Consider the following 71,342-nt stretch of genomic DNA (forward strand, 5'->3'; position numbering starts at 1 on the left):
CCAGACATCCTTCCTGACAAAGCCGGGGCCCGGGGACGCCAGCCAGGGTCCTGGGTGCCTGTGGGCGGCTGGAGGAGGGTTGCCTAGGTCCCGGGTGCTGGAGGGAAGCTGGTGCTGGCAGCCGGGGTAAGGAAGGCCTACTCTTAACACGAATTTTCGTGCACCAGGCCTCTAGTTTATTTGAAACTCTGTTTCCAAGCAACTTAACATATTTGAAAGGCTTAGGAAGAATAAAAAAGGCCTTTGAGAAGTCATTTCCCCCCCCCATTGGCAATCGGAAGCAGCAAATTAGAATGGTGGGCTTGGGGAAGTATTGGCTATTACTGGAGACCTCACTGCTAATGGGTGGGGAAGTGATTCTTGACAGCAAAGGAAAGGGAAAACAATAAAATGGAGCCCACATGCAGTTGGGCCTGTGTAATGCAGGGGGAGGAAATCCTCAATACCTCTGCTACTTTTGAAAGTTCTGTGTCACTTACTGGTTTAATTATTGTGAATAATGATGACCCAGAATATCTAGGAATAAACACACATTTTTATTTTAAAAGCTTTTTTTAATAGGTTTTTTTTTGGTTTTTTTTTTAGAGAGAGGAAGGAGGAGAGAGAGAGATAGAAAATCCTTTGGGTGCCTCCTGCTTGCCCCTTACTGGGGATCCAACCAGCGACCTTTTGGCAGGACTCTCAACCAACTGAGTAATACTGGTTGAGCATGAATACACATTTTGAGTCCCTACTATGCTAGGACTATGTTAAGTAAGCACTTTCCATTTCCTAGCTTACATAAGCTTTAAGGTGGTCCTGTTATCTTATCCGGTTTACAGTTTCCACAAGAGAGAGGTACACAGGGTAGAGGGTGCAACTTGCCCAAGAAAGTATTTCAAAGAACCTAGTAGATGAATAAAAAGTAGAAAGGCGCCTTAACCGGTTTGGCTCGGTGGATAGAGCGTCGGCCTGAGGACTGAAGGGTCCCAGGTTCGATTCTGGTCAAGGGCATGAACCTTGGTTTCGGGCACATCCTCAGTGGGGAGTATGCAGGAGGCAGCTGATCAATGTTTCTCTCTCACTGATGTTTCTGACTCTCTATCCCTCTCCCTTCCTCTCTGTAAAAAATCAATAAAATATATTTTTAAAAAAAGTAGAAAGGCATTCCAGGTAGAGGGAACAGCAAATGCAAAGACAGGACTAATATGTTAATATAGTTAATCACTCAATTTCTCAGTCTTGTTTATTCGCCTACGAAATCAGAACAGTATTATTTGTCATAGGCTTGTGAGAATTAAATGTGATAATGTATATAAAGTACTTTTCACGATGCCTGGATCACAGAATGTGCATAATGTTAATTACAGTGTTGTGGGGTTTTTTTGAAGTTATTTCTCTTTCTGTTCTTCCCCTGCTGAGTGGGTTCCCAAGGACACTACATTTCCCAGCATTCCCTCTCGCCCTTTAACCCTAGACAGACCAAACAACACGCGTCACCCAGCGCCTCAAGCCGGAAGACTATAGCTTCCCGGCATGCCATGCGCCTCTCTTCATCGTATTTGAGGCACAGTCGGCGCGTTGCACCCTGGGAGTTGTAGTAGGCGGCGCGTTGCCCTGACGCCAGCGGAGCCGGGCGTGGGGGCCTATGGGAGGTGGCACGGCCGGGCTCAGCTGCGGGGCGGAGGCGGTGGAGAGGCCTGCGGCAGCAGGGAGCGGCTGGGCCGGGAGCGGGCGCCGGAGCCGAGCCGAGCCGGAGCGGACGGCGCAGGCCGGCGCGGCGAGCAGCAACCATGTCGGTATTTGGGAAGCTGTTCGGGGCGGGAGGGGGAAAGTCTGGCAAGGGCGGCCCGACCCCCCAGGAGGCCATCCAGAGGCTGCGGGACACGGAGGAGATGCTAAGTAAAAAGCAAGAATTTCTGGAGAAGAAGATCGAGCAGGAGCTGACGGCCGCCAAGAAGCACGGCACCAAAAACAAGCGTGGTGAGTCGGCCCGGCTCCGGTAGACTCCCCTCAGTTCCCGGGCCCGGACTCCGCCTTCGTCAGACGCGCACCAGGATCTGCTCGGATCCTGGAATCTCCCGGGTCAGACTCCCTTCCGTGTCTCCCCGAGCGTCAGGCTCTCACTCCAAGCCCTCTCCCCCCAGACCCTGTTCTCACAACACTGTACTTCTCCCTCATCTTTTCGTTTCTCTTCCGCCTTTTCCTCCTCCCTCTGGCCTGCCCTCGCCCACCCTTCCCAGGGACTGCCGATTCCCTAACACTTGTCCTTTCCTGGTCCTTCCCCTGCCCCTCTGTGGAGTCCATGAGCTGCCCTTGGCTCTTTCCACCCTCTGACTCAGAATTACCCTTGAGAAGCCGCCTCGACGGAGAGGAGAGGGGCCGGGGGAGAGGAGACCCCGGCTCCGGCTCTGTTCGCTGGCTGAGTGGACTTGAGCAAGTTACTTTTCCTCTTGTCTCATTTTGCCCCATCCGTCAGCCAAGGTTTTGCCTCCGTGAGGCCTAAGGTGCTTTCCAGCTCTGCGATTCGCTTCTTGGTGCTTCGGAGCCAGGTCTTCCCAGAGTTTCACAGAGGCCCAGCCTGCACCCCGTGACTCACCGCTTCCCCATCCCTCTAGACCAGAAATACCGACTCCAGTCCTCCATTGGCCAGGACTCCTCCCCAGGCCCCACTGCTGTGGTTAAGGGCAGGGGGACTGAACCTTGAGGCACTTTACTTGTATGGCTTTCTGGGCAATAGCTTTATATTCTTTTTTGTATTTGCTTTATATTTTTAAGTAAGGTGAATGTGAAAATGCTTTAATAATTGAAAGCAATGTAGACATTTAATTGTTATGGCAACATGAGAGTGAACCATAGGTAGTCTGAGACCCTTCCCCTAAGAGGGGGCAAAGGTGAGAGGGGTTGAGAAGCTCTAAGTTACTTAACTTGAACTCTGGCAGTCCCTAGCCCTGTGACCTTGAACTAGTTAATTTACCTTTCCGTCAGGGAAGATGATGGATTTACAGTGCCCAGCACATAGGACGGGCTAAATAGAAGTTTCCTTCGTTTTAACGTAAGAACAGAGTAGCCCATCCTGAGGATGTTCCTTTGCCAATAGTCTACAATTCTTTTGGAATTTTGTGTGCTTTCATAGGGTGAACAAAACACAGCTCCCGCTCTAAGGAGGGAGGAGACAGAGACAGGAAAATAAATCAAGAAAATGTTGTCTTGTTGTGATGTGTAGGGAAAAAGTAACTGATGGGGAGTGATGGGGTGGAAATGGGTGTCACTTTAGTTAGAGTGGTCAGGGAAGTCCTCTTTGAAAAGGTAAATTTGTTCTTGAGAAGGAACCAGCTCTGGAAAAATCTAGGGGAGGGGCCTTTGGGCCGGGAGAACAGCATAGGAAAAGGCCCAGAGGTTGGCCTGTTTTAAGAAACACAAGACCTCAGTTTCTAGAATGTAGTGATTAAAGGGGGGAGTGGTGTGAAATAAGGGGGTGGGGAGTAGACGGACCTTGAACTTCCTGGTAAAGAGTTTGGAAAGAGTTTATTTCAAGTGATGGAAAGCTGTTGGAGGGTGTTATGCATGTCCTAATTATTGATAATGATTTTAAAAACACCATCTGGCTGCTCTTTGGAAAATAGACTGGTGGAGGGAGTGAGGGTGGGAGCAGGGAGATCCGTGAGAAGGCAGTTGCAGTCATCTGTGGCCTAGACTCCAGTTGCAGTTCTGGAGATGGAGAGCAGGGTCAGATTTTGCTGTCTCTGGTTTTTTTGGGGATGACTCTCCGTCAGGAAGGTCCTCTGTTGTTCATGGTAATTAGAGTCACTGTTTTTACTGGTCTGCGTTTGGGAATGCTTTGCTCGTTTCAGGGTGGTCAGGAGGGCGTCATTTTACGCCATCTCCCATCAAAGTGCAATTCTCCAGTGGTCTTTTGGTCTGAAGCTACTAGTTTAGTTTCTGCTGTTTCAGAGGTGATTGAATTGGCTTTCAAGAGGCTTGGAGGGAGGCTTCCAGCAGACTATGGAGCACCAATCTCAGTTGTAATAACTTTGCTGAAAGCAGTCTATCTTGAGTTTTCCTGAGAGGACAGGAGCTACTGCTCTTCTTTATAGCATCCTCTGGGGGAAAGGCCATATCTGCTTATTGGGATAGTGCTGGGAGGTGTTAACGCCACCACTTACCACTCATTTAGTCACTTATTGACTTGATGCTGTGCTGGGACCTAGAGAAACAGAGATGAAAATACATTGTGCCTGCCCTCCAGGGACTCAGGATTGGAAGTGTGTAGTTTTGTTTTGTTTGAGTTTGTGTGAGTTATGTGGTGTGTGTGTGTGTGTGTGTGTGTGTGTGTGTGTGTGTGTGTGTGAGAGAGAGAGAGAGAGAGAGAGAGAGAGAGAGAGAGAGAGAAGGAAAGAAACATACTTGTCAGTGCTGAAACATGAGTGTGTACGTATTTGGGGCCAAGGCTAAAGAGAAGGTTTCTGTCTGGAGGCGAAAGGCAAAAAAGGCTTTGCAGAAGAGGGAGATGTGAGGTGGGTCAGCAAAGAATTTGGGGAGCTGTGAGAGTGTGGCGGGACAACAAATAGGTAACACAGGAGTGGCCTGTGGCCTTCAGACTTTAACCTGGAGATGGTGAGGAGCCACTGGCTGTCTTAAACCAGAACATACAGATCAGCTTGGATTTTTGAAAGAACACTCCAGCAGCAGCATAACGGAAAGAGTGTAGACCAACCAGGAAAGAACTGGAGGCAGGGATCCAGTAACAGGTAAGGGTTGACTCTCATAGATATGGATTTGAGCCTTAGCTGTGTGCACCTTGGGTAGGTTGCTCTGCACCTCAGATTCATCAATAAATAAGGGTAGTAGTATTTACCTTATTGGATTAAATTACGTTATGCATGCAAAGCTCTTAATACAAAGCCTGACATATGGTGAGTGATCAATAACTGCTTGCCATTATCATTATTACAAGATTTGTACTTATTCAGGTAGGAACAAAGTGCCTAGTGTAGAAGCATGGAAAACTAGACGAGAAGTGATAATGACAGAGACTTTTTTGAAGGACAATCAGAAGAGACTTGGTGATGGATTAGAACTGTGCGCAGGATGAAGGAGAGAGAGTTGAGGACCATTCCCAAGTTTAGAGCTTGGGCAGTGATTAGGGGGTAATGCCATTAACCAAGTTGGGAAGCACAGGGGAGGAGCAGTGCTTCATAATAGTATAGTTCTTTGAAGTTTGTAAAAGTCCTTTTTTTCATATGAGTCTCACAGCATCCACTGGGACTGTGAGTTCCATGAGGCATGAATGTTTATCGCATCTAGCATAGTGCCTGACATGTGATTAATGCTTAGTATTTATTAAATTAATTAAAACAATCTTGTGAGTGTGTTCTCTTGTTATTCCCATTGCATAGAGAGGAAAATGAGGCTGGAGTCAGGAAGTAATGACTCAGACTAGTTCTTCTGGTGGCTGTGGGCATCTTGTGTTCTATTTACTCTCATGATGGGTGAAGGCGTCATCATGACCTTTGTCATTGCTCAGATCACTAAACGCCCTCCTGTGCAAGGTGTGGTGCTGAGTGGGAGGAAAAAAAGTTCAGTAGGATCAGGCCCTGCCCTGTGGAGTTTATAGCCAAATGTGGATGGTATCTTTGTGGCATACACATTAGAAAGATGATAGATTGTCCTTTGAAACAAACCTCTGAAGCTCAAGTAGATTATTTGCAGTGTGCAGGTGTGTTCCAGGCAGTGGTTTCAGTTAAAAGCTTAGAGCAAAATTTGGATTGAATATTTTTTCCAAATTTCTTTTCCTTTCTGTTAGTCATGCATTTATTCTTAAATATGTGCTGGGAGCTCAGTACTAGGAATGTAGAGACACTAGACATGATCCCTGCCATCCAGGAGACTTAAGTATCATCACTTTTCTTTTCTACAAAGTGGAAATTATATACATCTCACATGACCATATGGTGAGGATTAGCTAAGATAACGTATGAAAGAGTGTAGCACATTGTGGATATTGAGTAAGTATACTTTCCTTTTTGTTAATCAGACTGCTTTGGTTTGATTATCAAAATGGAAAAGTTCGCCCTAACCGGTTTGGCTCAATGGATAGAGCGTCCGCCTGTTGATTGAAGGGTCCCAGGTTCGATTCCGGTCAAGGGCATGTACCTTGGTTGCGGGCACATTCCCAATAGGGGGTGTGCAGGAGGCAGCTGATCGATGTTTTTCTCTCATCGATGTTTCTAACTCTCTATCCCTCTCCCTTCCTCTCTGTAAAAAATCAATAAAATATATTTTTTAAAAATGGAAAAGTTCTTTCACTGAGAACTAGATGGAAACCAGGATTGCAGTCTAAGTGAAATGATAAAATCACTGAAACTTAGGTCTCTTTTGGTACCTCCTGTTGGTTTTCTTCCTAAGAAGGTTGATCAGATATCTGAGATTCTTTTCTTTTTAAGGCACTGTAACTAGTTATGAAGTATCTACTCTAGGTGGTTCACATTTTCCTTTTGTCCTGTTTTACTAAAGATGAAAACAGTTTATAGAAAGGATCATTTAGTTTAACAAGAAAATTGCATGAGATTGGGAAATGGAGACTGGGTATCTCAAACACACTACAATGGTACATTTCTTTTGGATTTATGGATGCAAATCAGTTCATTTACAGGTTAATTTAGGTTCAGCTGGAAATGTCTTGATTGATGCAGAGAGGCCAGGAGCTCACGGAAATATGTCTTCATTAAGTCTGCGTATTGCAGGAGCCAGGTGGTGCTCTCATGTTTAGTAATGTTGCTGTTAAACATTAGCATGTGGGAAGATATCTTAAGTTAAATTTATAGTGAATGTGGCTTTTGGTTCTCTGGAATCAAGGTATCAGGTTGAAAATCACAGCATCTTTTTTTTTTTACTTCAATAGTCAAACATTTTATTGAGCTCTAAAACTCTCCAATAAATTCATTAAATTTTTTTTTTATTGATTAAGGTATTACATATGTGTCCTTATCCCCCTCTTGCCCCCCCTCTCCCCCCCCTCATGCCCTCACTCCCCTGGTGTCTGTGTCTACTGGTTATGCTTATATGCATGCATACAAATCCTTTGGTTGCTCTCTCCCCCTTACCTCCACCCTCCCTCTGAGGTTTGACCATCTGATCAATGCTTCTCTGTCTCTGGATTGTTTTTGTTCATCAGTTTATGTTGTTCATTATATTCCACAAATGAGTGAGATTATGTTATATTTGTCTTTCTCCGACTGGTTTATTTCGCTTAGCATAATGCTCTCCAGGTCCAGGTCCATCCATGCTGTTGCAAATGGTAGGAGTTCCTTCCTTTTTTTTTTTAGTTCCTTTTTTTTTTTTTTTTTAGTTCCTTCCTTTTTATAGCAGTGTAGTACTCCATTGTGTAGATGTACCACTGTTTTTTAATCCACTCATCTGCTGATGGGCACTTAGGGTGTGTCCAAATCTTAGCTATTGTAAATTGTGCTGCTATGAACATAGGGGTGCATATATCATTTCTGATTGGTGTTTCTAGTTTCTTGGAATATATTCCTAGAAGGGGGAATCACTGTGTCAAATGGGAGTTCCATTTTTAGTTTTTTGAGGAAACTCCATACTGTTCTCCACAGTGGTTGCACCAGTCTGCATTCCCACCAGCAGTGGAGGGTTCCTTTTTCTCCTCATCCTCGCCAGCACTTGTTGTTTGTTGATTTGTTGATGATAACCATTCTGACAGGTGGAAAATCACAGCATCTTAAATGGTGGATATGCCAATAGGATCTCCTCTCCCAGAAGCCCAGGGATGGAAAACCTGAAACCCACCTGGGGAACTGAGCAGTGGGAATTTCCCTTGGTGACACTTAAGTTTCTTGTTTCAAGAAATGGTTGGCTAGATTGGGTTTGGTTTACTTCTTAAGACAGATGGAATATCAGAGAGGCCTTATGTGTTGGCTGTCCAAACGTGCTGGCGCCTTTGATTCAAATGACAATTTTTTTTTTTTTTGCCTCATTTGGCAGGGAGATTAAATATTTTTAAAGTGCCTGCCAGTGGGTTTATAATGTGATTTAAAATTCAAGATAGATTTTGTTTAGAAGTTTAGCTAAATGTGAGGATCTTTGAGTTGGACTGTTATATTCAGGGAACTTTTGAGTGTGGAGAATGAGGCCTGTGAGCATGTGTGTGAGCGTACATCTCTGAGGCAGAAAGCCAGGAGCTGCTTTGTTTACAATGGTCCAGAGCCCTGAAATGGACCCGCAGCCCACTAGGAGGAGGGATGGAGCCCTTGGGGCCTTAGGAGTTCTTTTGGGTATGAAGGGTTTATGAAAACATAGTCCTCTTGCCCAAGATTGTTTTGTGCTATACCACTGTCTTTTATTTTTTAATTTTTTAAATATACTTTTATTGATTTCAAAGAGGAAGGGAAAGGGAGAGAAAGATAGAAACATCAGTGATGAGAGAAATCACCAATCGGCTGCCTCCTGCACACTCCCAACAGGGGATTGAGCCCGCAACCCGGGCATGTGCCCCCAACCGGATTCGAACCTGAGACCCTTCAATCAGCAGGCCAACGCTCTATCCACTGGTCCAAACTGGCTAGGACTGTATCACTCTCTTTTAAAAAGTGAGAGGATATTCAAACAAAACAACTTTATATTGCTCATTTTGAGGATGGATGGCTATACTTAGAAGAAAAATTTAAGCATCATAATAGGAAACAAACTACAGTCCTAGTTAGATATAGTACTGCCCTGTTTTTAAGGTATTTGTCTCAAGTCAGCAGATGTTTATTGAGTTCTTTCTAGGAGGGAGGCAGCATAATGTATGGCGTAGGCAAGTATTTCTCCATTTGAATGCCAGCTTAACCACTCACGAACAGTACCTTGGCAGTTATTTACTCTGAGTCTCAATTTTCCCATCTGTAAAAAGGAATAACAATAATTCTTAGGGTTCTTATAAAGATATGGAATAAGTTGATATACGTAAAGTGCCTAGCAGAGTGCCTGGCACAAAGGAGGGACATAAATGTCCTTGGTTTCCCAGGTATAGTCTTAGGCACAAAGGGGATATAAAGATGGCTGAGACCCTACGTCTCCCTATAAGGCAGCGGTTCTCAACCTGGGGGTCGCGACCCCTTTTGGGGGGTCGAACGACCCTTTCACGGGTCGCCTAAGACCATCGGAAAACACATACATAATTACATATTGTTTTTGTGATTAATCACTGTGCTGTAATTATGTTCAATTTGTAAAAATGAAATTGGGGGTCACCACAACATGAGGAACTGTATTAAAGGGTCACGGCATTAGGAAGGTTGAGAACCACTGCTATAAGGGCTCACAATTCAGTGAAGAACACACACACGTACAAGTAACTGGTAAAAGGCAAGTTGTGGTAAGTGTATAAATGAAATGTTAGAGGAAAAGGCAGCAGGAAGAGATTAATTCATCTCTGAGGGTTGGCAAGTTCATCTCACCCAGCCACCCATCCATTCCCAAATTCCCTTTGCAGTATTCCTGCCAAGGGATTAACCTCTGATTGAACCTCTCTGCTGATGGGATTTATATTAGATGCTCCATCCTCCTACACTACAGCATAGTCTGTCTTTGGACACTCTGACTATAAAATTGCCTTTCTTATTTGGAACAGATCTGTCTTCCTGTAGTGCCTACCTCCAGTTCAGATTGGGGTGGTAGCTCCATAGAAGCAGCTTGGGAGGTGGTGAGAAGGTGGGATCTGGAGTTAGAAGCATGGAGGGGGCAATTCTGAGCTCTGACATAGACTGTGTTGGGAAAAGAGGTTGCTCATTCTGCTTCTTGGGACCTCAGAACAGGTCTAATACTCCTTTGACAGGAATGATCAGGGAAGATGGTGCTTATGTCTCAAGCCTGCACTTCCCTAAGACAGATCTTCTCTCTTGCATTGACTACTCTGTTGCCTGGTGTTTCTGTTCTTTCCTTGTTATCCTCCCCTGGATATTCTCCTGCTCATCATTGTTGCTTTTAAGGTGTAGAGTGAATACTCAGAATAGTCCAGCCAAGGTCTGAACAGCATAGCCCAGAACACGCAGGTCTAGCCATTTGTTTAGGATTTAATTTGGTTCTGTGTAATTCCCATATCACTGAGACAATTGTTGTTGTTTTTCTTTTGAAAAGCAGTTATACTTTGCTGTGGCCTTTTATTAGTAAAGGAATGAGTATCTAGCAACCCCTAAAGTTTGTTTGGTTCTTCTTCAGGAGTCTTAGCTGAAAGATTGAAGGATTGAAGTTCTTAATAAGAGCAGCTGGCTGGTTTTGATTCTCCCATAGCTGATATTTCTAGCTCTATCTCCTCCTTCTTCCTTACAGGGCAAAGCTGGCTAGAAGGCTTATTTGAGGAATTCACAAAAACTATACATCTCTGTGGTTGTGATTGTTTAGCTCAAAAGGTTAGTGGTATGGTATGGTATGGTATGGTATGGTATGGTATGGTATGGTATGGTAGAAAAGGCGTTGGGTTGGGATCAGAAGACCTGAGTTTACATTTCACCTCTGCTACTTCCTACTTTTGTGATCTGGGGCAAGTCTCATATTTCTGAGCACCAGCTTCTTTGACTGCAAAAACAGGATACTATACAACTTTGCTACTCAAAGTGTGGTCTGTGGGAGCATTTGGGAAGTTGTTAGAAATGCATAATTTTAGGCCCCCCAAGACCTTCTGAAGCAGAACCTCCATTTTTATGAGATTCCCCAGGTCTTTGTATGCACATTAAAGTTTGAGAGACACTTCTTTATAGTTATTGTAGGGATTAAGTGGGAATGTTGGGCATTTTTCACAGGACCAGGCCAGCATTCATTCCTGGACAGTGAAGGTGCTGTCTCCCTGATCAGTTTGCTCACTTTTTCTTGCTGCTCAAAGACTAAGCTCTTACCCAGCTCACCTTATTCCCAAGTACCTTCAGTTACCTCAAAATCTGACGAGGCCTGGGAAGAAGGACGATTTAGTAGAAGTTCATCTTCCCCTTCTTGAAAAAAACTTGAAGCAAATGTCCTGCTGATTGGGTAACAGCCTCCTTCATGAAAGACGACAGTCATTTGGGTGACTGGCAGACATTCAGTTATGTGTTCTGTCATGAAGATCCACTGGCAACCCCAGTAGTAAGTTAGAGAAAGTTCCCATCCTCAGGGAGCATTACTGCCTGGTGGGGGGGAACCAGTTAGTAAAGAAAGAATTTCCAACTAGCAAGGCTTGTGTTGAATGTCTTAAGAACCACAGGGGTAGGGGCTAGGAAATGCCTTTTTTAAAGTTATATCTTTTTCTACTAGAAATTATTTTTAAAATACATTTTTATTGATTTTAGAGAGGAAGGAAGAGGCAAAGAGAGAGAGAAACATCAACGATGTGAGAGAATCACTGCTGCCTCCTGCACGCCCCACACTGGGAATCGTGCCCTGACCGGGAATTGAACCACAACCTCCTGGTTCCTAGGTCAGCCAGGCACCAGAAATGATTTTTTGAAGAGTCCTAATTTCCTTGTTTAATGGCTTTTTCCTAGTCTGTTTATATGATATTGTTACTGTTCTGCTATACCAAGTTTTCTACAGCAGGAGGGACAGGTGTTCTGTTGAGTGCCTGTTCTGTTCTAGGAGCCATCTGAGATGCCATGTGGATTTCCTGGCCCAATGGGTCCTATAGCAAACAGATCTGTGGCTCTCTCTCTAAGAGAAAAAAGTTATCACAAATAGCTTCTCAGATAGGGGAGAGAAGTTAGGTGGGATGATGAAGCAGGACATTCCATCATTAAACTTGCCCTCTTCAATTCTATAAGATGACATTTTTTTCTGGATTTTGGGGTGATAGTGAATTTTTGAGCAGGGATTCCTAATTGGGTTAAAATCCAGCAAAGTGCATTGTCTTCTTTTCAGCCTTGAACCAAAAAAAAATAACACATCCCCCCCACCTCCCACCCCCACCCCCAATAACACAAGCAAACAGGCGGTAAGCACCAGGTTGCTCAGGGGGCTTGGCCTGGGGCTTGGCACAGACTGCTGAGGACATCTCCCATTGAACACTCAGGGCAGTTGAGTTTGCTGAGCTAGGAGGCTCTGAGTCCCAAAGCAGGCCCAGGTGTGAGGCCCTGCCTTATAACCACGTTCTCAGGAGGCTCTTGGTATGTGGATAAACCCAGGATAGGAGTAATTAAAGTCCAAAGTTGGCTGTAAGTACCACCCACAGGAGCACCCTAAATGGAGCTTGGTGGAGATTTGAAGGAGGGAGCAATTGCCACAGTTTAGGGTTGGGGGTGACAATGTGATTCTTTCCATTAGTCCTTAAAGAAGTAGGCAGTCATGGGATGAGGTGGAGGTTGGGTGTAAATACTCATGTTGGTATGTGACATCACCTCAGATCTAGAGTTACAACTGGAAATTGCAAAAGAACATTGCTTTCATCTAGCTGTGTTGCATAAAGAGTAGTGTATTTGAGAAAAGGAAACTAAGATTTTGAAACAGATTGGATATTGTGTACTGTTTAGGGACTCTGATGTTGAGATTCCAATTTATTTATTTTTTGGTCTTAGTGCTGCTTAGATAGAAATTCACATTTCATTTCAGATGGTCCATTTTTAAAGAAGGTAGCTAGAAACTTGCTTCATATACTTGATTGGTAAGTATATGTTATCTTTAACTGTGTGCCAGATACTGTGCTAGTTTACCGGGTAAATGCAGATGAAGACAGGTCATTGCCTCTGAGATGCTCATATAGAGTGACAGACAAGTAAACATATGTAATCAGGATACAGTGTGATCTGTTCTAGAAGCATATTAAGAATTCAGAGCATAGGATATACAGTGGAGTGTGTGTATTGTTTAAATCTGTGTTTTAGTAAATAGGTATTTTGGAGAATTCTAGAATATTAGAGCAGAAGGGAGCTCAAAATGTATGAATGCTTGAAGTTGATGGAATAGGAAATGTTTTTGAGAAAGAAAAACCAGGAACATGGAAATACATGCAGTACTTTTGTTTTTTATTTTTATTTATTTTTAAATATGTTTTTGTGCTTTGTTTTTTGGTGTGTTTTTTTGTTTGTTTTTGAGAGAGAGAGAGAGAGAGAGAGAGAGAGAGAAAGAGAGAGAGATTGGTTGTCTCCTGTAAGCACCCTGAGCAGATGAACCCACAACTTGGGCATGTGCCCTGACCAGGAATCAAACTGAAGTACTTGTGGGGGGGGGGGGGGTATAAGAATGAATAAATGCTTGGCTTAGGTTAGTCATAAAATAATTAGCTTTAGAATACTAAGTTTAAAGTACAGCTTATTCTGATAATTATTACACATTTGCTTTGTCTACATCCAGCAAAAGAAGGTAGGGACTAATAAACCTGAGGAGTGGATTCTCTACTATCTGCATATGCAAGAACTGTAAATTGCTTGTTTGTAATCTTTGTAAGACTGATAGTTATAAAAGCAAAAATAAGATTTGTACATGTGTGTAGCCTGGCTGCTGTTCTCTGGAGAGGTTTGAAGAGAGGGTTTGCTACTCAGACATGGCCACCTGGAAGACTCCCCATTAGGGTGAAGAGTTTGATCATTTCAGTGTTCCCAGAATTTATTAGACTTGGAAACGTTGACTGACAAGGGTGACATTTAAATCTCAAATGATTGCTAGTTTCTTAATTCTCCATCAGGTTGATCAGTTGCTTTCCCCTCTCCAGAGCATTTTTTCCCTTTAGAATCTTGCACACTGGGTAGTAAGTGGTTGCAGGTTGCTCAGCAAGTCTGGAGTAGATTTGGTTGTTGAGTTGTAGTGGGCTCCGGTAGCCTTCTCTGACCATGACCAAGGAAGGAACTATCAGCCTGGGATTCAGCTTTTGTTCTTTTTTTTTTTTTTTTAATTTTTCTTATTTATTTATTTATTTATTTATTTTTTATTGCTTAAAGTATTACAAAGGGTATTACATATGTATCCATTTTATCCCCCCGCCCTAGACAGTCCCCTAGCCTCCCCTATCACCCAGTGTCTTATGTCCATTGGTTATGCTTATATGCATGCATACAAGTCCTTTAGTTGATCTCTTACCCCCCTACCTCCTGCCCCCCAACCCTCCCCGGCCTTCCCGCTGCAGTTTGACAATCTGTTTGAGGCAGCTCTGCCTCTGTATCTATTATTGTTCAAAAGTTTATAATGGTTTCTATTGTCCATGAATGAGTGAGATCATGTGGTATTTTTCCTTTATTGACTGGCTTATTTCACTTAGCATAATGCTCTCCAGTTCCATCCATGACGTTGCAAATGGTAAGAGTTCCTTCCTTTTTACAGCAGCATAGTATTCCATCGTGTAGATGTACCACAGTTTTCTAATCCACATCTACTGATGGGCACTTAGGCTGTTTCCAGATCTTAGCTATGGTGAATTGTGCTGCTATGAACATAGGGGTGCATATATCCTTTCTGATTGGTGTTTCTGGTTTCTTGGGATATATTCCTAGAAGTGGGATCACAGGGTCAAATGGGAGTTCCATTTTCAGTTTTTTAAGGAAACTCCATACTGTCTTCCATAGTGGCTGCACCAGTCTGCATTCCCACCAGCAGTGCACAAGTGTTCCTTTTTCTCCACATCCTCTCCAGCACTTGTCGTTTGTTGATTTGTTGATGATAGCCAGTCTGACAGGTGTGAGATGGTACCTCATTGCTGTTTTGATTTGCATCTCTCGGATGATTAGTGACTTTGAGCATGTTTTCATATGTCTCTTGGCTTTCTGGATGTCCTCTTTTGAAAGGTGTCTATTTAGGTCCTTTGCCCATTTTTTGATTGGATTGTTTATCTTTCTTTTGTTAAGTTGTATGAGTTCCCTATAAATTTTGGAGATTAGGCCCTTATCAGATATGTCATTGGCAAATATGTTTTCCCACACAGTGGGTTTTCTCGTTGTTTTGTTGATGGTTTCTTTTGCTGTGCAGAAGCTTTTTATTTTGATGTAGTCCCATTTGTTCATTTTTTCTTTAGTTTCAAGTGCCCTAGGAGCTGTATCAGTGAAGAAATTGCTTCGGCATATGTCTGAGATTTTGTTGCCTTTGGATTCTTCTAGAATTTTTATGGTTTCCCGTCGTATATTTAAGTCCTTTATCCATTTTGAGTTTATTTTTGTGTATGGTGTAAGTTGGTGGTCTAGTTTCATTTTCTTGCATATATCTGTCCAATTTTCCCAGCACCATTTATTGAAGAGACTATCTTGGCTCCATTGTATGTTCTTGCCTCCTTTGTCAAATATTAATTGAGCATATTGGTTCGGGCCGATTTCTGGGGTCTCTATTCTATTCCATTGATCTATATGCCTATTCTTGTGCCAGTACCAGGCAGTTTTGAGAACAGTGGCTTTGTAATACAACTTGATATCTGGTATTGAGATCCCACCTACTTTGTTCTTTTTCAGGATTGCTGCAGCTATTCGGGGTCTTTTTTTATTCCAGATGAATTTTTGGAGAGTTCGTTCTAGATCTCTGAAGTATGCCGTTGGTATTTTAATGGGAAGTGCGTTGAATTTATAGATTGCTTTGGGTAGTATGGACATTTTAATGATGTTGATTCTACCAATCCATGAACACGGTATGTTCTTCCATCTGTTTATGTCTTCCTCTATATCTTTTTTCAATGTCCTGTAGTTTTCTGAGTAGAGGTCTTTTACCTCTTTAGTTAAGTTTATTCCTAAGTAGCTTAATTTTTTGGTGCAATGGTAAACGGGATTGTTTTTATAATCTCTCTTTCTGAAAGTTCACTATTGGTGTATAGAAATGCCTCAGATTTCTTGGGGTTAATTTTGTATCCTGCTACATTGCCAAATTCATGTATTAAGTCTAGTAGCTTTTTGATGGAATCTCTAGGGTTTTGTATGTATAATATCATGTCGTCTGCAAATAAGGACAGTTTTACTTCCTCTTTTCCAATTTGGATGCCTTTTATTTCTTCTTCTTGCCGAATTGCAATGGCTAACACTTCCAGTACTATGTTGAACAGGAGTGGTGAGAGGGGGCATCCCTGTCTTGTTCCTGTTCTTAGGGGAAATGGTGTTAGTTTTTGTCCATTGAGTATGATGTTGGCTGTGGGCTTGTCGTATATGGCTTTTATTATGTTGAGGTATGATCCTTCTACTCCCACCTTGCTGAGAGTTTTTATCAAAAATGGGTGTTGAATTTTGTCAAATGCTTTTTCTGCATCAATTGATATGACCATGTGGTTTTTTTCTTTCAATTTGTTTATGTGATGTATCACGTTTATTGATTTGCGGATATTGTACCATCCTTGCATCCCTGGGATAAATCCTACTTGGTCATGGTGTATGATCTTTCTGATGTACTGCTGGATCCGATTTGCTAAGATTTTGTTGAGGATTTTGGCATCTATGTTCATGAGGGATATTGGCCTGTAATTCTCTTTCATTGTGTTGTCTTTACCTGGTTTTGGTATTAGGGTGATGCTGGCTTCATAGAATGAGCTTGGAAGTGTTCCTTCCTCTTGAATTTTTTGTAGTAGTCTGAGGAGGATAGGTTTTAGTTCTTCCCTGAATGTTTGGTAAAACTCCCCTGTGAAGCCGTCTGGTCCTGGGCTTTTGTTTGATGGAAGCTTTTTGATGACTGCTTCAATTTCTTCCATAGTTATTGGCCTGTTGAGATTTTTAGATTCTTCCTGATTGAGTTTTGGAATGTTGTATTTTTCTAGGAATTTGTCCATTTCCTCCATGTTGTCTAGTTTGTTGGAGTAGAGCTGTCCATAGTATTTTTTAACAATCATTTGTATTTCTGTGGGGTCTGTTGTTATTTCGCCTCTATCGTTTCTGATTTTATTTATTTGGGTCCTCTCTCTCTGCTTCTTGGTGAGTCTGGCTAGAGGTTTGTCAATCTTGTTTATCCTTTCAAAGAACCAGCTCTTGGTTTCATTGATTTTCTGTATTGTTTTTTTGGTCTCTATGTCATTTATTTCTGCTCTAATCTTTATTATCTCCTTCCTTCTGCTCACTCTGGGGTTTTCTTGTTGCTCTCTTTCTAATTCTTTGAGTTGTAGAGTTAGATGATTTACTACCATTTTTTCTTGTTTTTTGAGATAGGCCTGTAGAGCTATAAACTTCCCTCTCAGGACTGCTTTCATTGTGTCCCATAGGTTTTGGATTGTTGTGTTTTCATTGTCATTAGTTTCCAGGATGTTTTTAATTTCTTCTTTGATCTCATTGGTAACCCAATCAATATTTAATAACATGCTATTCAGCTTCCAGGTGTTTGAGTATTTTGGGTTGTTTTTATTGTAGTTTATTTCTAGTATTATGCCATCGTGGTCTGCGAAGATGCTTTTTATGATTTCAATCTTCTTGAATTTGGGGATACTTTGCTTGTGACCCAATATGTGGTCTATTTTTGAAGATGTACCATGAGCACCTGAGAAGAACGTATATTCCCTGGCTTTGGGGTGAAGTGTTCTGAAGATGTCTATTAAGTCCATCTGATCTAGTGAGTCATTTAGGATTGCTGTATCTTTGCTGATTGTTTGTCTATAGGACTTATCCAGTGCTGTCAATGGTGTATTAAAGTCCCCTACTATGATTGTATTGTTGTCGATCTCTCCTTTGATATCTTCCAGGAGTTTTTTTATGAATTTGGGTGCTCCTACATTGGGTGCATATATGTTTACCAGGGTTATATCTTCTTGTTGTATTGATCCCTTTAGTATTATGAAGTGGCCTTCCTTATCTCTTGTTAAGGCCTTCACTTTGAGGTCTATTTTGTCCGATATAAGTATTGCTACCCCAGCTTTCTTTTCCTTTCCATTTGCCTGAAAGATATTTTTCCATCCTTTCACTTTCAGTCTGTGTGAGTCCCTTCTAATGAGGTGGGTTTCTTGTAGACAGCAGATGTATGGGTCATGTTTTTTTATCCATTCAGCCATTCGATGTCTTTTGGTTGGAGCATTTAGTCGGTTTACGTTTGAAGTTATTATTGAAAGGTACTTGTTTGTAGCCATTTCTTTTTGTGTGTGTGTGTGGCTGTTTTCTTTCTGAGCTTTTTATTTCTTCTTTTTATACCAGTCCCTTTAGCATTCCTTGCATTGCTGGCTTGGTGGTGACAAACTCCCTTAGCCTTTTTTTGTCTGTGAAGCTTCTTATTTCCTCTTCAAGTTTGAATGATAGCCTTGCTGGATAGAGTATTCTTGGATTCAGTCCTTTGCTTTGCATCACTTTGTAAATTTCAGTCCATTCTTTTCTGGCCTGATGTGTTTCTGTTGAGAAATCATTTGACAGTCTAATGGGAGATCCCTTGTATGTAACTTTCCGTCTCTCTCTTGCAGCCTGTAAGATTCTCTCTTTGTCCTGAACATTTGCCATGGTGATTATGATGTGTCTTGGTGTGGGTCTTTTCGGGTTCACCTTGTTTGGGACTCTCTGGGCTTGTGTGACTTTTTTCTTCCCCACCTCAGGGAAGTTTTCTGATATTATTTCTTCAAGTAGGTTTTCTAATCCTTGTTCATCCTTCTGTTGTTCTGGTACTCCTATTATTCGTATGTTGTTTCGTTTCATGTTGTCCCAAAGCTCCCTTAGGCTCTCCTCCTGTCTTTTAATTTTTTTCTCCAATTGCAGTACATTTTGGGTGTGTTTTGCTTCCTTGTCTTCTAATTCACTAATTCGGTCCTCCGCTTCTCCTAGTCTACTGTTGATACTTTTGATGGAGTTTTTCATTGCAGCTATATCACTCTTCATTTCTTCTTGGGTCTTACTTAAGTTGTTGATTTTTTCATCTGTTTCTTCTAGCTTCTTCCATATGTTATCGATTTTTTCATCTGTTTCTTCTAGCTTCTTCCATATGTTATCGATTTTTTCATCTGTTTCTTCTTGCTTCTTGAAGAGGTTGTCGATTTTTTCCTCCATCCAGTTTATGCACTCTAGGACCCTTATTCTGAATTCTTTATCTGTCATGTTGCATGCCTCTGTATTACTTAGCTGCTTTTCTGGAGAGTCCTCCTTCTCTTTCCTTTGGGGGTTTCTTTGTCTACCCATGTTTGATCTCACTGACATATCTAGATGTTGAGTCGTTCAGTGGTTGCTCCCTGGGTGGCAGTGACTCCTTGGTCTGTGGTTGCTCTTCGGGCGGTTGCGGTAGCTGCTGCTCTTCAGTTGGCAGCAGCTCCTCTGGTGGGTGCTGTTCACAGCTGTGGTGGCTCTTCTGGCTGGTGGGGCGAGGTTTCACGTACAGCTGCTGTTCCTTAGCAGAGGATGTGGTGCTCAGGAGGTTGCTGTTGCTTGGATCTGCTGCATTGATTTAAAGGCACAAAATACAACACAACAAGGCACCACGTACCAGGCACTATACACAAATATAGTCATGATATTAATAACTCCAAATAAAGGTGACCACCTGAATTAAGAGAATTAGGGGATAAGGAAGAAGGAAGAGAAAAAGATAAAAGAAAAAAAAGAAAAGAAAAGTAGGGACCAAAAAAAGGAGTGCAAAAATGAAATCGGGAAAAAGGAGGGGGGAAAATAAAAGCGAGAAAAGAAAAGAAAAAAAAAAAGAGCGAAAAGAGAGAATGAAGTGGAAGAGGGGAAGAGACTTTTTATATGAGGAGAATACTCCTATAGAACAGCCATTAATCCCAACAAATTCCAGCAACAGCTCCCTGGATATGAATGCAAACTAGAAGCAACCAATAATATAACAATGAAAATAGAATGGAGAACACTAATCCCAAAATAAAATAAAGAGAAAATAAAATGGCACTTTAAAAAATGGTAAAACGGTAGCAGTAATAATACTGGTTAAAAAATAAGAAGGTAGTAATTAAAAGGGTAAAATCAGGTGATGGAAAAAGAAGGAAAAAAAAAAAAAGAACAGAAAAAAAAATTGATTTCTTAGTTAAAAAGTGAAAAAAGAAAAAAAAAATGCAGTAGTAAAGGTCCTTCGGTTCTTCTATTCTTCAGTGTGGCTCGCCTTAGACCTTCCAGGTATTCAGGAGAGTGTTGAGTTTCCCTGCGATATACTGTTCCTCTGTGTTGTGAACCACAGTCCTTATTGTAAAGCAGGTCGCATTTATTTCCCAGACTGCCTTATTTTGTGTTTAGCAAAGAGTCAGTTTGTGGGTCAGCCTCTGGGTGGCAGTGTTCTGGGGTTGGCCTCTGGGGCTATAGGGCCTCTCTTTCCAGTGGAAGTTCACTGCCCAGAGCTGACTGCGTAATAGTTAGTTATCGGCGCTATGTTGTTGCTGGGATTGAAAATCCCTCTATAGGCCAGACCCTGTTAACTCCCAGGGACTGATCAGGTTATCTTAATCCTTGATCTCGTACAGGGTGGAATCTGGGTGTGGCTGTGCTCCTTGCCTGGGGGCCGGGGGGAGGAGCCTCACTCTCTGGAGAGAATGGCTGCCCCAGTCTTGGGCTCAGGGGTGTCTCAGCACTCAATTCGCTGCCACCTCTCCCGGCTCCCCTTCTCTCCCCAGTCTCTCCCCAGATTCCACTCCTCCGCACACTCTCCCTCTCTTCAGCACAGGTGAGTGTCTGTATCCGAAATGTCCCATGAACAGGATTCAGTGAAAACAGACAAACAAACGCCTGCCGCGGAAACGGGGAAGGCTTGGTTTCTGTAAGCTTTTTCTCTTACCGGGACTGTATGATCAGGTCAGCTCTTCAGGCTGCCCCCTTTAGGCTCAGTCCTCCGGGGTCACAGAACCCAGCTCTCAATTTCCCTGGCGGCACCAGGAATCCCGCGGTTCTCCTTTCCCCCGTCAGGGGCTGTGCCTGTCCCAGGGGACGCGGCTGTCTGCCACGCGGTCTCCCTCCGACTCTCTGGGCTCAGAGGTCTGGCAAACTTTCCTGCCCAAATCCCTGGTTTTTTTTTACCTTTCCAGGGGAGTTCTGCTCTTCCCGGCTGCAAACCCTCTCACCAGCTGAGCAATTTCGCCAATTCGGTGTGGGTGTTACTAGTTTCAGCTGTTCATTCCATTTGCTCCGGGACACGACCTGGGACGCGTCAGCCTATATCGCCGCCATCTTGGTTCTCCCTCAGCTTTTGTTCTTAGCAGACAGGCTATTGGGCGGGTGGCTGCAGACAGCGCTTCTCATGCTTAGATTTGAGAGGTAATTTTGGAGGTATAAAGGACAGATGGCAGAGTAGGAACACCTTTTCTTAAATTATTTCATCATTCTAAGAAAGTTATATTTTAAAGTAAAAAAAAATTTTTTTTTCGGGAGAAAAATCTTCAGAAAATGAAAACCTTCCTCTATCTTTGGGGAATGCCATGCACTTTAAAACCTTGATCACTTTTGATTTTTTTCAACAACCCCTTGCATTAAGTGGTATTACACCTCACCCCCATGCTTTAGAGATGATAAAGGTGAGGTTTGAATTATATGAATCATAGCACTTACCCAGGAGCCTTGGGCATTGTGAGGTAGGCTGTATCACAGTGGGTTCTGGTATTTTTGGTGTTCTCATGGGACCAAGACTCTATAACCTTTAGTGTTTATAACTTATCAATGGACAAAATCCTGCCATTGGAAATCAATTTTTATAATATTCCCTCCACAGTGTGAATGCCTGTTATTCTGCAGGGAAATACTTCACATTTGTACAGGGTTTTATGGCTTACAAAGCACTTCCACATTACATGATCTTCTTTTGAAACTTGGAGAAGCTTTATTAGTTAGAAAGAGCAGGGTGTGATTTTTAACCCCATTTTGTAGGGGAGGAAACTAAGGCTCAAAGCAATTAAGTGGTTTTCCTAGGGACTGTCAAAGCTAGAACCCTTCTTTAGGCTCCCAGCCTAGTGCTTTTCTTTTTTCTTTTTTTATTTTTATTAAATCTTTATTGTTCAGATTATTACATTTGTTCCTCTTTTTCCCCCCCATAGCTCCCCTCCACCCAGTTCCCACCCCACCCTCCGCCCTCACTCCCCACCCACTGTCCTCATCCATAGGTGCACGATTTTTGTCCAGTCTCTTCCCACATCTCCCACACCCCTTTCCCCCCCAGGAATAGTCAGTCCATTCCCTTTCTATGTCCCTGATTCTATTATAATCAACAGTTCATTCTGATCATCAGATTATTTATTCACTTGATTCTTAGATTCACTTGTTGATAGATGCATATTTGTTGTTCATAATTTGTATCTTTACCTTTTTCTTCCTCTTCCTCTTCTTAAAGGATACCTTTCAGCATTTCATATAATCCTGGTTTGGTGGTGATGAACTCCTTTAGCTTTTCCTTATCTGTGAAGCTCTTTATCTGACCTTCCGTTCTGAATGATAGCTTTGCTGGATAAAGTAATCTTGGTTGTAGGTTCTTGGTATTCATCACTTTGAACATTTCCTGCCACTCCCTTCTGGCCTGCAAAGTTTCTGTTGAGAAATCAGCTGACAGTCGTATGGGTATTCCCTTGTAGGTAACTGAGTTTCTTTCTCTTGCTGCTTTTAAGATTCTCTCTTTGTCTTTTGCTTTTGGCATTTTAATTATGATGTGCCTTGGTGTGGTCCTCTTTGGATTCCTTTTCTTTGGGGTTCTCTGCGCTTCCTGGACCTGTAAGTCTATTTCTTTCACCAGGTGGGGGAAGTTTTCTGTCATTATTTCTTCAAATAGGTTTTCAGTATCTTGCTCTCTCTCATCTTCTGGCACCCCTATAATTCTGATGTTGGTACGCTTGAAGCTGTCCCAGAGGCTCCTTACACTATCTTCGTATTTTCAGATTCTTTTTTCATTTTGCTTTTCTGGTTGGGTGTTTTTTGCTTCTTCGCATTTCAAATCTTTGCCTTGATTCGTGCGCTCCTCTGGTCTGCTGTTGGGAGTCTGTATAATATTCGTTATTTCAGTCCGTGTATGCTTAATTTCTAGTTGGTTCTTTATCACAACATCGAGGGTCTCATTAGATTTCTTGAGGATCTCAATAACTTTATCGGCGGCTTCTAGACAGTTCTTGAGAGACCTTAAAAGTGTGGTTCTGAACTCAATATCCTCCATTGACAGTTTTGTCCTGTTTCTTTGTCTCCGCATTTTTTATGCTTTCTTGGTGCACCCCCTAGTGGTCTTTGTGTGCAGTCTTGTTGTAGTTAAGCCTTGATTGTTGTAGTTAATACTAGGGGGATTTGACCTCCAGGCCAACTGGCTGTGAAAATCAGCTGTGTCTGCAGTGGGAAAACTTCTGTCCTCTAGGGAGGTGCTAATCTAGCCTTTGCCTGAGGCTATCTGGCAAATGGCTCTGTGCAGGGCTTGGGCGGGGCGGGTCGCACGGGATCAACAGAGCGGTGGAGGGAGCAGTTATGGCTGCTCTCAGTCCTGTACCCAGAGGCTCCGCCTCTCAGAGTCCCAGCAACCGCTGCAAACCTTGGAGAGAAAGCTGCCCTTGCGTTCCAACCGATGCCAGACAGTCCCACTTCTCCTGTTTGAGTCTGGGTCCCTAGAGACTCACTCAGAACTGGAGCTCAGAATCTGAGACTCCCTCCCGATTGAAAACGACAACCGCGCCCTCAGCTACCAGCCCGCTCCGAATGTACCTCTGCACCTTTGTATTTTCTGCACTGCGCCTCCTCTGAGTCTCGTATGCTGTTCTCTTTCCTTCTAGTTGAAGAATTTCCCCTCAGCCAGTCTTCCTGTGGTTCTGGGCGATGTCCGTTCCGTCTTTTAGTTGTATTTTTGAAGTGGTTGTTCGAGCCAGCTAACTCCGGTGTTTACCTATGCCGCCATCTTGGTTTCCCCCTAGTGCTTTTCTACATTGTTCTGCCTCCCTCTTAATTAGTGCTCAGTCTCAGATTCCCTTGCCAGCTTCAGCAAGGCTATGTGTCTGTAATGGGTATGGGCCAGGTTAAGGAGGACAAGGTTGGGGGTCCTTAGAGTGACTGGCTCATCTTATATACAGTGGGACTAGTGCCAGAGAGACCACTGTATTAACTTATTAATATTACTAATTTATTTCACTGTATTAATTTATTTACAGTCTGCTACACTATTAGCTTGTGTATTTCCCAGCCTGGTTTCCATTTCTTTCACCACAATAAGCTAGTTTTCTCAATGGCCTCTAGAGCAGTGTTTCTCCACCTTGGCACTATTGATATTATGGACTGGATAATTCTTTGTTGTGGGAGGCTGTCCTGTGCATTGCAGGATGTTTAGCAGCATCCTTGACCTCTACTCACTAGATGTCCATAGCATCCCCTCTCCAGTTTTGACAACCAAAAATGTCTCCAAACACTGCTATTTGGGGTGGTGGCTGCAGACAGCTCTTCAACCAGTATTTATTGAATACCCACTATTTGTTTCTCTATCCTAGGACTGTGTCTGACAGGAATGGTAGTAGGTGGCCACGTGGTAGCTGTTTTTATTTTTGTGTGATATATATATTTGTCATGTGGTACACAGGCAGTGCACTGGGTGGTCACATATACAGAGCAGTGGAGTGATAACTATGAACCCAGTGGGCTCACAGCCCATAGGTTGGGAATGAATTGGTGCATTATACCATGAGATTTTAGAGAATAGCAAGCCTGAAACTCTGGGCTTTTCTTGAAACCATGAACTATCTCCACACTCGAGATGGAAATCTCCACACTCTGTGGAAATAAAAAGCCAACAGGCTGTCTGGAGTCCTCAGTGTAGCTCTCTCAACAACTATACTCTAGGGCATTTGTGATAAAAAAAGAAGCATTTGGTTGGAAACAAACTTTCAGTTCCTAGAATTAGTTGGTAAATGGTGCATGGGTCTAAGGGGAGTTTAAACTCATGGCCTTGAACTTGAGAATCTGTGTTTCCAGAGCCTCTCATCTCAAAGCACTTAGCTTCTCTGACAAGTACTATTTCTCTCTCTCTCTCTCTCTCTCTCTCTCTCTCTCTCTCTCTCTCTATTTTTTTCACCCAAGGATATTTTCCCCCCATTAATTTTTAGAGAGAGTGGAGGTGTGGGGAATAGACAGAAGAGAGAGAAACATCCATGTGAGACACATGGATTGGTTGCATCCCTCACACCCAGATGGGGACAGGGATGGAGCCTGTAACCAAGGTACGTGCTCTTGATCTGGAATGAAATCCATGACCCTTCAGTCCCCGGGCCAATGCTCTCACCTCTGAGCCAAAGCAGCTAGGGTACTATTATTCTTTTTTTTTTTTAAATATATTTTATTGATTTTTTACAGAGAGGAAGGGAGAGAGATAGAGAGTTAGAAACATCGATGAGAGAGAAACATCGATCAGCTGCCTCCTGCACATCTCCTACTGGGGATGTGCCTGCAACCCAGGTACATGCCCTTGACCGGAATCGAACCTGGGACCCTTCAGTCCGCAGGCCGACGCTCTATCCACTGAGCCAAACCGGTTTCGGCAGGTACTATTATTCTTATTTCAGAGGTAAGCGGCAGAGAGGCCAGACCAGCCGTGGGCAAACTACGGCCCGGCCCGTTTGAAATGAATAAAACTAAAAAAAAAAAAAAAAAGACCGTACCCTTTTATGTAATGATGTTTACTTTGAATTTATATTAGTTCACACAAACACTCCATCCATGCTTTGGTTCCAGCCCTCCGGTCCAGTTTAAGAACCCATTGTGGCCCTCGAGTCAAAAAGTTTGCCCACCCCTGGGCCAGACCACACAAATTGTCTCTGAAAGAGAGCCAGGTACTCCCAGGTTTAGGAGCTGGGACTCTGGTTGGCATTCCAGGATAGGGCTGTTCACTTCTATCGGATGATGGTGAGAAAAGGAAAAGGGTTGCTGGATTAAGTTCCACCCAATTCAGCCAACATTTTGAGTGCCCACTGTGCAAGAGTCCATGTGAAGGGTCTGTATGGGACATAGACGATGGGACACAGATGAGCAGGATTGGGACAGAGGAAGGGGTGGGTGGGCCATTCCAGCCAGGGGGATTGTGGGGGCCAAGATTAGCATATGTTGTGTGTGTGTGAGCGATGGGAGGATTATGGAGTGTGGTTGAGGAGTAATGGTGGCTCAGGTCAAGTGAAAGTTGAAAAGGTAGGCTGTGGCTTCTCTGAGGAGGCCCTGGATTCCAAACGGAGGGATCTATGTTAGATTGAATTTAGTGAGTATATCTGGTTACATGCTGAAGGTAAGCAGACACATCTTCCCTATTTAAATTGGCTTGACCCAACCTCATTAATCAGGTTCTTGGCTGCCTCATACTGTACGTTTCCCTCTTAGTGCCTGGCCGGGTCAGTCAGTTAGTTGTGATCTTTGAGATTATTTAATCTTCTCTTCATGTTTATCTTTGATCCGAGAGAGAGAGAGCTAGTTATTTCCCTTAGCTGATGACAAGGACCTGTGTTTCTGAGGTCATACATTAGGTTCAGCCCAGACTCTGTCTGCTATCTTAATCACAAAAATCTGAAAATGAACTCCACCCCTTTTTCCCTGAGCTTCCAGTTTCCTGTTGGCTTTCCTATTCTCTGGGTGCTCCTTCCATCACCCAGGATGGTCAGACAGAGCTCTAGGACTTAGAGATACTGTACCCTGGTTCTAGTTCTGACTGAACTGCTGTCTTTGGGCAAGTGTCTTCCCAACTCTGGGCTTTTGTTTCATTGACAGTAAAATGAAAACTCTGGATTGCATGAATGCTAAGATTTGTTCCTGCTCTAACATTCTCTGAGTCAACAAGTGTCCACTGTACAGTAACCCACCAGAGAACCAGGTATTGCTCCAGGCAGTTTTGCTGCATATAAAGATGGAGCAGCTCAGCATTCATTTTGTCTGTTAACAACTTGGGTACATCCCTCCTCTTTGTAAAAGCTGAGAGCAGCCACAGACTGTTTTGTAGAAGGTGCTGGACATTTTTCCATTTTGATTCCCTGGTTCAGAGACCAGAGCTGAATAATGGTTTTTAGCGGATCCCCTGAGCCTTTTTCCAAGCAAGCAACACAGATGCTGGAGGGGATCTGTCCTGGTGTCTGAGCCTCGTTTGGGTCAGTAGCCTGCCTCTGATTTGACTGCCAGACTTTTAGCAAACCACAGTCAAAGATTTCTGCTGAGGCTGAGCAGGCTCAAGCTCTGCTGGACAAAAACTCAGTAGTGACCAGTTAAGCATACTGGGAGTGTTTCCTTGTGGCAGGACTTGACTTCCTCACAGACCCACCTTTGGGCTACAGGATGCAGACCATTTGTCTCCTATGAGTTGAATGGAGAAAGGAACCAACTGCTAAGGGCTGGTCTGACTTGAATCACTTTAAGTCTGCTCTTTGGGATGGTGATTGAAGATGATGCTGGGAGTCTTGGGGAAAGCAGTGGGCTTCTCTGGAAAGGCCTCTTGTGCTTAGTGTGAATCCTGGTGCCACTATGAGCAGCTAAGCATTTTAGGAATATGGAAGACATTTACCCACCGGGCTCTAAATTAAGGTCTTTAAAACCTCAAGTCCCAGCCTTAGGCTGATTTGTTGGAGCATTGTCCTGTTTTCCAAAAACGTTACAGGTTCTATTCCCGGTCAGGGCACATGCCTAGGTTTTGGGTTCAATTCCCCTGTCGGGAGGCAACTGATCAGTGTTTTGCTCTTTCATCAATATTTCTCTCTCCCTTCCTCTCTCTAAAATCAATAAACAGCCTGGCTGGTGTCGTTTAATGGTTGAGCATCGACCTATGAACCAGAAGGTCACGGTTCAATTCCTGGTCAGTGCATATGCCCAGTTGCAAGCTTGATTCCCAGTGCAGAGTGTGCAGAAGGCAGCAATCAATGATTCTTTCTTATTATTGATGTTTCTATCCCTCTTCCTTCCTCTCTGAAATCAACAAAAATATATTAAGTAAGTAAATAAATAAATATCCTCAGGTGAGGATTTTTTAAAAGTTAAAAAATAGATATATATTTTAAATGACACAGCTCATGAAGGCAAACCTGGGACTAGACCCATGGTTTCTACATCCTCATTCCAGTGAGTTCTGCTGCCTCATTGCTTCTCAGTAGACACTGGTGGCATGTTCACAGTCCTGCCATAATGGTTTTGAAAATAAAATTAAAGTTGCCATGCAAAAAACCAGCTGACAAGAGAGATGGAGCAAACAGTTGCTATTTTGGGGGGTTGTTTTCTTTTGAGTTATAACTGGCTGTTGGTGGTTTGGTGGACTGGCACAGGCTGGGTGGAGGGTCATAAACTCCAGGGTCTTGTTGTTGCTACATTCCTGAGTCTCTGTGTAACCAGATTGTCTTTTCCTGTTCCCTGGGGCTGTGTGTACAAGGGTTCAGAATAATTCCCACTTTTTACCCTTTTTATAGCACTCTAGGGAGGACTAGGAAGTCTATAAAGAGACGTAGGAAAGAGTTGGTATATAAATACTTAATTTTTAGTGCTTCTTGTTTTTTGTTTTTTGTTTTTTAATTGAGGTATAAGCTATTTATAGTAAGGCAGACAGTTCTTAAGTGTACAGCTCAGTGAATTTGTTAAAGGTTTTTTTTTTAAAGTATGTTTTTATTGATTTTAGAGAGGAAGGGAGAGGGAAAGAGAGAGAAACATTGATGAGAGAGACACATTGATCAGCTGCCTCCTGCACGCTACACACTGGGGACTGAGCTCGCAACTGGGGCATGTGCCCTGACTGCAAGTTACACCAGTAGCTTTTCAGTGCACAGGATGACACCCAACCAACTGAGTCACACAGGCCAGGGCTACAGCTCAGTGAATTTTCACAAATGTATATACCTACGTAACCACCACCCAGATCATACAGAACATTTTCAGCACTCCAGCAGTCTTGATAATTTTTAGAGTAGCTTAGGACTTGAGAAGAGAGCAGGATATTATCCTCTATTACTCATTTAGTGTCTGTTTCCCAAACACCTGTGCAGGGCTCTGTGTTAGGTATTACTGGGAGTACAGAAACTGGTAATTGTTGGCCTCTGTCTCAGTCTCACCAGCCATCAGGGATCATGACTAGTGTCCAAGGGAGAAAGTGAGAAAGGCTGTGAGAGGCAGCTTGAAGGAAAGAGGCTGCCTCTTGCAGGGAGAAGAGGGTGTGTATATTTATGTAGACACAGAATTTTCCCCGCCCTTCTGTCTATAAATACAGCAAAGGAGCCAGATTATGGATTTTCAATCCCTTAGCCAGTTCTTGTATTCTTGGACCTTGTTGGGTACTTGGAGAGGTGCAAACCCAGCTGAAAATCCACATCTGTAGTATTTGCTCAGCCTTACCTTCTCTTTTGGGAAGCAGGAGAGAACACAGACAGTATGGAGGAAAGCAAACACAAGAGGCACTTTCTCCCGCTTCTTTGGCCCCAGGCTCTTAGGAGCTGACTTCCTTCTGTCTTGGGTTTTAAGACTCATAAGATACATAAGCCCACAAGTCAGTCTACCTTGAGTTAATTTTGGCCTGAATTTTTCTGCCCACTTTGATCCAGTAGTTTAAAACATAATTTTCTGTATCTTTTTTTTTTTTAAATATATTTTATTGATTTTTTACAGAGAGGAAGGGGGAGAGAGAGAGAGAGAGAGAGAGAGAGAGAGAGAGAGAGAGAGAGAGTCAGAAACATCGATGAGAGAGAAACATCGATTAGCTGCCTCCTGCACATCTCCTACTGGGGATGTGCCCGCAACCCAGGTACATGCCCTTGACCGGAATCGAACCCGGGACCTTTCAGTCCGCAGGCCGACGCTCTATCCACTGAGCCAAACCGGTTTCGGCAATTTTCTGTATCTTAAGTGAAAACAGACTCAAGAAAGACTTTCCTGATCTTTTTCCTGTATGAGAAAGCAGTTTTTATTTGGTTTTGTTTTAGTTGCTAATAAAGGCATAGAGCTCTGTGGTTGGTAGGAGGGAAAAGGTCATGTCCAAAGCAGATACAGAATGATCCCTTTCTTTAAAGAAATAGTCTCCAAGGTCGTGAAGACCAGTGCCTGACAGTCAGCATGAAGACATGCTAGGACAACTGGACATTATAGAGCTATATCTTGTTCATGGGTAGACAGTAGATAAGAAAGAAAGAAGGGTGGATGACTCAGCCTAGCTGATGAGTTACTGTGTCTGGGAAACACGAGGCTTCGATCATGTGGGTCCGTTCCCTACTCCCATTTTACAGATAAGGAAAATTAAGTCTTTGATTTGACCAGAGAGCTGGAAACAGAACTGTCTGTTGGGGTACAGAGATTGTCTGGAGTGTTCAGTGGGATTTGGAAGGAAGCTTGGCTGGGAGAGGGTGGTGGTGAGGCAGAAGGCAAAGGGTGAATGGAGTGGCAGTTTCCCCTTAATATTTGGAGCCAGAAAAACCAAAGTGCCAGAGGTGGGGAGACAGAGAAGACTCTGAGGCTGCCTGTCAATTATCTGTGTGGAGAGTCCTGGGAGCCCTATCGTAAAGGGGCTACTGAAGCCAGGATAAGGAATTTTAATTGGCTAGAGAATTTTCAGCATTTATCCTCTTTATCTTTTGTTTTCTAATTGCTACAAGGGACCCTGAGCCTTGGTAGGAAGCCTGCTTTCTGACATTCCTTTCTTCACAACCAGATTGTAATCTAACACTTGTGTATATTGTTTAAGAGAATATAAATTATTTTCCCCCAAGTATTTTGGTTTCTGGTTATTCTGTGCAGTTTGGAGTTAGTGCTCCAGTTTTATTATTCTCATCCTATCTAATAAAAGACAAAAAGGGTAATTAACTGTACCTCCGCTATGCTTCCCATTGGCTAATCAGGGCGATATGCAAATTAACTGCCAACAAAGATGGCAGCCACGCAGCTGAAGTGAGCAGGAGGCTTGCTTGCTCCAGTGATGGAGGAAGACAAGGTTCCCTGCCTGCCACGGCCCGGCTCTGAGCCTGAAAGCAACAATGTTTCAATTATAGAAGGTAAATAAATCTCAGAATAAAAAAGAAAAAAAGGAGAGGCTGGGAGCTTCAGTCACTGGCCAGCCTGAAAATGGCCCTCAGCCCCTCACCCAGGCTGGTCAGGCACCCCAGTGGGGACCCCCACCCTGAAGGGGGTGCGGGCAGCCTGAAAACAGCCATCAACCCCTCATCCAGGCTGGCCAGGCACCCCAGTGGGGACCCCCACGAAAAGGCGGTGCGGGCAGCCTGAAAACAGCCATCAGCCCCTCATCTAGGCTGGCCAGCCACCCTAGTGGGGACCCCCACCCTGAAGGGGGTGTGACCAACTGTAAACAGCCATCAGCCCCTCATCCAGGCTGGCCAGGCACCCAAGCGGGACCCTCACCCTGATCCAGGACACCATTCAGGGCAAACCAGCCGGCCCTCACCCGTGCACCAGGCCTCTATCCTATATAGTAAAAGGGTAATATGCAAACTGACCCTAACAGCAGAAAGACTGGGAATGACTGGTCACTATGGCACACACTGACCACCAGGGGGCAGACGCTCAATGCAGGAGCTGCCCTCTGGTGGTCAGTGAGCTCCCACATGGAGGAGCTCTGCTCAGCCACAAGTCAGGCTGATGGTTGCCAGTACAGCGGTGGTGGTGGGAGCCTCTCCCACCTCCTCAGCAGCGCTAAGGATGTCCGACTGCAGCTTAGGTCTGCTCCCCGCTGGCAAGTGGACATCCCCCGATGGCTGCCGGGCTGCCAGAGGAATGTCTGACTGCCAGCTTACGCCCAATCCTCTGGGGAGCAGGCCTAAGCCAGCAGATGGTCATCCCCCGAGGGGTCCCAGACTGAGAGAGGGCACAGGCTGGGCTGAGGGACCTCCCCCTCCAAGTGCACAAATTTTTGTGCACCGGGCCTCTAGTATATATATGAAAGCCCAGCAACCGAACAGCTGAATGACCAGAATGACCAGTTGCTATGATGCGTACTGACCACCAGGGGGCAGACACTCAACACAGGAGCTGCCCCCTGGTGGTCGATGTGCTCCCACAGTGGAGGTGCTGCTTGGCTGACTGGGATGAGTGGCTGCTCCTGATGGGGAGGAGTGGCGCGCCTACAGAGGACCGATCCCCGCGGGCCACACCCCCCACCAGTGTATGAATCTGTTCACTGGGTCTCTAGTATGATTATAAACTACACTAAAGGCTCAGTGCACAAATTCTTGCACCAGTGGGGTCCCTCGGCCTGGCCTGTGGGATCGGGCCAAAACTGGCTCTCTGACATCCCCCTTAGGGGATTGCGAGAGGGTGCAGGCCAGGCCAAGGGACCCCACCGGTGCACATTTGGGGCTGGGGAGGGATGTGGGAGGTTGGCCAGCTAGGGAGGGACCACGGGAGGGCTCCAGGGTGTGTCTGGCCCGTCTCCCTCAGTCCTGATCAGCCAGACCCCCAGCAGCAAGCTAACCTAGTGGTCGGAGCATCTGCCTCCTGGTGGTCAGTGTATGTCATAGTGACTGGTTGACTGCTCAACTGTCTGCCCCCTGGTGGCCAGTGCACATCATAGTGAGCAGTTGAGCAATCTTAGCATATCATTAGCATATTATGCTTTGATTGGTTGAACAGATGACCGGATGACCAGACACATAGCATATTAGGCTTTTATTATATAGCAGTGATGGCGAACCTTTTGAGCTCGGTGTGTCAGCATTTTGAAAAACCCTAACTTAACTCTGGTGCTGTGTCACATATAGAAATTTTTTTATATTTGCAACCATAGTAAAACAAAGACTTATATTTTTGATATTTATTTTATATATTTAAATGCCATTTAACAAAAAAAAAAATCAACCAAAAAAATGAGTTCGCGTGTCACCTCTGACATGCGTGTCATATGTTCACTGTTACTGTTATATAGGATTGTTCAGCAGGGAAGACCAGATAGCAAACTCATGAACTGATCTATATTTTTTTGTATGTGTGTTAAAGTATATGTAACATAAAATTTACCATTTAAAAAAATTAAATCTTTATTGTTGAAAGTATTACATGTGTCCCCATTTCCCTCCCTCCCCACTGACCCCTTCTAGCTTGCCCCTAGCTCCCCCCCTCCAGCCTCAGACCTTCACCACCCTATTGTCTGTGTCCATGGGTTATGCATATATACATATAATATCTTTGGTTGATCTCTTTCCACCCAGTTCCTTCCCCTTACCTTCTCTCTGAGATTTTTCAGTCTGTTCTATGCTTCTGTGTTTCTGGATCTGTTTTGTTCATTAGATTCCACATATGAGTGAGATCATGTGATACTTGTCTTTCTCTGACTGGCTTATTTTGCTTAGCATAATACACTCCAGGTCCCTCCATGCTGTCTCAAAGGATAAGTGATCCTTCTTTTTTACTGCTGCATAGTATTCCATGGTGTAAATGTACTACAGCTTTTTTATCCACTCATCTACTGATGGACACTTGGGCTGTTTCCAGATCTTAGCTATTGTAAATAATGCTGCTATGAACATAGGGGTGCATATGTTCTTTATGATTGGTATTTTGGGTTTCTTAGAATATATTCCTAGAAGTGGGATCACTGAGTCAAATGGCAGTTCCATTATTTAATTTTTTAAGGGAACTCCATACTGTTTTCCATAATGGCTGCACCAGTCTGCATTCCCACCAGCCAGTGTACCTAGGGTTCCCTTTTCTCCACATCCTTGCCAGCACTTGTCATTTGTTGATTTGTTGATGGTAGTCATTCTGACAGGTGTGAGGTGATACCTAATTGTCATTTTAATTTGTATCTGCCTGATGATTGGTGACTTTGAGCATTTTTTCATATGGCTATTGGCCATTTGTATGTCCACTTTGGAAAAGTGTCTATTTAAGTCCTTTGCCCATTTTTTAATAATTGGAGTGTTTGTCTTCCTTTTGTTAAGTTGTATGAGTTCATTTTATATTTTGGATATTAGCCCTTTATCAGATGTATCATTGCCAAATATGTTTTCCCATACAGTGGGCTCCCTTTTCGTTTTATTGATGGTGTCTTTTGCTGTTCAGTAACTTTTTATTTTGATGTAGTCCCATTTGTTTTATTTTCTCCTTAATTTCCTTTGCCCTAGAAACAAATGAAACAAGGTCAGAGTTACTCTCCAGGAGTGTGTTTGTCCAGCCAACCATTTCTCTGAGCACCTACTCTGTACCAAGGATACTGAGATAGGGAGAGAGTCCCTTCGTCCAGGAGCTCCCATTCTAATTAAATTACAGGCAGTGTGAAAATAGAGATGTGCACTAGAGTTCCAGGACTCTGAGGTGCTGTGTCCCCATTTTGGGGGACTAAGGCAAGTTTTTCTCCCCAGAAAGGCACCAGATTCTTGTGGCTCCTTTTGTCCTTCATTCCTTGCTGCTATTTGGTCAAGGAGAGTGGTTTGTCTCTACAACCCATCATCATGTCTGATTCTAAAAGGAGAAAAGGCTGATTTGGTTTTCCTCTTGCTTTGGAAAAACACTTCGTGTTTTTCTGCTGGCAATTTCCCCCTCCCTACTTCCCTACAAAAAAATCCAGCCCCCGACCTCTGTCGTCGCAGCTGCCAGGGTGCTTTCATGCTTGCTCAGGCAGAAGGGGGCTCTTGTTGGTGTGGATTCAGATGGAAGTGGAGGAAGAAAAGCCAATCAGGAAAGAACCATTTCATCGCAGCCTGGGAATGGAAGCCAAGGACCTGGTCACCCCTAATAAGCCCAGCTAAGAGCATCCAGCCTCAGACCTGGCGTGTTGGGAGATTGGGGAGAGGAGCACAATCAATGCCTTTACTCCACTGGTGGGACCAGACCACAGCTCCAGTGCCAGGCATAGTTAAATTGTTCTAAGTAAATATTTGCCATTTTAACTATAACTGCCTTTTCATATCTAGGGATGGGGAATAAATTGGCTATTTTATTTAAGTTACTTTTTTGTTTATTTTGATTAGATGTATTGCAAATAGTACATAATTTGCAAAGTTCCTTTCCTGCCCTAGCCATTCAGGGTGTCTCCCAGAGTAACCAATTATAAGGCCCAGAGATAGTCTCTGTAAATTATAAACACGTACTAGATATTCTCCTGACACATACATACATAAGTGGTAATGGTTAGGTTACCTTTGAATCCTGTGCTCTTTACAGTTTAATAAGAAATTATTTAGCCCTGACCAGTTTGGCTCAGTGGATAGAGCGTCGGCCTCTGGACTGAAGAGTCCCAGGTTCGATTCCGGTCACGGGCATGTACCTTGGTTGCGGGCACATCCCCAGGAGGGGGTGTGCAGGAGGCAGCTGATGGATGTTTCTCTCTCATGGATGTTTCTAACTCTCTATCCCTCTCCCTTCCTTTCTGTAAAAAATCAATAAAATATATTTTTTAAAAAAGAAATTATTTAGATTTGAACCACTCAGAAATTCCTGAACTTTTCTATCTTGATCATATGGATTTAGAAAATTTTAATTCAGATTTCAGGTACTGATCTAAATTTTGAAGTCCAGAGCCTCACAGAAAGACCTGGGGGGAATGGTTTCTCCTTTCCTGACCCAGCTGCTGTCCTCTAAGTCACTAGTCTCTCAGAGAAATGGCATCTCAGCCATCCAGGTTCTCCTGCTGGGAACGTGTTCTTTGTTTCTGACTCCCTCTCCTTTTCTTTACCCTGCATATTCAAACAGGTTTGCAGGCCCATGGAATCTTCCCTCCTAGTGTCTCTCAAGTTGATCCTCTTCTGGTCAGATCCTCTGCTGTGGCCTTAGTTCAGGTCCTTGAAATCCAAACCCTGTGGACTAGTGCAATGGTTGCCAGTCCTTTCTCCCCATAGCAGCCAGAGGGATCTTTCTGAAATGCAAATCTGATCATGTTGTTTTTGCTTCAGCTTTCATCTTTCAATAGCTTCCCTCTAACCTGGGATCAAGTCCAACAGCTCCTTAACAAGACAAAGAAGACTGGTCTTGAGTTTCTTTCTGGAGCTTTTTATCATTCCTTGCCCCCTCCCCCATTCTCTCATGCCTCTTTTCCTCCTGCCTGGAATATGTCCCTCTTGTCTATCTTTTTTTTTTTTTTTTTTAATATATTTTATTGATTTTTTACAGAGAGGAAGGGAGAGAGATAGAGAGTTAGAAACATCGATGAGAGAGAAACATCGATCAGCTGCCTCCCGCACATCTCCCACTGGGGATATCGCAACCCAGGTACATGCCCTTGACCGGAATCGAACCTGGGACCTTTCAGTCCGCAGGCCGACGCTCTATCCACTGAGCCAAACCGGTTTCAGCCTCTTGTCTATCTTTTATCATCCTTTAAATATGTGATAGCTCCAAAGATTAGGTTCTCTTCCTCTAGGCTCCCAGAGTGCCCTGTTGTTACCTCTGTCATCATATCACTTTGTCCTCTCTGATGGTTAGTGAGTTTCTTCAACCTTGGGAGTGTATCATTTTTGTCCCTGCTTCCATAGCAAATTGCTAACTCTCCATCTGTATTAGTTCTGGGTTACTTAGAATTGATTTGATTTTTCTTTGTGTTACGGATAGTATTCACCCGCTTCTTCGCATGGTAACTTTTGATTGGGTGTTGAATGTAAATTTTACCTTGTTAGGTACTGGGTATTTCTGTATTTCTATAAATATTCTCAAGCTTTGTTTGGGAATAGTTTATTCCCTTGGTAACAGTTTGTCCTTTTTGGTCTTATTTTTAAGATGTTAGTTGGGCCCAGCGCAATGTTTATCTAATACCAGAAGCCCGGTGCACGAATTCGTGCATGAGTGGGGTCCCTCGGCCTGGTCTGTGGGATTGGGCCGAAACTGGCTCTCCGACATCCCCTGAGGGGTCCCGTATTGCGAGAGGGCACAGGTGAGGCCGAGGGACCCCACCGGTACACGATCAGGGCCAGGGAGGGACGCGGGAGGTTGGTCAGCCGGGGAGGGACCGCAGAAGGACTCCAGGGCGTGTTCGGCCCATCTAGCTCAGTCCCCAATCAGCTAGACCCCCAGCAGCAAGCTAACCTACTGGTCGGAGCATCTGCCCCCTGGTGGTCAGTGCACGTCATAGCGAGCAGTTAAGTGGCCTTAGCATATCATTAGCATATTATGCTTTGATTGAACAGATGACCGTACAACCGGACACTTAGCATATTAGGCTTTTATTATATAGGACTAGAGGCCCAATGCACAAAATTCATGTAAGGGGCTGAGCCCCAGCCACCGCCATGGCTGCCTCTGCCTCAGCCCCCGCTGCCATGGCTTCATCCGGAAGGATGTCCGGTCTAATTAGCATATTATGCTTTTATTATTATAGATAGGGCTAGACCAGCCGTGGGCAAACTACGGCCCGCGGGCCGGATCTGGCCTGTTTGAAATGAATAAAACTAAAAAAAAAAAAAGACCGTACCCTTTTATGTAATGATGTTTACTTTGAATTTATATTAGTTCACACAAACACTCCATCCATGCTTTTGTTCCGGCCCTCCGGTCCAGTTTAAGAACCCATTGTGGCCCTCGAGTCAAAAAGTTTGCCCACCCCTGGGCTAGACCCTACTCTTGAGACAAGATCCTTCTGAATACCCCAAACCCATGAAGTAGGTTTTCCAATATGGCTGAAGAACAGGCCCTGTAACTAACTGGACCCACCTGAGTATCCTGCGACATAGTACCCTGAGTATCTTACGTTTATTTATGGGCATAATGAGAAAGGAAAATCTGAATGATTATTCCCTCAGCTTTACTCAGCACCCTGCCTGCCAGAAACCCTGCCATGACCAGCCTGCTGAAGGTTCTTCAGAATTCTCCCTTAATGTTACATTTGTGTGTATGTTCATGTTTGCTGTGTAGTTCATGCTGGGACTGAGAAAGAAGCAGCACCTTCTTCCTTCCCTCTCAGCCCTTATGCCTTTTGCTAGATGAATTCAGATGTAGATATGGAACCTTGGGTCTTTGAAAGAACTGTAGACACCATCATTCAGTTAGTGAGAGGATATGGTATTACTGGACCTTCCTTCCCACCAATGCTCCAAATCTCTCTGTATACAAGTAATGAGTGTGCAGTTATGACTTAGCACCTATTGAGATGCCCTGGGCTAATGACCCTGTACTAAATGCCCCAAGTCAAGGCAAGCAAACTGACACTCCTCAGAAACGCTTCAAAGAGAAGTCAAGTCTGTCTTTGCCTAGAAGAAAGGAATTCCCTATCTAGTTGTATTGAACTGGTGTGTTCTCTGAAAATGGTTTCTGTACAGTTACTAACAGATGCCTTTGCAGAAGGAGTTTCTGGTCTTGGGTGAATATCTTTTTCCACTGGTCTCGCTGTTTTTTAGGGTATCTCTTCTGTATTTTTTCTTCAAGTAGCTGTTCAAAGTGTCTAATGAAGCAACTATCTGGAGACCAATGTTTATTTCAACATGGTTGAAGTTGTTTTTGCTTCAGCTTTCAGAGCCAATAAAGCTGGTTATTAGATTCTGTAATTACTCTCTTGGAACCAGCAAAGGCATAATTAAATATGGAGATTCTGAAGACTGTTTTTTCCCATCTAAAAGCAACCTCTTTTTAAAAAAATTTTTTTTTTTTATTGATTTTTTACAGAGGAAGGGAGAGGGACAGAGAGTTAGAAACATCGATGAGAGAAAAACATCGATCAGCTGCCTCCTGCACATCCGCTACTGGGGATGTGCCCGCAACCAAGGTACATGCCCTTGACTGGAATTGAACCCGGAACCCCGCAGTCCGCAGGCCGACGCTCCATCCACTGAGCCAAACCAGTCAGGGCTAAAAGCAACCTCTTAAACTGCTATTGGTCTGGGTTAGATTTCAGTTAAAGCCATTGTGCTTAGGAATGACACTGAGGTTCTTTGGCAGAAAAGGGATCTCTTTGCCCCTTTGAATATTTGGTTTATATGCACTCCTTGTTAACTCAGTACGTGGGTTATTTTTTCCATTTCCCCCAGTTTTATTGAGATATAATTGACATAATATCGTATTAGTTTTAGGTGTAGAACATACTGATTTGGTATACATATATAATACTAGGGGCCCAGTGCACGAATTTGTGCACCTTGAAAGGAACTGTGGGTTGCGAGGCTACGGTAGGCACAGGGGCGGGTCTCGGCCCATCCTCCACGCCCCCGCCCAGCCCCTCCCGCTACGGCTCCCAGTTCCCTGTCGGCCGGCAGCTCTGCTCCCGCCACTCCCACGCACTGACAGTGCTGGCCCTGCTTGTACCTGCTGATGGCACAGAGCGATCGGGGCTGGTGCCGTCAGCAGGTGTGAGTGGCGGCTGCTGCCCCAACTGCCCCTCAGGAGCAGGGGGAGGTGGAGAAGCCCGGAGGTGTGATCGGGGCCAGCAGCCACTGCTCACACCCACTGACAGCACCGAGTGATCAGGGCCGGCGCTGGCAGCAGGTGCAGGTGCTGGCAGCAGGTGTGAGCACCCGCTGGGACTGCAGCACACGGGAGCAAAGAATTTTCAGTAACCAGCGGAGGCTCATCCTGATGACAGCGACTGGCGCCCCACCTTGGTCTGGCGCCCCCACTCAGCTGTTCCACCATCTAACCACGGATGATGCTCGCCATATTCTGTGCTCTGCCACTTACTGCCGACACCTGCCATGTTCTGGATGCACCCCCTGGTGGTCAGTGCATGTCATAGTGATCAGTTGTTTGGTTGTTCTGCTGTTTGGTTTATTTGCATATTAGGGTTTTATATATATATACGAGAGGCCCGGTGCACAAAAATTTGTGCACTCGGGGAGGAGGGGGGCGTCACTCTGCTCAGCCTGTGCCCTCTCCCAGTCTGGGACCCCTCAGGGGATGACCACCTGCTGGCTTAGGCCCGCTCCCCGGGGGATTGGGCCTACGATGGCGATCAGACATCCCTCTGGCAGCCCAGCAGCCCTCAGGGGATGTCCACTTGCCAGCGGGGAGCAGGCCTAAACTGCAGTTGGACATCCTTAGCGCTGCTGAGGAGGCAGGAGAGGCTCCCACCACCACCGCTGTACTGGCAGCCATCAGCCTGGCTGTGGCTGAGCAGAGCTCCCCCATGTGGGAGCACCCTGACCACCAGAGGGCAGCTCCTGCATTGAGCGTCTGCCCCTGGTGGTCAGTGTGTGCCATAGTGACCAGTCATTCCCAGTCCTTCTGCTGTTAGGGTCAGTTTGCATATTACCCTTTTACTATATAGGATAGAAGCCTGGTGCACGGGTGGGGGCCAGCTGGTTTGCCCTGAATGGTGTCCCGGATCAGGGTGGGGGTCCCGCTTGGGTGCCTGGCCAGCCTGGATGAGGGGCTGATGGCTGTTTACAGCTGGTCACACCCCCTTCAGGGTGGGGGTCCCCACTGGGGTGCCTGGCCAGTCTGGGTGAGGGGCTGAGGGCCGTTTTCAGGCTGGCGGGTGACTGAAGCTCCCAACCTCTCCTTTTTTTTTTTTTTTTTATTCTGGGATTTATTTACCTTCTATGGCTGTCACTGGAACTGAAAGCCGGCTTTAGCTCTGAGGCTCGGCTCCAACTCTGAGACCTCTGCTGCTGAAAGCAGGTTTCTGGGGTTTGTTTAGCTTCTATAATTGAAACACTGTTGCAGCTCCAGCTCTGATGGCTGAAAGCAGGTTTCTGGGGTTTGTTTAGCTTCTATAATTGCAACATTGTTTCTTAGAGTGCAGCTCAGAGGCCGGCAGCGGCAGGCAGGGAACCTTGGCTTCCTCCATCACTGGAGCAAGCAAGCCTCCTGTTCGCTTCAGCTGCCTGGCTGCCAGCTGCCATCATGGTTGGCAGTTAATTTGCATATCACTCTGATTAGCCAATGGGAAGCGTGTTGGAGGTATGGTTAATTACCATGTTTGTCTATGATTAGATAGGATAGATTATAACATGATTATTATAATAAGTTTAGTTAACATCCGTCACCTCATGGTGATTAATTTATTTTCTTGTGATGAGAATAAAGTACTTTTTTTTTAATTAACCATCAGGAATTTGGAGAAGTACAAGGCAAGACACTAAGATCCAGCATATATTTATGTGTACGATATTGGGCTTGGCTCCTTGGACTTTGGCTACATATAGAAGCAGATTTTGTTGGTCAGAAATAAGGTTGGGATGGAGGAATATTGTAAGATACAGAGTAGTTCCAGTGCTGTGAATATGTTTGCACATATTCTGCAGCCCAAATGCTGACCCCATGTCTAATTTTAAGGTTACTTTACTCAAACCATGTATGGAGGAGGAAAATTAATCATGTACCCTTTCTCTTAGGAGTTCTCAGTTACTTAAGAAATACACATAGACGTTAGATTAAGGTAAATCAACTATCCCTGCCAGACACCATCCTGGAGAGTTCACTGCATGGAAAGAAAGAGACTGTGAATTCTACAGGTGGGAAGGGGGAACAGTGAAGGGTCGTGCTATATATGTACCTCACAACAACCCTTTAAGGTAGAAATAATCACCCTTTTTAGCAGATGAGGAAACTGAGGTTCTGCTTCTTATCACCTGGTGACCTGAGTTAATGCCTGCAACCCAGGCATGTGCCCTTGACCAGAATCCAACCTGGGATCCTTTGGTCCGCAGGCTGATGCTCTATCCACTGAGCCGAACTGGCTAGGGCTGGCAACTGGTTTTTAGGACATAACCCTAGGCCAGTGTTCGGCAAACTGCGGCCCGTGAGCCATAAGCGGCTCTTTGGCCCCTTGAGTGTGGCTCTCCCACAAAATACCATGTGCGGGCGCGCACGTACAGTGCGATTGAAACTTCGTGGCCCATGCGCAGAAGTCGGTTTTCAGCCTGGACGAGTCTATTTTGAAGAAGTACTGTTGATATTTGGCTCTGTTGATTAATGAGTTTGCTGACCACTGGCCTAGGCTAACAGGGAGTGTGAGTGGAAGGAGCATGGAACCTATTCATGTGACATATGGAGGAAATGATTGACTGTTGCTTATAGCCTACAGGAGATGACTCTAGTCTGAAGCCCGTAGGCATGAGGAGCATGCATGCTTGGGTGCATATGTGTGTCTGTATGGATGTGAGGCTAATGCTGTCCAGGACAAGGCAGGGGCTGGGCAGCATTCCCAACTCAGCCCATTCATTCTTCTTGAGTCTGTGCTGAGCTTCCTTTCTGGCTTTGATGCCCATCTAAGATGTGTGCTAAAGACCATTTTCAGTGTAAAGAGAAAATTGGGACAGTAAGGGAGGAAGCCTGGGTTTTGAGTAGGAAATGTGGTTTTGGCCCCTGGACAGCCACAAATTCACCATGATTAAATTGCCTATCCTAACTCTGATTTAAAGCAAGATTATCTCTATAGCCTTAACGTGCCAGAAACCAAGATAGGTGATGACATTGACTTGACTGAATGGTCACACTCTACATTTGTCCCTGGCAGGGAGTTCTGTCTTTATTCTGTTGTGTTTTCTATGATAGAGAATGCTATAGTAACCATCTTCAGTCATGGGGCTTTCTGCTTTTGTTGAATACATTTCCAGAAGGAAGTTACTGAGTCAGAGGGCAGGAATGTCATGGCTGGTGCTGTGTATTGCCATGTTACTTTTCAGAAGCATTATAACAAGTTACAGTTGTCAGCTATGTACAGTGAGATAGCATTTTAACCCTAACTGATCCATCACTAGGTATAGTCATTATTTACTGTTTTTGTAATTTAGTTGACATAAAATGATACCTTAAAATTGCCTTATCGTAATTAGAGCTGCTGTGTTTTTTTGTGTGTGTTTTTTAAAATATATTTTATTGATTTTTTACAGAGAGGAAGGGAGAGGGGTAGAGAGTTAGAAACTTCAATGAGAGAGAAACATCAATTCAGCTGCCTCCTGCACACTCCCTACTGGGAATGTGCCCGCAACCAAGGTACATGCCCTTGACCAGCATCGAACTGGGACCCTTGAGTCCGCAGGCCGACACTCTATCTCACTGAGCCAAACCGGTCAGGGCTGTTGTGTTTGTGTGTGTGTGTGTGTGTGTGTGTCCACTGTTTAATGTTTTGCTAGGTTGTTTACCTATGTTCTCTCATTTACTCCTCATTGTGAACCTATTGGGGAAGCTAAGTAGCTCACCTAAGTCTGTGAACTGGGTTTTGAACCTCATGTAGTTTGACCTCAAAGCACATTCTTTCTCTGAACGCCTCTTTATGATTTGATGTGTGTGTGTTTGTGTGTGTTGGGGGGTGCTATCAGAGAATGTGAACTTCTGCTTGTTTGCTTGGTTGCACGTGAATTTTGTATAGTTTCTCAGAAAACTGAATATGTTCTTTGTGTTATAGTGGAAATAACAACTGAGGTGCATCCATTAAAATTTGAGAGAAGGGCCCTGGCCGTTGTGGCTCAGTTGGTTGAGTGAGGTCACTGGTTCAATTCCTGGTCAGGGCACATGCCCTGGTAGCGGGTTTGATTCTCAGTAGTGGGTGTGTAGAAGGTAGGTGATCAACGTTTCTCTTTCTCTCTCTCTAAAATCAATAAAAAAATGTTAAAAAAAATTTAGACTCCCTAGCCAGTTTAGTTCGGTGGATAGAGTGTCGGCCTGCAGATTGAAGGGTCCCAGGTTTGAGTCCAGTCAAGGGCACATGCCTGGGTTGTGGACTCAATCCCCAGTAGGGGGAGTGCAGGAGGCAGCCAATCAATGATTGTCTCTCAACATTGATGTTTTTCTCTCTCTCTCCCTCTCCCTTCTTCTCTGAAATCAATTAAAAAATATATTTTTAAAAAATTACAGAGAAGACTCAGGTGAATCTGGAACGTTACTTCATGTCTAGACTCTCTGAAACTCTGTTTTCTCCCTATGCAGCGGCCCTCCAGGCACTGAAGCGCAAGAAGAGGTATGAAAAGCAGCTGGCACAGATTGACGGCACACTGTCAACCATCGAGTTCCAGCGAGAGGCCCTGGAAAATGCCAACACCAACACCGAGGTGCTCAAGAACATGGGCTATGCCGCCAAGGCTATGAAAGCTGCCCACGACAACATGTATGTGGCCACTGGCTGGTGGAGGGGGGCACTCGTGTGGCAGGGCAATGCTGGCCCTGTAATGCCTGGAGCTCAGGCCATGGCCTTGGCAGTCCCCTTGACTTATCCATTCAAGCACCTCAGGTTGTTTTAATTTGTATTCTTTTTGAAACTCCTGCTAAAATGAATTATGTACCTTGCTGCCTTTGGAAGCAGATCTCATGGAGTGAAGCAGTATTTTCTGAGTAACTCAGAGTTACTGTGATGAGCAGAGTTTCAAGCTGGAAAGGTTCTTAGAAGGTCTTCTCACCCAGGCCTCTGATTATCAAGGTGGGGAAGTCATGTCCCAGAGAGGGGACGTGATTTGCCCTGGGTTATGTATGAGCTTGAATAGAACTGGGATTAGAACCAATGTTTGTGACTTTTTCCTGATGCTATCGGGGGCCCTGAAAAGTGTACATCCAAGGGCATTGGATCTCTCTATTCTTATGAATGCTTTCTTTTTTTAAAATATTTTTATTGATTTCAGAGAGAAATGGAGAAGGAGAGAGAGAGAGAGAGAGAGAGAGAGAGAGAAAGAGAGAGAGAGAGAGAGAGAAAGAAACATTAATGATGATAATCATTGATTGGCTGCCTCCTGCATGCCCCCTACTGGGAATTGAGCCTGCAACCCAGGCATGTGCCCTGGACTAGAATTGAACCTTCAGTCCACAGTCTGATGCTCTATCCACTGAACAAAACGGGCTAGGGCCTTATGAATGCTTTTGATGGAAGTTTCTGCCTCCCCCTTGCTTTCTGGCTTTGGCTCTCATATTGATAGTGTTCTTGATTTAGCAGCCCCTCCTTTAGGTAGCTACTCCTCATATACATTGGCCTAAGCAACTAGATAATCAAACTTGTTACAATCATAATTAAAGGCAAGGGTAACACCAGGTTTCAAATGAGGGCCTCTCCCATGAACAAAATTGTTGCAGTTGTTTTAGTGCTTGAACATGGCAGCATATATTTAGCGGTGCTTAGAGCCCCTTTTGGCTTCCTTTTGAGTACTCAGCCATGCTATGGAATAGGGATTGGCAAAATGTAGCCTATGGGCCTGTCACCTATTTTTGTAAATAAAGTTTTATTGAAACACAGTTGTGCCCATTAATTTACATATTGTCTATGGTGTTTTTTGTGCTACGCAGGGTTGAGTATTTGCCACAGAGATCAAATGGCCCACAAATTCTAAAATTTACGATTTGGCCCATTACAGGAAAAGTTTGCTGATCTTTGCTCTAGAAATGGGCTGCAGGAAAAGTAGCCTTCAAATACTAAGTGAGGTGTTATCTCCGGGTGGGTGTTCATTGGACTGAGCTTCCTCAGTGTGGTCCATGTCTGCTTCATTTCTGTGTTCTCCAGGATGGCCAGTACAGAGCACAGCTCAGTAAATACTGTGCACACTTTGAAGTATATGTATATATACTATGTTAATTGTATGTTTATATGATTGAGGTTGACAGTGTATAGGAAATAATTCTGCATGTTTGCCTTTTCTTTGGAGTCTAGTAGAGGACCACACATGTATTTGAGTTGATGGGAAGGACCTGTCAAGTGGCGTGGCTACATTTTGACTTGTGACTTTATGATTTGTTGCTTCCACTATAACACAAAGAGCACATTCCCCCATACTAGACCCTGTTCAAGAATTTCCCTTGAGCCTGAAGAAGAGCTATTGGCCCAGCAGTTAAAGTCTCATCTGACATGTTTACTGGTTTGCATGAGAGACAATGACTGTAGCCCCTAGCTTTGCTAAGCCTTATTTCCTTAGGTGTTGGATTAAGTTGATACCTAAGGACACTTCCATCCTCTTGATTCTGTGGTTCTCTATTTTAAAGGGCGAGTGGAAGAGAATAAAGACAAAAAAGTAATTCCTTGTAGAGAGTAATTGTAGGGGGTGGAGCTGGGAGCAGATGGGTGGAATAGAGTTTCTATTACTGTCTCACAGAATCTCTTTTCATAGACAGATCATTAATATGACATCTGTCCATTTCATTTACAGGGACATCGATAAAGTTGATGAGTTAATGCAGGACATTGCTGACCAGCAAGAACTCGCAGAGGAGATTTCAACAGCTATTTCAAAACCTGTAGGGTTTGGAGAAGAGTTTGATGAGGTGAGTGTTTTCATGCAGATCACACAAGCTTTACAAATGACACTGGCTGCCCTTTGATGTTCTAGTGAAGGAAGGCTCTCTCGCAGACAGAATGTGGTTTCGAAATCACCAGTTCTTATCCCTCCAGAGATTTGTACAAATGGGGCATGGTATTAACCCTCCCTAATTCTCGAATTTGAGGGACGCTTTTCGCGTTTGGGGTAGAAGGTTAGGTGAAGTAAAGGAACCTTTGTTGGGACCCAACAATAGGCTTTAAGTCAATAATTGGTTTCAACAAGTAGTTACCTGCACATCTGAGTCCTGAGGGAATTGGTCTGGAACTTGGCCACCTACCAGTTTCTGCTATAGCAAGTAGGACTCTGAGTCTCATAGATTTTTGAAATATAGTAATAGACCCTGTTGAAGGTACTTCATTCTGCCTTAGGTTTGAGTCCACTGAGTGTCAGACCCTCTTCATTGAACCTGATTCTTTGTGCTGTCTGATTCCCATGGTGTAGCTGATTAAACAGCCTGTGGCTCCTACCCTAGGCTGCCACTACTAGGGTTTTCATGTTTTCCAGCTGTAGTTTGATAGACTAGGCAAGTTTATTTCAAATCAGCAAACATTCCTACACATTCACTTAGTGCGCCCAGTTCTGAGATAAAGAAATAGGATGAAAAGATACATTCCTTTTTCTCAAGATGCGTACAGCCTAGTGCAGGACACAGACACAGACATAGACACCAGTCTTACTCGATTGTGTATTATGTTCACCAATAGAAGCGAATTGAGTCACAGAATGTGGATCTGGAGTTCATCTCTTCTCTGACCTTCTCAGAAGGGGTGTGGGTCCCCTCAGCCATCGGGCAAGAGGTACTGCTGTGGAGGCTGGGATTCCCAAGGGTATCTAATTCTTATGTTTCTTTTTACCAGGATGAACTCATGGCAGAATTAGAAGAACTAGAACAGGAGGAACTAGACAAGAATTTGCTGGAAATCAGTGGACCTGAAACAGTCCCTCTACCAAATGTTCCCTCTATAGCTCTACCATCAAAACCCAGTGAGTACTTCTTATCCAGAGTCCTGACACATCCATGACGCCACGTGGTCATTTGGTTTCAGTTTGGGTCCAGAGTTGAGAACCAGGTGGGATCTGTTGTGATGGCCCCAGAGACAACTGTCCTATTCTAGTTTTCTCTAGAACAGGGTTTCTTATCCGTGGCACTGTTGACATAGCCAGATTGCCCTTAGGGCTGGGGCTGGGTGGGAGGCTGGGGCTGGGTGGGAGGCTGGGGCTGGGTGGGAGGCTGGGGCTGGGTGGGAGGCCTGTCCTGCACACTGTGCATGTTGAATAGCATCCCTGGCCTCTTCTATCCACTAGATGCCAGTAGCACCCCTTCCCAAATTGTGACAAACAAAATTATCTCCAGATGTTGCCAGATGTCCCCTTTGGGATGTGGGAGGGTATCACCCCCAGTTGAGAACCCAGAATGATTTTCCCTGTGTCACCAAACACCTTCCCTGGGAGAAGGTGTGAGAGTTTAATTCCAGGACAGCTCTTGCTCCCTGTCTAGAATCCTGTGCTGTATGCACCTGTAAAAGCCTGGGGCCTCCGAGGCCATCACTGTGGGAAGGAAATAGCTTGGCTTTTTTAAAGTCCTGGTTCTATAAGACTTTCATTTCCTTCTGCCTGTTCCTCCTTCCCCTTCCCTTCCCCATTATTTTACTCTTGGGTGGAAGTATTCCACACAGAACTAGAAAAGGTGAAGCAGTTTGATTTGGCATAGAGAGTACCTGGGGAGCAGAGTGACTGGTCACCTCATTCTCCTGGTGTCAAGGAGGAGATGGCCCTTCGAGCTGAGTCAGCTGTTCAGGTGGGGCCGGAATAGGGGCAGAGGAGTCCAAATGTCCAGCAAGTTGCCTACAGGTGTGGAGAGGTGGTTCAAGACACTTGAGGGGGAAAAGGAAGTGGCAAGGATTTGATCTCTTCTGGTATTTTTCCTTCTCTTTCTGACCTTGGATACTCTGGAACTGAGGCCTCCCCTGAATCCTGACTCTTAGTGTAGAATCCCTGTTTTGTCTGGCCCTGATGCTGGTGGAAGGGAGGTGTTCGGGAAAGTGTGCCTGGTTATCTGGAGTTTTATGTTGCAGCTTTTAGGCACAGAGTGGCAGTCTGCTGATAGCCTGGAGATGAGGTGGCTGCAAGGGCAGGGCTGTTTTTGCAGACACCGTGTGGCACAGTCCTGGCACCCAGCCAGAATGAGTTGAGAGGACTACAACTAGCCCTTCTAATTTACCTTTTCTCTTGTCGCAGCCAAGAAGAAGGAAGAGGAAGACGACGACATGAAGGAATTGGAGACCTGGGCTGGAAGCTTTAATTAACTGGTCCATTGCAAGCTGGGCCCAGACAGACTCTGGTGACGTGCATATGGGCAGGCATTTGCGTGTGCAGGGCAGGCAGGGCGTGGTGCAGGCAGGTTCCATCGCTCTCGAATCTCCCTCCAAAGCAGTAGGGCTGCATCACTGCTCACTCTGCATAGCATGGTCTGTACCCAGCGGGGTGGGCGGGGTTAAGGGTGGGCGGGTGGGATGGGAGGTGCCTGCTGTTTATAATGTTGAATTTCTGTAAAATAAACTGTATTTGCAAATCCAACATTGAGCTTCTGGACTATGCTAACTCCACTGCTGAACCTCAATGGAAAGGGTCAACTGTTTGCAGTTGAAATGATCTGAAAATGTAGCCTCTGTCTTTTTAAGTCAGTTGACTTGTCGCACATCTCTTTGTAAGACTTGTATGGTACTGGCAGAAAAGTCGTTTTTTAAAAACCATAGGCTTTTCCTTGTCCTTAGCTGTAATAATGCATCTGATTTTGGTTTCCTCAAGAGCTGTATTTCTGTCCATCACCTGTGTACTGGCCCCTGTGTTTCCTATTCTAGCCTACTCCTCACTTCCACTTCCCTGGTCTTTTGAAGTTTGTGATACTGATATGAAATGGATGGTGTTCTCGAGAACAAGTGAGATTGTTAGAGTTAAATTCCAGCTATATGTTTTTCTAACATAGCTCTAAGGTCCTTGTTGCTGTTTGTGATAACTGATAGATAACTCATTGGAAACATGTGCATACATTTATATTCAGATGAAATTATGGTTTGCACTGTCTATTAAATATCTCAATTAATTTTCATACTTTGCCGTTGTGTTCAATCTCTCATTTGCTTTGGGAGTTGACCCTTTCCAGGCTAGCATGGTCCAGTGGAGCCTGTGGAAACATATAGAAGACTTGAGCATGACCTAAATCAACAATTTGAACCAAAGAGCAGAGTGTATCTTATTAGAAATGTGTTTAGGCTCTGAAAGCCCTGCATCTGTGGCCTTCACCTTGCGTGGGGGCCTTCTGGGAACAGTTTAGGAGTGAGTTGCTTCTTTGTAGCTCTAGAGTCTTCCCTAGTTCTTCTCTATCAGTGTCCATAGGCAATGCCAGCAGGAAACGCGTTGGAAACCATGGTGTTTCTACTAACTAGGCCCTTCAATCAGGTGCATTGAAGAAAATGGCCTTTCCCATGAGGAACAAGTGTAGGGCAGTGATTGAGAATCTAGGACACAAATTGTAGTCTCAGATCTGCGGTGACTTGCCATTGACTTTGGCCTGGACTCTTCCACTCCCTACTCTTCTTTAGTCTTGTACTCCCTTGAGAATCTGATGAATGCTATGGACCCTCTCCCTCATAAAAGTAGATCTGTGCATATTCATCTTTAACTCTGCATGCAGATTGGCAGAATTGAGAGCTCACAATTAAACACTACCATGACTCAGTGGGTGCCCTGGGGCAAGTTTGCCCCCCCTTTGGATCTCATTTTCTCACCTGTGAAAAAAGGGGCTGGGTCCTATCTGTGAAGTTGCCATGCCTTGTTCCTCAACCCTCATTGTTCCTTTCCCATGGCTGCCACGCATAGAATTGGTACTTGACCACAGTGGCTTGAAATTTCCTGACTTATATGGAGGTTGGGTCTGGCTATTGTCAGAAAGTTTCTTTCCACCTCAAGAAGAATGTAGTAGCAATGCTTGCTGCCAGCTTTTACCTCCTCAGCCTGCAGGTGGTGGTCCCTGAGCATCATTGGTGTGAGAGGTGGACATTAAGCTCTTATCAGCTGCCTCAGGGGCTTCTCAACCAGGTGTGAGTGACAGGGACTAGAGGACTCCCTTTTCTGTCTCTTATATGGACACTTGTCATTGTTAGGGCCCACCCTAAAGTAATATGATCTCATCCTTGATCCTCACCTTAATTACATCTACAAAGACCTTATTTCCAAGTAGACATGAATTTGGGCACACTATTTAATGCCCTATGCTGCCTCATATAGCTTGTAAGGTCACCCAGCATGGTTTACAAAGTTCTGAGATAGAGATGGGAAACACAGGGATTATGGACCCCATTTGCTAGATGGGAAAACCAAAGCTTAGAGAAGTGCTAATAAGTGACAGAAAGATCAAGCAAATGAATTTCTTGTCTCCTGAAGGCCATTTATTCAACAACTGTATTTAGGACACCTTTGTGCCAGCTCTAACAAAGCTCATGGTTTGGTGGTCATCTTCCCCTTCATCATCATTGCCACCACACACTGGGTAATCAATGTAGAATAATCCATTGAGAAAGGGGTGACTGACCCAGAAGGGCTTGGGAAGGAAGCACTGTCCCATCCAAGGTTGAGCGGTGCTAAGGACTCAGCAAGGGAAAAGACAGGAAAGACAGCGATAGGAGGATAGTTTTTTCGTTTGTTTGTTAATCCTCACCTGAGGATATTTTTTTCCATTGATTTTTAGAGCAAGAGGAAAGGAGGGAGGGAGGAGGGAGAGAGAGAAACATCAATGTGAGAGAGACACATGGATTGGTTGCCTTCCACAGGGCCCCGAAAGGGCAGGGATCCAACCTGCAATCCTGGTGCTTGCCCTTAAATGGGAATTGAACCTGCAATCCTTTGGTGCTGAGTTGGCTCTCTAGCCACTGTGCAACCGGCCAGGGCAGTAGGATAGTTTTTACCAGTATGTGAAGAGGCCTGGGGGACCACTTTGGGCACCCTTGTGGGCCTGAGCTGGACAATGACACAGAGTCAATACTTTTGGTAAGTATTTATGAAATGAATTATAGATGGGGAAACTGAGGTAACAGGTATTTCAAATCCTATAGCAAGTATGGGCAGAGCTAAGATAGGAACTCAACTTCCCTGTTTCCCCATCGAGGTCTCTTGTGTGAACTGGGTACCACCCTGCAGAAATAGTTTCCTTCTGCCTGGCAGGTGTGCTCAGTGGTTGAGCATCAACCCATGAACCAGGAGATCACACTTTGATTCCTGGTCAGGGCACCTGCTCGGATTACAGGTTCGGTCCCCAGTAGGGGGAGTGCAGGAAAAAGCTGACTGATGATTCTGTCTCACCATTGATGTTTCTATCTCTCTCCCTTTCCCTTTCTCTCTCTGAAATTAAAAAAAAATTTTTTTTAAAGAAAAAATAGCTTCCTTTCTTCCTGCTAAGCTACATCCTGGCTTTACTCAGCGGAGACAAGTGGAGCTGGGATAGAAGCATAGAACTTGTTTCCTGCAGCTCAGACTCTGTACCAATCCTAGGCTAGATTTCCATGAGGCTGTGGCTATACTGGGCCCACATTCCCACAGGGTGACTTGGGCTGAAGCAAAAATGTTCTGCTCACAGTGACATTACTTGTCTGGACTTTTTGGTTTTCAACATGAGCAACAGTCCCAGCCAGGCTGGGTGTGACTCAGTGGTTGAGCATAGACAGACCTATGAACCAGGAAGTCACAGTTGGATTCCTAGTTAGGGCACATACCCGGTTGCAGGCTCGATACCCAGTGTGGCATATCTAGGAGGCAGCCAATCAATGATTCTTTCTCATTGATGTTTCTATCTCTCCCTTTCCCTTTCTCTCTGAAATGAATTAAAAAAATATATAGCAACAGTCCCAAAAGAATGACAAACTAAGGGAGCATTTACAAAGACTGGGCAGTTAAATCTGCTTCATTTTATTTAATCCACACAAGAACTGTTTTCAGGGCAGGACTACTCATTGCCCGATTTTACTGCAGAGAAAACTCGGGCTCAGAGGGATAAAGTGACTTGCCCAAGGTCACAGAGCTGGTGAGCAGTGGACCCACAAAAATCCAGCCCTGGAATACCTTTTCTGTCACCGTGGTGGGGAGGGGCAGGTTCACAGTCTCTTCCCTTTCTTAAAGGTGCCAACTAAATATGACCTAATACTTGGGTCCAAAGAGGTGGCCAACTCTCTTGGAAATCTTCCTGCTAAGAGTAAAAGGCCACAGGCAGCAGGATCTGGAATGGAGTGGTGGGGTCAGAACCAGACGGCGAGTTAGACTCCTAGCTCCTTCCACAAGGGGCTTTGAAGGTGGGATCCCTCTGGGGCTGGTTTGCTCTCCCCACCCTGAGTGAGGCCTCACCTCTTTTTCCCCAGACCATCTCACTGACACTACCTGATTCCTTCTCTGCCTCTCAGTATGGGCAGCTATGTGGGGACACTTGGTTCCTTCACAGAAAGTGTGGAAGAAGACTCTATGGTACATAATGATGACAGTACCTCTTATCTATTGCTTCATAATAAACCATCCTGAAACACAATTGTGAAAAGCAATTATTTCATTATGCTCATCAATTCTGTGGGAACAACTTATCCCTGTTCTGTGATAACTGGGAAGACCTGCAAAGACCTGAAGGCTGGTGGTGACTTCAACAGCTGGAATCATCAGATCTCTTCAGTCCTATGGTGTGTGGGACCATTGATGCTAGTTGTAGGCTGGGACCTCCCCTGGGCTGTCAGCAGGAGCATGTGGCCTCTCAATATGGCTTGAGCTTCCTCACAGTATGAAGGCCTCAATGTAGTCCGAACTCAGGGCTCTAAAAGTGATTGTCCAGGCCATATATATATGACGTGCTCAAAAAATATATACCACTGTACCAATGTATTGTGTACATAATACACAATCCCTTGAGGTTTTAAAAGGCTGGGATAAACAATAAGTGTAATCAGAAATGCCAATGGGTTCTCATATTCCAGAGGATTTAAAGAATTTACCTCTGCCCAGCTGGCATGGCTCAGTGGTTGAGCATGGAACTATGGACCAGGAGGTCACAGTTTGATTCCCGGTCAGGGCACATGCCCAGGTTGTGGGCTCACTTCCCAGTGTGGGGTGTGCAGGAGGCAGCCGAACAATGATTATCTCTCATCATTGATGTTTCTCTCTCTCCCTCTCCCTTCTCTGAAATCAATAAAAAAAAATACATAAAAATTTACCGCCCTAACCGGTTTGGCTCAGTGGATAGAGCGTCGGCCTGCGGACTGAAAGGTCCCGGGTTCAATTCCGGCCAAGGGCATGTACCTTGGTTGCAGGCACATCCCCAGTAGGAGGTGTGCAGGAGGCAGCTGATCTATGTTTCTCCCTCATTGATGTTTCTAACTCTCTATCCTCCTTTCCTCTCTGTGAAAAATCAATAAAGTATATTTAAAAAAATTTACCTCTAAATTCTGTCCCCTCTCCTCCACTGTCAACACCCGGCCCAGGACACCACTGCCTCATCTGGGTGACTTCAGCAGTTACCTCCCTGATCTCTCTGCCACCCACCTTGTCCAACCCCCACCAACCCTTTCTTCATAGTAGCCAATGCCAGAGTGATCTTTCTAAAGAAGCTGTCACCTTCCAAAAGCTCCATGCCCTCACCTGGCCGGTGTGGCTCAGTGGTTGAACACTAATCTATGATCCAGGAGATCAAGGTTCAATTCCCTGTCAGGGCACATTCCCAGGTTGTGGGCCCATTCCCCAGTGTGAGGCATACAAGAGGCAGCTGATCAATGATTCTCATCATTGATATTTCTATCTCACCCTCTCCCTTCCTCTCTGAAATAAACAAACATTTAAAAAATTATATAAAACAAAATAAAAGCTCCATGCCCTGGCCCAGTAGCTCAGTTGGTTAGAGTGTCCCAATGCACCAAGGTTGTAGGTTCTATCCCGTGAGGCACATACAATAACCAATGACTGCATAAATCACTGGAACAAATGGATGTCTCTCTCTCTTTTTCTCTACACCCCCTTTCTATCAATCAAGATTAAAAATACTAGTAAATAAATAAAAAATAAAAAAATAAAAGCTCCTGTGTCTTCTACTGCCCTCTGGATAGAGTCACAGCTTCCACACTCCCGCTATGATCTGGCAGGGCCCTGCCAGCTTTCCTGGCCGCCTTGAGTCTGGTTCCTTTGGTGTTTTGTTTCTCATGCTGGGGTTGGCAGAACATCTGCATTACACTCTCTCAGAAACTAACTACACCTGCAGGTTCCTGTATGGATCAGAATTTGTGGGGAGGTTGGGCCCTGGAAACTGCATTTTAAACATGCTACCAGGCGATTCTCTTTCTCATTAAATTCTGAGACTCCCACCTGAGCTTTGAGACACTCTCTTCCAGTGCAATACCCTCGCCCCCATTCTGCAGATGAGGTAACAGGCCAAGAAAAAGTAACTTTCCCATGGTCTCAGTGTTCTTGTTAGGGAATCGAAGGGTTAATTCAAGCCAGGCTTTGGGGGCAGATATGCCCCGGACAATCTCCAAGGGGCATTTCCCAAACTTCTTGATCAAGGTGTGGGTTCCACCGAACACGTTTTGGAAAGGTTCCTTCCCGGTCCCAGGGCAGCGGGAGACAGTGTGATGCTGTATTTGGTTCAGTGCAGGAGCCGGCCCAGGCCCCTAGAGGGCGTGTGTGTGTGTGTGTGTGTGTGTGTGTGTGTGTGTGTGTGTGTGTGTGTATAGGGGGTGGTGTGTGTGTGTGGGGGGCGCTCTCCGCCCCCTCCTCCCTGGTTTGAGGGACCAAAGCCGCAGAGCTCCCAGGAGTCTGTAGGTGGCGCCATCTCCCAAGCAGTGAGACCCTGAGCGTCGCAACAACCCGGAGAGGGTGGCTTTTCCCGGGTGGTCTGCGCTCCTGGAAGGATGGGCGAGAGCAGGTGGAGTGGAGGTGAGGGTGTCTACTTAGAATCGACAGCCGTCTCCCCGCCATCTCCACCTACCCCCCTTGCTGGGGTTCTCTGATGCTAGGCTGCCAGGGTCCCCGACGTGAAGCAGTGGTAGGGAATGGATATGTGGTGGTCCCAGCCGCTGTCAGAGCTTGGGGGGAGATGGAGAAAGGAGGTTGAAGGGGGGGCGGGGTACGAGAGGAAAGGGTGTAGGAGAAAGTGGGCAACCCAGCCAGGAGGCAGCCTTGCCAGGAGGCGAGGCCATTATAACAACAACATTCGTAATAATACTAGTAATAGTCGGTATTTACTGTGCGCCCACTCTACAAGGGGCCATTCGCTGTGTGCATCTCAGAAGGTCTCTGTTAAAAGTCCCTGCCAGCAAAGTTGGGCAGCACTGTGGATGACGCCTCCCCCTTGGGCTTGGCCTCCATGTGGGAGGGTAGGGGCGGGTCCCAGGCCAAGAACCTCAGTATGGGGAACCCCTCCGCTCTCTTGATGAGCTGCCACACCTACAGCTCAAGCAGATTTCCTTTTCCAACTCCAAAAACCGGTTTCCTCTGCCCCTATTTCCAGTGGAGCTTGTGGACCCACTGTGTAGGGCCTCAGCCTTCCTGACCGGGCCCTGCAGCCTCAGGGGCTCAGGAATCAGCCAGAGCCCCACTCTGCACTCTGCAGGGTGACCCAACAGAACTGGGGAGGGCTGCCCAGAAACGACTATTTTTAGCACACTGCTAAGGTGGGCCTTGAACACACCCTGGGAAAACTCTGATGAAGAAATGTCTTTTTTAGCCTGGCAAGTGTAGCTCAATAGTTGAGCCTCAACCTATGAACCAGAAGGTTGTGTTCGATTTCTCGTCAGGGCTCAGTCCACAGGGGCTTTTGTTTTATTTTTTTATTTTTGATTGATTTTAGAGAGAGATGAAAGGGGGTTTGTAGGAGGCAGTTGATCAATGATTCTCATCATTGATTGTTTCTATTTCTCCCTTCCTCTCTGAAATCAATAAAAATATATTTTAAAAAAAGGAATGTCTTTTTTTTTTTTAACTGACTAGTGTAATGTTTGCTGATTTCTATGGTGTAAATACTTTCATCATGACCAATTTCAAGCTACCAACATAACACAATTCCTCAAAATTGAACAATTGGCTCTCCAAGCTGGTAGAAACCAGCTCCAGCAGACCAGTGACAAAAGTCATACTTTGAGTGTTTAAGATCCTTTCTCAGCTTTGATCACGACTTTCTGGAATTTGTCAGGGTCAGTGCAAAATGAAGTATGGGGTCCCTTGTTCAAAAAGTATTAAGAACTCTAAGACAGTGACAACAGCATTAAACCAAGTATAGGGCCTTTCTGCGCGAGGGCCCTGTGCAGTTGCACAGGTCTCACACCCACGATGCTTGCCATGGCTGTGGTCCAGGTTACCAGCATCACTCATTTGTCAAGTCCTCCTCACTGGCTTCCCTACTGTCTCTCGACCCCTACAAACCATTCTCCACTCAGCTGCCAGAGCTACCTTTTAATATCTAGGCCAGATGTTGTCACTCCCCTGCTGCCTCTTGTTTTTTGTTGTTATTTTTTTTACTTCACTGTTTTAATACCACAAAATACAAGTCAAAACACTGTACAAGTATACTTTTTAACCACATGGAGGTGGAATAATACATTTGTGTTTTTACCGGAATCTGTATCACCCACTACTATTCCTATAAGTTTTTTATCATGAATAAAAAAACACAAATCTTTTTACCGTTGTTGAAAGAGAAACCAGGGACTCACTTGCTTCTGGTGGCCTGGCAACATCTCCTGATCCTGGGAAGCACCACAGCTCTTACCTGGGAGGCAGCATGTCCAGGTGGCCTTTGAAGCAGGTAGATCTGAGTTCGAATCCCTGCTCTGGAGCTAACCAGCTGTGTGGTGTGGTATATGGCTTCCTCTTTGGTGTCAACAAAAGTTTGCTGCCACCAATCTAATGCCAACAGGAGTCCCCAATCTGGGGTGAGTAAAAGGAGAAGCTTTCTTCAGTTAAACGGTTTGCAAACCAGGGAAACCGCTATGGTGGAAACTGAGAGTGTACACCTCTGAGACAATGGGGAGACAGCTTTTTGTAGAGAAAGTCCCCACGCTGGTCCCAGATTGGTCCATTTTTTATGAATGCGAGGAATCCAAATTTGCACAGTCTGATTGGTCCAAATAACACCGTCTTGATAGGTCAGAATCACACGTTCTGATTGGTCGTTATAGAGCTGCTCTGATTGGTCAATAAAGATGCAAATGAGGATATAGCTGTGCAGTTCAGATTGGACAGGGCAGGTCTCAGCCCATTGGTTGAAGACATTCCGCTCCCTTATAAGAGCCAGCTGAGCCAGCAGGAACACCGTAAAAGGGGCTGGTGGCTCAGTCTGCGGCTTTTCCTGGAAGCCTGCCTGCGTGCGTGAGTGCGTGCGTGAAAGTGCGTGAGTGCGTGCATGCAAGCGACGGAGTGTGGTGAGAGGCCTGTGTGTGCAGTGGCTGCTAGGCCGATTATGGATTTGGGCCCCGTTAGCCACAGGAGCCCTTATGGCAGGTATGTTCCTTCTCAGCGAGGCAATGGATGGGGCTGGGGCATATGGAAGGAGAGGTGGTGGTCCCAGCGTCCGGCAGAGAACGGCTATGAGGGATCTTACTGATTTACTCCCGGGGCCTATATTGGAGGAAAACGGCACCCATGAGGGGTCTCTTTTCTGTCCTTCCTCCATGGATCCCAGAATTGGTTCTTTTTCTGGAGTTCTCTAACCATTGCCCACCCTGCTCCTGGTGAGGAAACTGCCGGGGTGTATGTAGCACAAGGACGGACAGCGACAGCGTCCTGGGTCGGGTCCCTTCCTTGCCACTAGATGACACCCTGCCCCGTTCCGAGCCTCAGCTTCTCCGTCTCTACTGTGCTCTCCTTCCGAACCGGTGAGGTGCCAGAGTAAAGAGCAAATGTGAGCCGAGTCCCAGCTCTGGGCCGCCACTCCCCCCATAAAAGAGGGAGTGTACCAGCTTCCTGAGGCTGCTGCAACCATTTACCACACACGAAGTGGCTTCAAATAATAGTTTATTCTCCCACGGATCGGGACCGAAGGCCAGCATCAGGATGTCAGCAGGGCTCTGAGGGAGAATCCTTCCTTGCCTTCTTCGCTACCAGCCTTTGCATTCCTTGGCTTGGAGCCTCCAGCCTCTGCTCTGCCTTCACATCACCTTCTCCTGTCTCCTATAAGGACACTTGTCGTTAGATTTAGGGCCCACCTGGGTAATCCAGGACGATAGCATCTTAAGATCCTTAATTTAATTTTATTTTCATATAAGGTCAGATTCACAGGTTCCAGGGATTTGGATGTGGACGTGTCTTTTGTGGGGACCACCCTTCATTCAGCCCACCACGGGGGTCATCATAGTCATCACACCTTACAGGCACGCTGCCAGAGAAATGGAAGTGCGAAGCAGAGGATTGGTCTGTGCTGTAGGCAGTGTGGACCCAAAGGAAGAACTTGAGGGGGAGGGAAGAAAAAGCCACTGGGCGGGCTGCCCTGGCGGTACTGAGATGCTCCCCCTTTGTGTCTTATCTCTGTGCCTGGGTCACGCTGAACCTCCCTGGCACCCAGGGCCTGTCTCTGGGCTGAGCCCTGGGTGGGCGGGCATCTCAGAATCCCTTTCTGACAGAGTGTTACCCGGAAACATATTTTACCCATAAACAGGCCAATTAAGAAGGTAAATGTTTTCAAACAGGAGGATTTATTGGCATAGAATGCGCCATCCCTCCGAGCGGGAGGAGTGGGTGAGCATGTGGAGCCATCTGGAGGGGAGTTGTTTATCATATTTATGTAGTTACGAGTTGCTGGTTTGGAACTGGCAGGGCTTCATTAGGTGTGAGCATGTATCTCTGAGAGCTTGCACAGATCTGGGCGGCTCTGTGAACACACATGTGCCTGCGTGCCTGCGTGCCTGTGTCTGTGCAGACACGATATCTTTGTGCTTGAGTGCATGTGTCCTCCTGCTTGCATGTGTGTTCATGTACATGCTCACATGCGCACAACCCTTCATTATATTCTTTGTGTGTGCACACGTGTCTCACGGTGTGCAAAGACATGTACACATGAATGTAGGTGGACCTGCACACATGTTCCTGTGTATGTGCATGCATGTATGGCCTTGTGTGTACTTGTATGTCACCAACCCTTCATGCCTGTGTGACTGAACTTCCGGTTAGCATTAGATGTTGCTGATCACACTCTCCTTAAAAGTCTCTTCCCTGACAACTTCTCATGTCACCCTCCCTGTCTGATCTCTCTCTCTCTCTCTCTCTCTCTCTCTCTCTCTCTCTCTCTCTCTCTCCTATGTGTTCCTCTTTTCTTTTTCTAGAGTTCTCTCACCATTGCCAGCAAGGCCTTGTGAATGAGAGAAGACAGTGTTGCCTTGTTTTGCATATTAAAGGCAAAGAAATTGTCTTGGCATTTGCAATGATATATGTTCTGTTAATGCTTGAAGCACTCTCAGAGACTACCCTTTATTTGAAAGAGGTGGGGGACATGGAAATCATGGCAAGTGCAATGATAACTGACACTAGAACTACTCAGCCTCACGTTCTGCAAGACAATAGGGGGGTACAGGGACTGTGGTGATTGGGCAAGCACATGCCCTGTCTAAGGGAGAAATGACTTCTTAGCTACTTCGAGCAATGGTTGTTCTCGAGAGTTTCTAGCCCAAGTTGCCAGATCTCCTGATTTTCCAAGAGAAGCCAGAGGTTTATATTTTTAATCCTCACCCGAGGATATTTTTCCATTGATTTTTAGAGAGAGTGGGAAAGCCAGAGAGAAATATCAATGTGAGACAAGCACATCGATTGGTTGCTTCCTGCAAGAGCCCCGACCAGGGATCAGGGCCTGGGCCTGGGAGGAGCCTGCCAATGAGGTACGTGCCCTTGACCAGAAATGAACCCGGGACCTTCCAGTCTGCAGGCCAACGCTCTAGCCACTGAGCCAAACAGCTAGGGCCAGCGATTTATATTTTTCAGTGAGTGTGCTTAATTTTTAAAAATTTGGCTCAAATATTTTTAAAAGAAATTGAGGGGGAGGGAAGGAAAAGCTACTGGGGGAGCTGCCCTGGCAGTACTGAGATGCTCCCCTACACTGAACTTGTGTATGGGACCGATGAATCCCATGGCTGCTCATTTGCAGGCTCTCACCCACACTCCTCTCGGTAAGCCCCACTGCTCTGTGGTTTATCACCAAGAGATTATCACGAAGCTGACAACCAATAGCTGTACCTCTAAGGTGAGCCCAGACCTGCTCCCGAGCCAAACCCTCTCATCTGGTTCTTACCTCTTGTGAGCACCACGAGCCCAGCATGTCCACAGTGCAATGTAGTATCTTTGCCCTGACCTGTGCCTCCCATGGGTCCCCAAGGCAGAGGCAGCCCCACCATCAGTGCTGGAGAATGGAATCTGGATGTCATCCTTGAGTCTACTCCTCACCTCACCCTCCATGGGCAACCACTGAGTCACCCAGTCCTGTTGACTTTGTCACCATGATACATCTCTCCGGGCTCCATCATCTCTTGCCCAGATGACTGACAGCTCACTTTGGCATTTCCAGGCTTCTGGGTTTTGCCTGTAGTCCCTTCCCCACCCAGCAAGGTCCACAAAACTCTTGACCCCTGTCCACTCCCTCAACCTTGTTCTTCCCCTTGCCTTGATGGCACTTAAACTTCAGCAATACCAAACTGCTTTTATTCTACTGATTGCGTCTTGCCTTTGTACATGCTGTTCCTTCTTCGTGTAATTCCTTTCCAGAGCCTCCTCTTTCCCCAGCGAACTCCTTCAGTTTTTGAGACTCCCACAGGAAGCCCCCTCTGCAAGTGGGTGAGAATGAATTTCAGTTCACAGAATTGTTCTCAGGATTCCACCAGGTCAGTGCCTGGCACACAGTAGGTGCTTAATCAACATGATTGCCTGCCTCCATCTGCCTCCCTTGGCTGCCACTCCCTGTGCAGGAGGAATGCGGGAGCCTATGGGAACCTGAGGGATCGGTTCCCTTTTTGGCCCCTGGATAGGTGAGCTCCCAGCCTTTTCCAGGCTTGGGCCCCATGTGACATCAGCTATGGAACTTCACCTGCGTGTGGGTTTTCCCAATCAGCCTTTTCCCTTTAACTAGGCATTTTATATTTTCATTGGACACATATTAGTCATGGAGAATTCTGATTTCTATAGTCCGTGTTTTAGAGTCTGGCATTCTTGGCTGTAAAAATATAATTGGCTCTCATAAGAGATGGTTTCTCTGGAGCTAAAGGGGGGCTGGTGTGGTGGCTGCGTGAATGGAACCCCAAGTGTCTAAAGTGACTGTTGCAAGTCCCCAGAGCCACAATTCAATCAACTGCTCCAAACGTGAAATTCAACAGCCAGTGTTAAAAAGATGGAGCTGATGAAAATGAAAAAAGAAACATTCAAGAGGGAATTGAATTTTGGAGTAATTTGATAGAACTTTAGAAATGAACAATAACAGCCCCCCCCCCCCCCCCCCCGCCAAGTACATCATGTACATCATCTTTAGCTTGGCTAAAGGGGAGAGGGTTTGCTTTCTCAGGTTCTGGCAGATCCTTTCAAAGTTAATTCTTCTTTCCCCTCCCTCCTTCCTTCTTTCCCTCCCCTCCCCTCCCCTCCCCTCCCCTCCCCTCCCCTCCCTCCCTCCCTCCCTCCCTCCCTCCCTTCCTTCCTTCCTTCCTTCCTTTCTTCCTTCCTTCCTTCCTTCCTTCCACAAATGTTTCCTGAGCACCTACTATGAGCTAGGAACCACATTAGGCACTAGGGATATAACAATAATTAAGATGTTGTTCCTGTTCTTACGGAGTTTATAGTTCTCCCTTACTGCTAGGCATTTGTGGTGTTTCCAGCTTTTTATAATCCTATGTAATAAAGAGGTAATATGTAAATTGACAGCTACACCCTTGCACAAGATGGCCACCCCCATGTGGTCACAAGATGGCTGGCAGGGGAGGGCAGTTGTGGGTGACCAGGCCTGGAGGGGAGGGCCATTAGAGGCGACCAGGCCTGCAGGGGAGGGCAGTTGAGGGCAACCGGCTGGCAGGGGAGGGCAGTTGGGGATAATCAGGGCGGCAGGGAGCAGTTAGCCATCAATCAGACTGGCAGGGGAGTGGTTAGGGGGTGATCAGGCTGGCAGGCAGACATGGTTAGGGCAGTGGTTCTCAACCTTGGCTGCACATTAGAATCACCTGGGAATCTTTTTAAAATCCTGATTTCTGGGCCTCATCCTCCGGAAATTCTGTTTCTTTGTTATGGGGTGGGGCCACAACATTAGTAACAAAGAAACCGAATTTCCGGAGGATGAGGCCCAGAAATCAGGATTTTAAAAAGATTCCCAGGTGATTCTAATGTGCAGCCAAGGTTGAGAACCACTGGGTTAGGGGCAATCAGGCAGGCAGGCAGGTGAGTGGTTGGGAGCCAGCAGTCCTGGATCGTGAGAGGGATGTCTGACTGCCACCCCTGTGGGATCGGGCCTAAACTGGCAGTCGGACATCCCCTGAAGGGTCCCAGATTGGAGAGGGTGGGCTAAGGGACACCCCCTCCCCCCCAGTGCACGAATTTTGTGCACTGGGCCTCTAGTTATAGATAATAGGGCAATGAACAGTTTTGTACACATACCAGTATGAATCATGGAACAATTTCCTGTTACCCCAGCAGTGGCAACTGAGGCCAAAGCTATAGGCAAAAGCATCAAATACCCCACATTCTAATTTTAAAGGGCGCAGTCAAAATTGGGGCCAGATACACTGTTCAGGGCTTATGAAAGACAGTCCAGCAAATTCTGTTATCCCAGCTGCTCCCTGCCCCCACCCTTAACACTTTGTTCAGTCTCCATAAGCAGAAAAGCAATGAGAGACACACAGAGAGAACTGCTGGATTGTAAATTGTTGGCCCTAGGGGAGGAGTCTGGGTTATTGTCCCCTCCCTGTGGGAGAGGAGAGGCTTTCGAAAACAGAGCACTGGCAGAGATGGGGTCCACTAGAAGGGCAACTAGGCATCTCGTGCCACATCACAGGGCCTGATGAAGCAGTTTCCCAACCTTTCTGTGCTGGACAAGATATGGGTAGGCAGGGAGGGCTGCATGGAGGAGGCTGTGGTCAAGTGGACCTGAAGGGAGGGAAAGGCTTGCTAGAGCTGTCTGCTGGGGCAAGAACTCAAGGGGCAACAAGAGATCTGGGGTGGGCTGCCAGGGGTAGGAGCTGAGGGCTAGAAGGGGCAGAGCCGCAGGGGTTGAACCGCTCTGAAGACTGCAGGCCTGTTCCCACCCAGTAGGTACAGGGCATGGCTGAGGGGCATCTTCACACACACTCTTTCCTCTTTACGACCCGCTTCTCCTAGAAGCTGTCTCTACCTGCCCTCTCTTGCTCCCCCCGCCCCCCCCCCTCCCCTATCAGCCAGGTTGGGTCAGTGGTCTTCTCTGGGCTCTCCCTGCTCAGGCTTCCTGCCACCTCAGCATCAGCTCCTCTGGCCTGTCCCTGTCTGGGGCGTTTCATCTCTGGCTGACAGCAAAGCCTCTGTGGTCTTGTTCGTGGTTGTATCTTAGCACCTGGCACCGGGCTCAGACGCAGGCACTCACTGTGTGTTTGTGGGAGGCACCTTTGTTGTGGGAACATTGAGTTGATAGGAGCTACTGGCTCAGGGCCCCTGGGGCTGGATGATGGCTGTCTTCTGCCTGTGTCTTTATCATGCCTTCTCTCCGCCTTATGCCCAACCCCAGCCTGACTTTCACTTTACAACCAACTAAATCAATCTTTATCCTCATTGAGAGCTGTTCTCTGGGCAGTGCTCTGAAGAATTGGAAATGCACCCAGGCCAGGTTTATGTCAAAGAAGCCACTGGAAGGAGATTTTTAGAGGCTGGGCTGGGCTGGGCCCCTGTTGGAAAGTGCAACCCTAGCCTTTGCGGGTGCTGTGTTCTCTGCCTATTGCGCTGTCCCTTCTCTGCTGGCTGAATACCTGCTCCTCTTTTAGGCTTGACTCAAAGCTGGCCTCCCCCAGGAACCAGCAAGCCCATGGCTGTACAGGGTGTAGAACCCAGGCCTACTGCCAGAGTCTGATGGTCTCACCATCAGCAATCACTCAGGGAAGAGAGGGTTGAGTGGTGCAGAGGAAGTCGCTGAAAGGCAGGACAGAGACAAGATTTGAATTTATGTGCAGTGGAGGCTTTAGGACCTTTCTACTGAGGCTGCACCCAATTCCCCCAATATCTCCCTCTTCATGTTCCCTGTAACTCGTTTGGTCTGTGAGCCTACAGCTGCAGGACAGAGCAGGTGGCCAAACCAGTGTCTTTGCTGCAAGTAAGGGAGTGAGTTCTTCAATGAAGAATTGTGTCCTTCATATTGTCCCCTACATTTTACGCTACCCTGTAAAATTTTCCATTAGTTCCTCAGAATAAAATGTAGTGGCTGTTAATTTTTGACGCCTGGGAAGTAGCCAGCTGAATGCTCTTTTAGTAGTATGCCTGAAACTATTTTCCACCAGTAGCAAAGGATAATAAAAAGTTTTCTTTCTTTTTTTAATTTGATTTTTTAATTAGGCCAGAAGGTTTCAGCAGCTCTGCTGTCAGGTTGTGGCCAGCAGCTGGGAGCCCAGAAAGTAGCAGAGAAAGGACACAAACACTTTCATTCTTCAAATGGCATCCCTACAGGCAGGCTTCGCCTCTCTGAAAACCTGGAGGGATGAGGTCTGGCCCAAATCATAGTAACCGCAAGTTTTCATTACTTTTCCAGAAAGGCCTTTTGTGAGAGGTAATGTGGGGCTGTAAGAAGTTTCTGTTCTCTGTTTCTTAATTGTTCTTTAGAGCTTCCTTTAGGATTAAGTTTTGTTTTTTTCTAATATATTTTTTAAATCCTCACCTTAGGATATTTTCTTAAATTTTTTTTTTTTTTTTTTTTTTTTTTTTTTTAGTGAGAGTGGAAGGGAGGGGAGGAAGGAGAGAGAAACATCAATGTGAGAGAGACACATGGACTAGGGGTGGGGAGCAAACCTGCAACTGAGGTACGTGCCCCTGACTGGGATTCGAACCATGACCCTTTTAGTATTACTTTTTACAATAAAAACTTATTTAGATTTGCCATCATGCTTTACCAAAGCTTTGTTGACCATTTCTTCCTCATGAGTTCATTTTCCTTCTTTTTATAAATAAATTTTTATTGATTGATTTGAGAGGAAAGGAAATATGGATCTGTTCTTTCACTTATTTATGCATGCATTAGTTGATCCTTGTATGTGCCCAGAATGGGGATCAAACCCGCAGCCTTGGTATATGAAGTCTATGCTCTAACCAACTGAGCTACCTGGCTAGGCATCATTTTCCTTCTTATTTAAGTGCACCCTTTAATCATATTTTCAGCAAGAGCCAATGAGAAGTAACCTATCTTATTCGTGCATGTCTGGAAGCTTCTTTAGTCTCATTCTCTAATGACAGTCTAGCTAGGTATAGAACTCTAGGCTAAACTAGAATTTTTCACTTTGTTTGGAAACATCATTCCATTCTTTTCAAGCTCCTATTGTTGCTAATTAGAACTCTGCTTGCTTAATTGTCAAATTGTTGATTCTTTGAAGGGAATCTTCTCCCCCGCAACCCCTGGCATCTTTAAAGGTTTTCTTTTATTCTTAATGTTGTTCGCTGCAATAAAGTGTGGATTTGCTTATTTATCCCACTTTGAACTCTATGAGGACTCAGGTCTTTCTTCAAATCTGGAAATTCTTATCTATTATATTTTCATATATTGCCTTTCCCATGTCCTTTTATTGTCTCTTACTGGAATTCCTATTAGACGTATAATGGATTGTCTCATTTATCTTTGAGCTTAAACTTCTCATTTACATTTCACATCTCCTTATCTCTCTGTGTGTTATATTCTGAGCAATGGCCTCAGATAAATCTTCTAGGTAACAGCCTTGTCCAGACTACTGTCAAACCCATATACTGAGTTTAATTTCAGTTTATGTTGGATGATGATTTTTCTTCCATGGCCCAGGGCAGGAAACTCAGTTCTAGGTTACAGTCCAGGATTATTGGCAGTTGTTATCCAGTCTCCCTTCACAGAAGAAACAGCTCATTTCCAATGTCTGCTTTATCTAGGGATCCTAGTTTCAACGGGTAGCCTCTCACAAGCTCTAGGGCAGTGGTTCTCAACCGTCCTAATGCCACGACCCTTTAATACAGTTCCTCATATTGTGGTGACCCCCAACCATAAAGTTATTTTCGTTGCTACTTCATAACTGTAATTTTGCTACTGTTATGAATCGTAATGTAAATGTCTGATATGCAGGATGTATCTTCATTGTTACAAATTGAACATAATTGAAGCATAGTGATTCATCACAAAGACAATATGTAATTATATATGTGTTTTCCGATGGTCTTAGGCCACCCCTGTGAAAGGGTCGCTTGACCCCCAAAGGTTGGCGACCCACCGGTTGGTAACCCACAGGTTGAGAACCGCTGCTCTAGAGCCTCATCTTTCCTCCTCACAGAGTCATCAAAACCCCAACTCTTGCCAACTGGAAGTCCAGAGATGGCAGCCCCAGGCTGGTGTGATGGCCCTAGGATGCCGACACCTTGGCTTTTCCTACTCCACCACCCTCCGGCAATGGCATGTACCTTCTTGCGCTTCTAGGCATCCCATCTTTGAAATCCCACCACGACTTCTGTCTTATCTCATGTCCAGAACCAGGTCACATTGTCCAGGTGGCCCCTAGTTACAAGGGAAATGGGGAGTTTTTTGGTGGTCCCATTCTTTCCCACCAGGAAACAATGCTGTTCTCTTAGTAAGGTAGTAGAACAAGTGGGCATGAAGCTGTTAACTTGTAACATCTACCACACAGAATGTTATTTATTTAGGTGAAGGAATTGCAGCTCAGAGAGGTATGGTGACTTACAGTTCAGATTTAACTGCACTGAGTCCATGTTCTTTCTGCTGAGCCCTCACCGCTCTCACCCTGTTCTGACTCAGGGATCCTGGCCTGACTCTTGCCTGCTGGGTTTTCCCTTGTCACAGTGCACTGGCCTTGTGTGATGGATGACTGGGCTGCCTCGTTAAGCACAGAGGTTTTTGGGTTTTTTTTTTGTTCCCGAAGTTCACAGGAGCAGCACGACCTGGGGATCTGGGAGTAGAGAAGCTGAACAGGGCCCCATCTGTCCTGTTCCCCAAGCCCCCTGGCTCTTGCTCAGACAGGCATTTGTCAGCCATGGCAAGAGGGCAGACCCAGTCACTTCATCTCTCAGCAATTGCAGGGGGGAGGGGGAGCGTGGGTTGTACACGGGAAGAATAATGACTGGCTATTGGAGAGGGAGTGGGGGTTTATCAGGGCCAGTGGGAGTGGGTGGGTCTCAGGGCTTAACATCCACATCTCTTCTGAGCTGGCTGACACCCTCCTGCCCCTCAGTGGAGGCCTTCTTGGCTCTGCCTTCTGTCCCAACCCACCCCTCTCTGATTGTCCCTCCACTCCTCCAACTCTGCTCCACCTACCCTGGATCAGTGGCAATGCACTTTTCTTGATTGATCACACCTGCCTTCTCAGTGCCGCTCTCCCAGCCCCTTGTAAACCACCCTCTGTACTGGCCACTCACAAATTTGGTCATGTCACACACACCTCCTCCTTCCCCCTTTTAGATCCTTCTGTGGCTCCCTTCTGTCCACATAATGAACAACAAACTCAGCCCTGTAGACCTCAGCTCGTTTCTCATCCTCTGTACTCTTGTTACACTTGCTATTCAATTTTTTAGAATGGGTTATTGTGATTTATAGTAAATATATATTTGGTCTTCATTTCATACCTAAAACTCTTGCAATTTCCTAAGTGATAAGAGCTATAAAAATGTCTTCTGGCCTGGCCAGTGTGGCTTAATGGTTGAGGGTCAACCTATGAACCAGGAGGTCATGGTTCGATTCCCGGTGAGGGAATATGCCTAGGTTTCAGGCTCCATCCCCAGTGGGGGGCATGCAGGAGGCAGCCGATCAATGATTCTCTCTCATCATTGATGTTTCTCTCTCTCCCTCTCCCTTCCTCTCTGAAATCAATAAAAATATGTATATATTTTTAAAATGTCTTCTGATATTCATAACAAGCCCCTTTCACCGAACCTGAGTTAATTATTTAATTGAGTGACTTTTTGGAAAGCCTAGCAGGATGGGGTTGATCACCAGAAAGACCAAGTGATTAGAGAGTTGGAACTTTCAGCTTCACCCACCCACTTCTGGGAAGGGGCTGGGGCTGGAAATTAAGCTCCATGAAAACTCTTGAACAACATCATGAGCTTCTAGGGTGGCGAACACACCCACAGGTTGGGAGGATTGACACACCCCAGTTCCTTGGGGACAGAACCGCCTGCACCCTTTTGGACCTTGCTCTACGTACGTCCTAATCTGGCTCTTCGTTTGTATCCTTTATAATGAACTGGTAACTGTTTCTCTGAACTGCTCTAGCAAATTAATCCAACCTGAGGAGGGAGTCATGGGAACCTCTGATTTATAGTTAGTTGTTCAGAAATACAGGCAACAACCTGGGCTTGAGAGTGATGTCTGAACGGGGGCAGTCTTGTAGGGCTGAGCCCCTTCTTAACCTGTGGGATCTGATGCTATCTCCAGGTAGACAGTGTCAGAGTAGAGTTAAACTGTCGGACACTGGGTGGAAGGTATGTGGGAAAGCTGTTCTCTGTTGTCCTGGTACTACCTAGGTCTAAGATACAAACTCTGTCCTTGGGTCTGGGGTGGGGCGCTCTCAGTGATTCAGCTCCTCCCTCAGTGGTATAGGGGTTTTTCTATTCTCTTCCCCGGTTGCAGGGGCACTGCGCCCCCCCCCCCCCCCCAGCCTGCACCGCTAGGCAGGCTTTCTCTGATCTTCCACCCAGTGCAGTCTGAAGAGAAGGGTTTGTGAATGGGTGCAAATTTCCCATGTGCTTGCTGTTTCCAGGGTTCATATCCCTGTACCAGCCCACACTCAGCCTTAGAAGCTTGTTAAAATTTGTACTTGAATTCTTACTTTTACTTGTATTTTTTGTTTGCATGGCACCTGGTTTCAGCCCCATGTAAACAAGGGCTCAGGTCCCATATTCCTTGGAGGTGCCTCGTGTCTTCCCAGCCCAGGCCACAGACAACATGGAGCAGAGAAAAGCCACGCCTATCGTGCCCTGTCTGAGTTCCTGATCCACAGAATCCCTGAGCCTAATTAAGTAGTTGTATGCCAGTAAGTTTTAGGGTAATTTGTTACACAGCAATAGGAATCAGAGCAGTAACTTGTCACCACAGACTTGTTTATTCATTCATTGAATGCCTGTTCTAGGCCTGATACTGAGGATATAGAGACAGAAGAGACCCCAAGCCTCTGTCTTCCCAGAGCTCACAGTCTAATGGGGAGGCAGACAATTGCATGGCAGAGCATGAGGATTGTGATGGGGGGGACTATGAGGTCCAGAGCTAGTTAGAGCCCTTGACACAGCCTGGGTGGGGAGGGAGGGGAAAGGAAAGCTTCCTGAAGGAGGTGACTCCTAAGCTGATACCTGAAAGGTGAAGAACAAAGGGCAGGAGAGTTCAGCCATGAGACTATCTTGGACTAGAAGGCCACTGGGCAAGAGATGTGGCACTTTGGAGGGGCCTGAAAAAGGCTTGATAGGGCTGAATGAGAGCGTGAGGGTGTGAGAGGCAAAATATGTGGCAGGGTTGCTGCCACTGCAACCTAAAGGGGTGCCAATTTAATATCCTCATTTTACAGATGAGGGAACTGAGACTTGCCCTAGGTCCCACGGTACATAGTAGAGCAAGGATTTGAACCCAAGTTAGTCTGACTCCACCTCTTCCCACTCCTGAGAGAGGGAGGGGTATGGGGGTTTAGATATGGAGTGTGGAATGTCCAAGCCTTGGGAATGGCTTCTGTTTGTTACTTTATCACCCCTATCTGAGTTGGGGGTCGGCAGAGAAAGGATGGAGGCAGCTGACAACAGGAAGGGTGAGCGAGGGGCCTTGACACCGCTCTGAATATGCTCGATCAACCCTAACCAAATAGGTGCCTGCACGATTCTCATCTGTCGTATTGACACGGCTTGCCTTGGAGGCCAAATCAGCCCCTAATCAAATTGAATTCCTTATTTCTGGCGATAAAGAAACCCAGGGAGATCAATAATAATAACAGAGACATTCAGAGAAGTGCACTGCCTCTTCAGAAAAATGAAGGGAGGCCCAGCTGGTGCTGCGCAGTGGTTGAGCATTGACCTATGAACCAGGAGATCAGTTTGATTCCTGGCCGGGTGCATGCCCGTGTTGAAGGCTCAATCCCCAGAAGGGGCGTGCAGAAGGCAGCGGCTGGATGATTCTCTGTCATCATTGATGTATCCATCTCTCTCTCCCTCTCCCTTCTTTTCTCTGAAATCAATAAGAACGTATCTAGAAAAAGAAAAATGAAGGGAGTTTCTTCCAATTCTATCAGGACTGGGCCAAGGACAGGTGTGAGCAAATGGACATGATGGTTTTGTTGTTTAACTGTCTTGGCACATCCAGTAGCCATTCAAATTCTCCAGTGCTAGTCTTAGGAACAGGGGACAACAGAACTTCACTCACACTGCTCTGGGCGGCTCCACTGTCATCATTAGGGATAGCAGCCATCTAGTGTATTAGGTAAGTTAACTAGTCGTTGACAGATGACATCTGATGGGTAGCAACTATTTTTGTGAGCTGAGAGGAAACGCCCTGGGACTTGGTGAAATCCTGGAATCTTTGTCACAGCTCATTTGGTCACATATCTGTAATGTAAGGTCCCCTGTAAAGTTTCAGTTATTTCAGTGGGTTCAAAGTAGTTTGGAGCTTAAAGATCCCTCCCTATGATCTATCGATTTCAGGTCTAAAGTTTAGATTAATGGTTTTATCTCATGTGGTAAACCTGATCCGGTGGTAGTGGCAATCTGGAGTGCTGTGGTGAGGGTTCTTTCCAGGCTTAGCAGGAAAGAACATTGCCATGGACAGAGGTGCCTGAGTTGGAGCCAGAGAGGCTGTGAGCCCAGTGTCCTAAGTTTGTCATCAGCTGGCGTCTTGGTCCCAAGGAGTTCTAATTAAAAGATCTTTTAGAATAGAAATGCCTGGTACTCAATTTTAAGTTGCTTCCTAATTGGATTCTAACTTCTCCATTATCACAAAACCCCTCAGTAAAAGCTGGTTACACATGACTGTCTGAGTTCAAGGTGTTTTCAGGGAATGAGGTGGGCTATGTCCGGTCATGGAGTGATGCTGAGAAGAGGAAAGGCTGCAGGGAAGGAGAGAGACATGGTTCCTCTGGACTTCCTGGCAGGACCCAGGCCATGTTTTCAAGACTCCTAATAAAAAGCCACAATTGTTCCTGGGTTCAGACCTCTAGGTCCAAAGAAGGTCATTTAAGGGAAGGTACATTTCTCTTGTCTCAGCTTAAGCAGAAATTACCCCTTCCTCCCACTTTTTGTTCTTTTTGGGTCCTTAACAGATTGGATGATACCCACCACACTGGGGAGGGCATCTACTTTA

The 71,342-nt window shown here is 45.5% G+C and overlaps 1 protein-coding gene across 1 annotated transcript; it reads left to right on the top strand.

The window, feature by feature from the left end:
* The first annotated feature begins 1,623 nt into the window (after window positions 1–1,623).
* CHMP4B (charged multivesicular body protein 4B) lies at window positions 1,624–48,947 on the top strand. Its single transcript, XM_059705901.1, has 5 exons — window positions 1,624–1,962; window positions 43,473–43,650; window positions 45,668–45,782; window positions 46,696–46,822; window positions 48,077–48,947. The coding sequence occupies exons 1-5, from the start codon at window positions 1,773–1,775 to the stop codon at window positions 48,142–48,144; spliced, it is 678 nt and encodes a 225-aa protein (XP_059561884.1). The 5' UTR covers window positions 1,624–1,772; the 3' UTR covers window positions 48,145–48,947.
* The last annotated feature ends 22,395 nt before the right edge of the window (window positions 48,948–71,342 follow it).

This window comes from Myotis daubentonii, chromosome 8, assembly GCF_963259705.1.
Source record: "Myotis daubentonii chromosome 8, mMyoDau2.1, whole genome shotgun sequence".
Taxonomy (NCBI): Eukaryota; Metazoa; Chordata; class Mammalia; order Chiroptera; family Vespertilionidae; genus Myotis; species Myotis daubentonii.

Excerpts from the sequence above, each read along its gene's own strand:
- CHMP4B (XM_059705901.1), top strand. The coding sequence starts at position 1,773 with ATGTCGGTATTTGGGAAGCTGTTCGGGGCGGGAGGGGGAAAGTCTGGC. Across the intron at positions 1,963-43,472 it reads CGGCACCAAAAACAAGCGTG|CGGCCCTCCAGGCACTGAAG; the intron begins GTGAGTCGGCCC and ends CTCCCTATGCAG. Across the intron at positions 46,823-48,076 it reads AGCTCTACCATCAAAACCCA|CCAAGAAGAAGGAAGAGGAA; the intron begins GTGAGTACTTCT and ends CTCTTGTCGCAG.